Here is a 72089-nt window from a genome sequence, read left to right as displayed (position 1 = left end):
GCAGTACCTGGCCGACTTTACCACTGTGGACGTACTGGTACACTTCTGTGCTCTTGAAGTTTTGCATATTTGACCCATCCACACCAAGAGACAACACAAAATAATTAAAAATGTCCTCGTATTGTATTTCAGGCCACTTCTTCATGTCGTCCTCCCAGTTGGTTAGTGTCTGAGGATGTGGTACCAACCTCCCATCTTGGTTTCTTAAATTTTCTTTAAAGTGTACCCACGACATCGCTGAACAAAATTTGCTTGTACAGTTAGCTCCGGTAAGGGAAAGCGGCTGACCGGAAGTCAAGCACAAAAAAACGGAAGATGATCACTACTTACTTCCGTGTTTGAAAAATAAGGTGGATAGACACTGTAACAACAACAACACGTTGGAATCCCCAATAATGGGGCCCCCTACTAGCTGCTGCTTGCGAGTGGCAGTGGACGTAGGGTGACCAGACGTCCCGCATTGCGTGGGACTGCACAGCATTTCTCTCTCTTTTCACACGTCATGCAAATTGAGACCATGTCCCGCATCCAAGGTGCCTCTTGCCTAGGGCCCCCAGAGTGTCTTGAAACAGCCCTGCCAGTGGGTCCACCAGTCGCCTGGTCACCATTCTGGTGGAGCCGCTTGCTCCCATGGCGGCGGGTAGGACACAGTGCAAAATCTTCACATCTCAGTTCAGGAATCAGATATGGAAACCCGGAAACTTTATCACGAATCCGTAAAAGTGATTCACGGTTATATCTAATGGAGGCAAGTGTCTCAAGGATCAACACATTAGACACAATCAACAAACAATACAGAAGACAAAGAAGAGCTCTCGCAGTGGCGCCCTGCACCGGCGCCATCTTGTCAGCATGAAGTTTGGGCCAAGAAATACCTGAAGACAGATTTTATAAAGGTTTTGTGGACAGAAGAGATGAAAATGACTCTTAATGGACCAGGTGGATGGGAAACCGAGTTCAACTTTTGGAGCGCAGCAGTGTGCACCACGTGTCGTGACGAGGAACAACCAATAACAGCCGTCAGATATCTGTCCCTTCTTCTGTGAGTCAATCATTTTGGTGCAGGGCCGCCAAAGCTTTTCATCTGTCCCACGGACGATAGGCCCACACACTTATAAACAGCACCGAGAATAAGATCAGCTCTGCACTCAGGATTTCAGATAAACAGGCTATGGTTCTGTGCTTGCTGAGGTTGCTTAGCAACCTCAGACGCAACCTGCTGCCGAGCTCTTGAAAGCTTGCACGAAAAAGTAGAGCCCAGTGCCTGATCTCGCGTTTTAAAGGCAGTTAAAGATGCAGCATGTGTACGGCTCCTTAGAGTGCATATCTGACACATCTAAACAGCAAGCAAAAACACAATTGTAAGCAAACAACTAATGAGGGAGTGTTTTTTAAGCTTTGGTGATTCTGTTGACCGTGCATGTCTACATTCTGTTGCAACTCAGGTGATTTTGCATTATTGGCAAAGTGAGAGGAAAGTTGTAGGGCCTGAGTGAGTTTGAAAACACAGGGTAAGTGATTTTGAAAAATGAAACACCATCCATCCATCCATCCATCCGCTTCTCTAGGGCTGGGAGACATCCCTCTCCCCAGTGACACTTTCCAGCTCCTCCTGGAGGATCCCGAGGCATTCCCAGGCCAGATGAGATATACCACCCCTCCAACGTGTTCTGGGTCTACCCCGGTGCCTCCTACCAGTAGGACACCTTTAACAGGAGGCATTCTAATCAGATGCCCAAACCACTTCAACTGACCACTTTCAATGAGATCAAGCAGCAGCTCAACTCAGAGCATCATGACTGCCCAGTAGTACCTGGACAACCGAGCCATGGCAGCACACAGGTATGTGGCGTGTCAGAGGAGAAACGAGCCATTCACATTTCTCTCTTTGTGGCAGGTAACGGTCCACAAACCTCACCGCACTTTAGGGACTGTTCTTTACTTATGGAGGGACTGTTCTTTACTTGTCAGGGGAGGAGGGTGGCTGGTTTTTTTATTTTATTTATTTATTTTATTTTATTTTGATCCCCCCTATGTTAATCACTTATTGATGCTGTTTTTGAAGTATGAATAAGTCAGTAAGTAATTTATTCCATTGAAATATCATTGATGTATTATAGAAAAGTGATTTATCTTTTTATAAATGACAAAAGGCACATCTGCCTAATTTTTGTTGTGGTATCGTGATACTACTCAGAACCATGATACTTTCACTGGTATCGTACCGTGGGTCCCAATTTTGGTACCGTGACAACACTAGATGTCACAACCATTCCATTCAGAGTTGCACAGTGAGGTGGCTTGGGTGCCGCTTAAAAAAGTGTTCCCCCACTTTTGGGAATGGGGGAACACTGCTCTCTCAGAGGCCCAAAGTGTTCCCCTACTTCTAATTTTACAAATTAAGCACTGCATAGATGGACTTGTAAATCAAAAGCTTAGCCTCTCTGCTCAGCTCCCTCTTCACCACGACAGCCCGATGCAGTGCCCGCATCACTGCAGATGCCACACCAATCTGCCAACAAGAGTGGCAGATTGTGGGGCAGTAACTCATTCGCATCCTAGAGAGGGCAATCCACTGTTTTCCGGCAGAGGACTAGGTCCTCAGATTTGGAGATGCTAACTCTCATTCCAACCGCTGAAAACCACCCCAGTGTCTGCTGGAGGTCACAGTGTGATGAAGCCAACAGAACCACATCATCTGCAAAAAGCAGAGACGTAATTCTACCATTTTTTTTTCCCCTGTTAAAGATATTTTTTGGGGAGTATTTCTTTATCTGCTGTGAGGGTCCAAAAGACAGAGGGGTGTTGTATGCTGCAAAGCCCTCTGAGGCAAATTGTGATTTGTGATGTTGGGCTTTATAAATAAAATTGATTGATTGATTGATTGATCAAATTCTCAGGTTCCCAGACCAGACCCCTTCCTCCCCCCTGCTGCGCCTCGAAATCCTGTCCATGAATATCACAAACAAGCAAAAGAAAGATACATACCAAGGTAAAATACTAAAAGCCTTATACTACAAGTATCATAAAAAGTAATCATGCTAAATATATTTATATATATGTGACCTACTGTAGGAGTGTTGGGTGGTGGAGGAGCAGTGATGCTGCAGGACTGCTGTGTAATGGGGGATGCTGCAAATCAGTGCTGAGTGGACCTTGGTGAAGCTGAAAACATAACAAGCTATGTTTCAGTATTCCAGCAATCAGAAATCATACCTCAGGTGTACTACACTGCATTGTATATTGAATAACATATGGAACATCATTTGAAGAACTCATACTGCAGTGATGCTACATGCCTTATGTCAGGAGTGCTGCAGCGTGAGGGCCAGTGACATCATAGGTCCAGGCATGCACAGTGGCGCAGGGGCCCTCCTCTTTTTGACCACAGCACAATATGCAAAGATGGTGGGAACTGCATTTGCTCTAAGCCTAGTCTTGCCCTTTTTAGTCTTGGCAAACTCTTCTTTTCAAAATGTGCCTGCAGAGTGACTTGAGTTTACTTCCCACCCACAACAACTCAGTTTTGTCTGCCCACATACATATCACAGAGTGGTTGAATACACACAGTATTAGGGAACGCTTTATACTTTTTGGACTGTGATGGCCAAAGCCACGCAAAGTAACAGCCAGAAGTGGTAATATTGTCCATACATACACCTCACTACTTTGTTAAGTACACTGGTTAATTTTATTTGCAGGCAACCACCCCCAAACAATTCATATCCAAATTTAAATCCACACTAAACAGTTTATTTGATTTATTATCTTCTTGTTTACTTTCAGCCATATACTGTTTGAATGGAGTGCACACATTTTCACATTGTAGGGTTAGAATAAGTAATTTTCTGTTATATTAATCATTTTTGTCCTTCTTTACCGTGCTGGTGGGAGGTCTCTTGCTGGAGAAGCAAAGGCGTGGCTAAGGGCAGAGAGCCGCTTAATTCTGTGACCAGCTCATTAAGCAAAACCACCTACTGCCACGTCAGAGGGGAGATTAAAGTTTAGTTAGCTTTTTCCTTTGTATTAGTTCTAATTACAGGTCCATTTTGTTTTCTCCTTTTTGCATTAGCAAGCCACTATATATGTTCCCTCATGTTTCATTTTGTGAGGTCAGTTTGTTCAGTTAATACCTTCTTTTGTTGCAGTTATTTTGGCTATAGTTGTACTATGTTGACCTCTTTTATAGGCCTAGTTATTAAGTTCTTGGTTTGCATTGTTTTTGCATCTTTTTGGTAAATAAAAACCTGTTTTCTTTCATTGCCTCACTGCTTGGTCCCTGACATGGACACATAATAGTCTCATTACATATCAAAAGGACATTTCTCTCTCTGTCTCTCTCTCTGTCTCATTGTGTCATACGGATTACTGTTAATTTATTATGCTGATCTGTTCTGTACGACATCTATTGCATGTCTGTCCGTCCTGGAAGAGGGATCCCTCCTCAGTTGCTCTTCCTGAGGTTTCTACCGTTTTTTTTCCCTGTTAAAGGGTTTTTTTTGGGGAGTTTTTCCTTATCCGCTGCGAGGGTCATAAGGACAGAGGGATGTCGTATGCTGTAAAGCTCTGTGAGGCAAATTGTGATTTGTGATATTGGGCTTTATAAATAAAATTGATTGATTGATTGATTGATTGATTTCCCATTTCCTTAGGTTTAGGCAACAAAAGGATGTGCATTTTTGGAAAAAGAAAACAATCTCCATGGTTTGGTTGAAAATAAATATGGATGTTATTGTTGTAATGTCACAACATACCTCATGTGACACACGCATTCTAAATTCTAAATCATCAACGTGTCTCTTAGACCCCATCCCAACTAGGCTACTTAAGAAGGTCTTTCCTTTAGTTAACACTCATATATTAGATATGATCAATATATCCTTATTAACAGGCTATGTACCACAGTCTTTTAAGGTAGCTGTAATTAAACCACTCCTAAAAAAGCCCACCCTGGATCCAGAGGTGTTAGCCAACTATAGACCAATATCTAATCTTCCCTTTATGTCAAAGATCCTTGAGAAAGTAGTCGCAGACCAGCTGTGTGATTTTCTCCATGATAATAATTTATTTGAGGAATTTCAGTCAGGATTTAGAGTGCATCATAGCACTGAGACAGCACTAGTTAAAATTACAAATGACCTTCTGATTGCTTCAGACAAAGAAAGGACTTGTCTCTGTACTTGTCTTATTAGATCTTAGTGTGGTGTTTGACACAATTGACCATCAAATTCTACTGCAGAGACTGGATCACTTAATTGGCCTAAAAGGTTCTGCACTAAGCTGGTTTAAATCTTATTTATCTGATCGTTTTCAGTTTGTTGACGTTCATAATGAATCATCTGTACGTACCAAAGTTTGTTTTGGAGTTCCGCAAGGTTCTGTGCTCAGACCAATCCTATTTATTCTATATATGCTTCCTTTAGGTAACATCATTAGAAATCACTCTATAAATTTCCATTGTTATGCGGATGATACTCAGTTGTATTTATCGATGAAGCCAGAAGAAAGTAATCAATTAACTAAACTCCATAACTGCCTTAAAGACATAAAAACTTGGATGAGCACCAATTTCCTGATGTTAAATTCAGACAAACCTGAAGTTATTGTTCTTGGCCCCAAACAACTCAGAGACTCTTTATCTGATGACATAGTTTCTCTAGATGGCATTGCTCTGGCCTCTAGCACTACCGTAAGAAACCTCGGAGTAATATTTGATCAAGATTTGTCTTTTAATTCTCATTTAAAACAAACCTCACGGACTGCATTTTTTCATCTGCGTAATATTGCGAAAATTAGGCCTATCCTGACCCGAAAAGATGCAGAAAAATTGGTCCACGCTTTTGTTACCTCTAGGCTGGATTACTGTAACTCTCTATTATCAGGTAGCTCTAGTAAGTCCTTAAAAACTCTCCAGCTAATTCAGAATGCAGCAGCACATGTACTAACAGGAACTAAGAAACAAGATCATATTTCTCCTGTTTTAGCTTCTCTGCACTGGCTCCCTGTAAAATCCAGAATTGAATTTAAAATCCTACTGTTAACTTATAAAGCTCTAAATGGTCAAGCTCCGTCATATCTTAGTGAGCTCATAGTGCCATATTATCCCACCAGAACACTGCGCTCTGAGAACGCAGGGTTACTCGTGGTCCCTAAAGTCTCCAAAAGTAGATCAGGAGCTAGATCCTTCAGCTATCAGGCTCCTCTCCTGTGGAATCATCTTCCTGTTACGGTCCGGGAGGCAGACACCATCTCCACATTTAAGACTAGACTTAAGACTTTCCTCTTTGATAAAGCTTATTAGTTAGGCTTATAAGCTAGTTAGGGCTGGCTCAGGCTTGCCCTGTACCAGCCCCTAGTTAGGCTGACTTAGGCCTAGTCTGCCGGAGGACCCCCCTATAATACACCGGGCACCTTCTCTCCTTCTCTCTCTCTCTCTCATATTCTATTACTGCATCTTGCTAACTCGGCCATTCTGGATGTCACTAACTCGGCTTCTTCTCCGGAGCCTTTGTGCTCCACTGTCTCTCAGATTAACTCATATCGCAGCGGTGCCTGGACAGCGTGACGTGTGTGGTTGTGCTGCTGCCATGGTCCTGCCAGATGCCTCCTGTTGCCGCTGCCATCATTAGTCATTAGTCATACTTCTACTGTTATTATACACATATGACTATTGTCACACATGTATACTGCCAGATATTAATACATACTTTCAACATATTGTACCACAGTAGCCAGAACTATAACTATAATATTATTACTTTCAATAATGTTGTTGTAAGCTACTGTCATTACCTGCATCTCTCTCTCTCTCTCTCTCTCTCTCTGTCTCTCTCTCTCTCTCTCTCTCTCTGTCTCACTGTGTCATACGGATTACTGTTAATTTATTATGCTGATCTGTTCTGTACGACATCTATTGCACGTCTGTCTGTCCTGGAAGAGGGATCCCTCCTCAGTTGCTCTTCCTGAGGTTTCTACCGTTTTTTTTCCCCCGTTAAAGGGGTTTTTTTGGGTAGTTTTTCCTTATCCGCTGCGAGGGTCATAAGGACAGAGGGATGTCATATGCTGTAAAGCCCTGTGAGGCAAACTGTGATTTGTGATACTGGGCTTTATAAATAAAATTGATTGAAATTGATTGATTTAGGAATTTAGCAACACAATCTGCCTTTTGCATCAGCTGAGGCTTGAACTCACAACCTCTGAGACTAAGAATCAATTTCTATCTCACTGAGCTAATTAGTCAGTGACAATTCATGTGTAGCTTCACAAATTGACTAAGCCAAACATGCAGGTTTAGCAGCCGTCCATGCATGGAAAAGCAGATTTCAAACCACTGTAAAAAATTCAGTTATTGAAACAAAAATCTGAAAATACACATATTGCATCTAGACAGCATGGAGATGTTGGTAATTTATTTTAACAATCATTGATTTGCTCCATAAGTGAAAAACTGATGTTTAACTAGTTGAGCTATGTGCAAAGTGAGAAGCCTCAGATGGTTTCACACTGAAGTGTTGACACTGGATCTTTGTGCAAAGTTTGGTTTATTTTCAAGCATGAGAAGGCAGATTTTCTAGCAGAAAAAAGACTTGAAGAAGCTGCACAGTGATCACTCTCAGGCAATTTTAAGCAATAACAGGGTGACCATATTTTGATTTCCAAAAAAGAGGACACTCGCTTGCTCCATAAGTGAAAAACTGATGTTTAAAATTGCCGTTTTTACATTGACTCCCATTGTTCACATTAGAGCAAAATTCAAAATGCTGTCAAAAATTCACTTTTTGAGATAAAATTCTGAAATTTGCCACACATCATCTACCATGACTCTAGAGAAAAAGAACATTGAAGATTTATTTAGCAAGAATTTACATGTAAATGTTTACAGTACCGTTTAAAGTCAAACATTTTGATGCACTGTAGGCTCAATTTTTGATAAATCAAAAATCTGAGAAACATAGTTTGTGTAGGACAGTCTGAAGATGCTCTGTAGCATGTTTGGTGTCAATTGAGCAAAAATTGTGGGAGGAGATAGGTTTAAGAAGTTTTACAGTTTTTGAAAAAAACAGAGCGATGAACTTCATAATTTGCAATAGGTTTAAGCGTACAAAAGTTTCTTCAGTATTGGGGCCACAGTTTGATGAAAGTTGTGAAGTTGTAGCATGTATGGTTGATTTGTTATGAATTTTCAAAGTTCTGAAATTTAGACGCTTGCTGTAGCGCCACCATCAGGACTATTGGCTTGAGTTTACAGCTGAGGATATCTGGCATGGGACTGGACCGTTGTGCAAAGTCTGGTGAGTTTTCACCCATGGGAAGTATGATTTCAGAAGAAGAAGAACTAGGATTACAACAGTGTCCTGGCAGCTTAGCTGCCCGGACCCTAAAAATCAGTGACACCATCACAATGTAAAGTCAACGTGGTAGTTGTAGTCTACTGTGATAACGACCAGTATCCTGTATATCCAACTACAATTCTCACAATTCCTGTGCGGTTACCTCTAGCCTCTCCCATCATCACTTCACTTCAGCAAGACAGCGGTGAAAATGAAGAGGTATTTTCAGCCCCTCGACAAAAACCCCAAACAAAAAGAGAAATATAACGAAAAATTGGTAATGGACATTATATACTTGTGCTTAGGCCTGTCGCGATATGCCATAAATCGGTTAATTGCACGGTAAATTTAAAGGCTGGACGACAAGAGCGTTCACTGCCGTGCATCGTCTGGCAGCCAGGTGAGTTGGCTCATTAGTGTAATGAAAGGAGGGAAAGCTCTTGTCATCGAGTAGCTATCTTTGTCTCTGTGGGGGAGGCAGGGCTATGGGCTACACACACACACACACACACACAGTGCAATCTTCGTGAGGGGGAGACGAGGCAGAGAAAAAAACAAGGGAGTTGAACGTCAGAGAAAGACAGGGAACTTGTTCCTAAAACAAATGCCACTGCCCCTGTGTGGGAGTGTTTTGAATTTAAACCAAATGACAGAGGGGAGCCCAGTAATTTGGATGAGCCGGTGTGCCGGGTTTGTTGTATTTATAAGGTCTTTATTTATTTATTTTGGTATTTTTACGTGTTCTTTTGGATATTTAAATTTTCTTTTTTTGCATTCGTAAATATTCTTGTTAAAGGGCCAGTGTGTAATATTTGGCATGGTTTATTGTCAATCTGAATCTGAATCTGAATATTCTACCCATTAATATGTTTATATAAGTATATAATCGCTATAAAATAAAATTTGTTTGGTTTTCGTAGCCTTATAATTATGCTTTTATATATACATATATATAGCAAGGGTCTTGCTTTAGAGAGGTCGCCATCTTGCGCCGCCATGTATGTACGGCAGACCGAGCGGACAATCCAGCCAGAGAACGCGTTTCGCGTGTATAAATAAACCAACAAAGACAGCGGAAGGAAGGAAGGAGGAGGAGGAAACAGCAGAGTGTTAGTAATTCATCGATAGAGAGTAGTGAAACGTTTTTTTAGTTATAAAGTTTGCGAATGGACCACACTTACCACGCAATAGGAGAGAATGAACCCGAACCGTCATCTGCGAGGAAAAGAAGACGCAACTTCACTCCTTGTGATGCACTCTCTGCGGCGATTTCCCTCCTGGTGATATATCTCCCCAGCGATGGTAGCACCGAATCCCGTTCTGTGCAGCCAAATGGGAGCTGCACAGAGTATGGCTCTGGGTCTGTGTCCACTACAAGAAACTCAAAATCGCGTTCAAAGTCGTCCATTGCAGCTACTATAGTCCGGAGATATTGCTGGGCTAAATAAACAGCTGAGCTCTGTTTACAGGCTACGCTGTCAGTCAGTGTGCGGGCTGGAGATTGGTGGAGCAGAGAGGGGAGGGGGCACCTGCTTGGTACGAGAATGTGTGTATGGAGTGTGTGTGTTACGCTAGAAGAGTCAGAGTTTGGGACGGAGTCTTTTACCCCCTGGAGTGTTACCGGAGTTTTTGGAGTGCTCAAATAAACGAGCCTTTTTCCCGAACGCTACTCTGGTCTCCTGCTCGTGAGTGATTCATTACAATATCGTAACATGGTTTAGATTTCTAAATAAATATTCACCTCGTCGCTAGATAGACCTACTCCTGAAAAACTTATGTCTGCGCAAGGCTTTTTGTCCCTACGAGGCCACCATCATTTACCCGACGGGAGGGGTAAGCGAGTGAGCCCTGCAATCTAGAATTTGACCACTGATGTCACTGGTTTCAATGGTTTTCAATCCATTTTACACAGTGGCCCTTTAAATAAATGTTTATTTCTCTCTAAAAGGGGTAACTTGCATCATTATTCCTTTATTATCATTATATAAGTTTAAAAAATGGTCTAAAAACAGCAAAATTACAACAATAATAAAAATGGTCTTATAAGCACAATATTATGTAATATCGCTTATCGCAATAATTTCTGACACAATTACTTGTGCTACAAACTTTCTGGCCTGTGCTACAAAATGATCACCCTCTGTAGCACCAGTGCTATGGGCTAAAAAAGTTAATGCACAGCCCTGTTATACATACCAAATATCCATTCATTTTGAGGATTTTTAACCCTTTAAATACATATTCCTTTATGTTAGAAAAACAGATAACTGGTTGCTCTGTGTTGTAGAGTGTAGATCAAAAAATGTATCGGGTGCTCTTGGGAAAAAAGGAGGGAACTCCAAAATACTGAAAACAGGAAAAGAATCCAGGCACTCCAAACAAAAATGAGAATGAGGGAGGAAAGGGCTGGAGAAAAAACGTTTTTCTCCAGCCCTGATGAAGACCAACAGTGGTCGAAACATGTTGGCTTTTTAATGAGTTGGCCATTATATTAAAGGCTTTTTAATCTAATCTTTCCTTCCTTACACACACTCCTTTACACACACTCACTGTTACTTTTATGAAAAAAATATGAATTATTTTCTATATAAAGGCTAATGGCAATTTTTTTATTTAAATTATCATAGTCTGGGATATGTCAGTGATGCAGTGTGTAACAGTAGCCTATTTCCTCCCCATGTTGGATGAATGGAATGACGAGTCAGCCGAGCTACATGCATTTATAACTTTTGCTCCGACTCCAGGTGCATAAACACACTGATCCACTCACCCAAATAAAGTCAGTTTTATTTTTGTTTACTCCATAGTGGCACCTTTGAAACCCAGTAAACTGATCGCATGATTGTAGATGTGTATGGCACTGTGTAAGTGCATGTGCATGTGCATGTGCACATGACCTTTGATAAAGTCAAGTTTACTTTTATATCAATACTTCAATGACTGATCTGTCATACATGCACGAGCGCGCGCGCGCGCGCTCACTCACACACACACACACACACACACACACACACACACACACACACACGCCAATATAATACAAAGCAGTTATCAGATAATATGCATACTAGATGCAGACATAAAGGCTTTTCAAAGTATCAACAGTAAGGAAGATGTGTCAGAGTGTCAACCTATACAAAGTTTAGGCTTGATCTCTTTCCAAACTAATCCTGATTAATCCACTGCAGAAATAATGGCACCAGAGAGGCAGAGAGGGAAATTGAGTGAGAAGGCAAGAAGAAAAGTACACAGAGAGAACAAAAAATTAAACCAATGGAATGAGTAGAGAATGAAGGGAGCTATTGAGGAGTACAGGGAGATACAGGAGGAAGGGGCCACACCCAAGTTAAGGTTGATTGCCAGGGCCTGCAATGTGCCCAAATCAACACTACAGAGGCGTGTGAAGGGAGTTGTGCAGGGCTATAAGCACAGTGGAGGCAGTAAGTCCCGCATTTCCAAAGATGAGGCTGAGCTCATAATTGAAATAAAGATCTGATCAGAAGAGGATTCCCAGTGAATAAACCTGAATCTGCAAAAGCCCATTGAATTAAAGGGCTTGCTCCCAACAAGGCAGGCCATTACTATTTCGAGGGATTCATGAGGAGGAATCCAGGCTTTGCCCTAACGAAACCAGAAGTACTCTTGTCTGCCAGAGCAGCCAGCTTCAATCCTGTCTCGGTGCAGCGCTGGTTTGACTCCTACAAGGAGATCATCACTGAGCTTGCTATCCAGGACCTACCTGCACACATTTGGAATTGTGATGAAACAGGACTACAAGACCACTTTGTGTCAAGTAAGGTCTTGGGTGAAGTAGGCCAGCCATGCTATGAAATCACAGCCAACGAGAGGGGGGAGACTACCACACTGCTGGCGTCTCTCAACACAGCCGGAGAATATGGGCCGCTTCTTATCATCTTTAAAGGACAGGGTGTCCGGGCTGAATGGTTGTGTGGTGGGGCACCAAGGAACACCATATCAGGATTTACCCACTTGACCCCACCCACATTAACCCAGCTGTCTTTGCGCCCAGCCTGACGACTGAGCTGGATGAAGCTCCAACAGCCCCTGAGACCCTTCACTACCTTAATCAGGGCCCTTCTCTAGACCATGGCCCAGGGTCCCTTTCAGGTATGCCTATAATGTATAGGCCTACTGTTAATATATATTTTTTTATTTTTGTACAGCAACTGGTGATGTGTGTCTGTAAAATGTGCTTAAAGGGAAATTTCGGTTTATTTCAACCTGTCTCCTATCGTCCTAAATTTGTTTCAAGTGACATTAAAATAATAGTTAGCGTGTTAGCCGTTAGCCTAGATACAGCTGGGGCGCATAGTAGCGTCAGACCTGTTAAAACGTAAGTGAACGGGCATACTTCAAGTGCAAAGTTAGTCCACTAAACAAGCTTTTTTTTCCACAAAGACCACCTCATTTCGTTAGGATAAATGTCAGAGAACATATAGAAAACGACATGTAAACGTGTTGTCTTACCTTACCGGTGTGCTGCCATGTTTGTTTATCCCTCTAGCTCTGCTTTCCAAAGCAGTGGTTTCACGAGTCCTGCGGAGAGGACAATGGGATAACTGAAAGTTCCCACAAGTTCACCTGCAGGGATTGCCTGTCCCCAGACTGATTTGTTTTTGTTTGGCATTGGTTTTCACAGAGTAACGTGTTCAATGAAGTTTTGACCTGAAAAACTGTTGTAATTCCGTTACACTGTTGTTTTCAGACATTCGTTTTTATAATTTACCATGTTCAATGAAATTTTGACCTGAATTCTGATAAATGTATCTATGAATTGTTGTTTTTAGGCATGTTCAATATAGATAACAGACTAAATCAGTGATCAGATGTGTTGTCCCACTCACCCAAATTTTTTAGTCAGTTCACAAAAAAGGGTATGCCATGCATCCATGGAATATAATCAGATCTTTTTTCCTCCTCAAATGGATAGGTAACATCTTCAGCATTACAGAAATTTATCGTATGTTGGGTTATGTTTTGAAATTCATAGCCAGAAATCTCACACAATGCAGAAAACAGAAAACTGTCCCAACCTTGAATTAACCCTACATATATGGCTCCTACAGCAACGATGACGAAGAGTGACTTAAAACTTGCCTTCCACTATGTCTCGTGAAACTCTTTGATTTAATTATTTCTCATGTAATTTCAAGCATGTGATAACGTAGTGTAGCCTATGCATTAGAAAATGCAGGAAAATACTACGGGACCAATTGCGTCCCGTATTGATTTAGTAGCTAAGGGATGATCCCGTATTATAAGGATGGATACCCTATATATGTATGTATATATGTATGTATGTATATATATATGTATACACACATACATACATATATATAATGTCACTGATTTCTACGTGTTTCTTGCCATTCTTAAAAAGTTCACAGATCAGGTCTGCATAAGGCTGGAGTGCGGCCGTAACTAGGCTACAAGTAGTTGAGAATGGAGTAGGGATGCACCGAATATTCGGTAACCGAATATATTCGGCCAAATATTGCAAAAAAAACACACATTCAGTATTCGGTGGAATAAGTTAAAAGCAAGGCTGAATAATAGCGGCGTGTTTTGATAACACAATCAAATGGCGTGCCGTGACAGGCGGAGTAAAATGTCGGCAGTGTGGCAATCCGCCCGCCACCACACTGGCATTTGCGACTAAAAATAATTTTGAGCGAGCAAAATAGGCTTAAAACATTCAGCACGCTGTGCGAGCAGCCTACAGATTTCAACCAGCAGCAGAAACGAAAGGCGAATCCCATTGGTTGTGGGTTGAACGGGGGTCACAGACACAGACAGTAATGTATTCCTGTCAAATACGGCGGCCATCGGCTTACCGGGCGAGCTCCAATAATATCCTCTTCTTGGTGTCATGACTGCCCAGAAGTAGGCTACCTGAACAGCCGAGCCAGCCGAACACAGGTATGTGATGTGTCAGAGGAGAAACGAGCCGTTTACCGGCCCACAAACCTCACCGCACTTTAGGGACTGTTCTTTACTTATGAAAGGGACTTGTCAGGGGAGGAGGGTGGCTGGTTGATTCTTATTTTATTTATTTATTTTATTTCAGTCCCCCCTATGTTAATCACTCATTGATGCTGTTTTTGGAGTATGAATAAGTCAATAAGTAATTTATTCCATGGAAATATCATTGATGTATTATAGAAAAGTGATTTATCTTTTCATAAATGACAAAAGGCACATCTGCCTCATTTTCGCTGTGGTATCGTGATACTATTCAGAACCATGATATTTTCACTGGTATCGTACAGTGGGATCCAATTTTGGTACCGTGACAACACTAATCTGGAGGGGGTTCATCTGCAAAAACTAATGAAAAACTAAACAACGATATTCGGTATTCGGTACTTGGTATTCGGCCAAGCATTTAATATTATTCGGCTTCGGCCACAAATTTTCATTTCGGTGCATCCCTAGAATGGAGCGCTCCTCTGCGAAGTTCAAAAGTTCCTCCACAGATCTCCCAGCATTCCCTGAATTTATCCAAATATCACAATAACAAAACAAAGAAATAAAAAACTTAATTTTCACGTTCTTCTGTTTTAATTTTAAAACAAAAAAACAACTACAAAACGTGTGATTTCTGTTGTTCTGTTTTCCCATTTTTCTGTTCTGGTTTTAAAACAGAAAAACAGAAAAACAAGATTGTTTTTGACTAATTTTTTTTCTCTTTTTCCCGAGTAATGAGTAAAGCCATGTTACCCGCTTGGTCTACAGCTAAATTGTTACCTAGGATCATGTGAACCCCCTCAACTGGAAACTTAGGCTGAACACCAACTACGACTTCACCAGACACCAAACTTGAAACCAGCTGTATTTTGTGAAGTGGAGCTAAGGCAGGAACCGAACCCATCCTTTAGACAACAGTGTCAACAGTACCCTTAACACCGAGAAGGCACTCAGACATGGCACCACACAGTCAACCAGTTACCTCAAAGAGGTATTCAACTTTTGTGCCTCCACTAGTTCTGTATGGGATACAGACAAGAGGTCAACAGGTAAGGACAAAGCATATTTGACATTGCCTTTGCCTATATCAGATTTCACCTCACTAACAGAGGCAGTCATGGACCTTGTCACTGTGCAAACTGAAGATGCTGTCTCATTTGGTGCATCAAAAACCTGATGCTTTTCAGCAGATGCCACGTTGGGCATCCTTGACTGCTCATCAGGCCATATGCAGTATGTGCTCCCACTACATCATTGCCTAGGATGGCATCAACCCCCTCAACAGGCAACTCTAGTTGAACCCCAACCTCAACGTCCCCCTGTACAAGGTTAGTGGACAAAAACATCGTATGCACAGGAACAAACAATGTTGTTAAACCCATTCCACGAATAGGGACACACTTCTGTGTCTCATTGGGGTGAAAAAGGCAGGACTGATTCACATACAAAAGTATCCAGGGCACCAGAATCGCAAAAATGTACTCAGAAAGTTGTTCGTCTCAAATCAAAATGCTATTTGTTGGCAGGGCTATATGAGAGCAGCTGGTAATATTTTGTCCGCACAAACAGTGGTGATTCTGATTAAAATAATTAAATTGGGTCTTTCAAATACAGTTAAAGACACTTATTGATATAGTTTATTTCTTTTGCTGGGAAACTGCATTGTAAATTGTAAACTGCCTTATAAAACAGCTCTTCCTTTGCTCCTTTGATAATATTACATCTCAGGTTTTATTAATGGAGCTGCATTTGTAATCGTAATAACCTGTTAAATATGTGGCCATATTTTAAAAGAAAATCTAACTTGCTAATAAGGGGGCTTTTCCTATTTTATTTGAAGTAAATATGGCCCTGTTTGAACCTGGTAGTAACATGTTTTAGGTCATTCGATCACTGTTCACACCTGTGCTGTCTCCGGCTTACCACTTGTGTTCAGATGTGGTTACTGCCCCACGCACAGTTATTATGTCCACTCTTTTGCTCACTGCTCTGTTGCATGCTCACTACTAGTCACATTAGCGGTCAGTGCAGCTGGAAATATCAGTGTCAGCAGAATTCATCATGTCTCCTTCATGGGGCAAATCGATGGATGGTCACACAACAATTCTTCCAACCCGACATAAAATGAGTAAGTTACAGAGCATCAGTGCACTGTCAACCAAACAACCACCACGTCCTGCACTGATAGTGTAGTGCTTGTCTGGGATGCATCAGGATGCATTTGAAAATATTTTCATTGCTTTTCCTTGATGTCAGATAGTGATTTCCAACATGAAAATGAAGCCTTTAGACTGCTCTCTTCAAAGCCAGACTCCATTGAGAAAAACAGTAATTTAACAATGCTGAACACAGGAGCTGCTGGTTTACCACTGTCTCCAACAGACATTTGTTTGTGTTATTGTGTGACTTTGGTGTTTAAAGGGGTTAGTTGGGATTAACCAAAGTTACACAATAACACAAACAAACAAACAGTTTGAAGCTGCCCTAGACCAGCAGCTCCTGTGTTCAATGAGGTAAAATGAGTGTTTTTCTCAATGGAATCTGGTGGCTTTGACAAGACCATAGATGCGGAACTGTTGGAAGGGGCTGTGTGACTGAAAGGTAAAGCTTTGAAAGTACTCTCTATATAGCGTACATTTAAAGTGTTATTGATTCTTTTAGGTGGAACTTTGTCAAGCCTGGTTAAAATCGCTTTGTACATATCAACAACTATATACAAAACATTAAGTCAAACAAAACTGAAATACTCAAGCACCTAAAAATTGTACTGTATTTGAGAAATGTATAGTCTTGAAATTAGAAATAAAAGATTGGTTGAGCATTACACTGATTTCTTTATCAGCATGTGCATAAAACACTGCACGTCTTCATTTTAATGGAATATCCTGTGTGTTTCTGGTAGATTATCTGTAAATCAGTCACATGTGACCTTTTGGGGGCTGTTTGTGCTTCTCAACCTGCGCTCCTGTCCTGACACCATCCCTCTTCTCTCTTCACAGTGATAGCATGGATCCTGGAGGTTGCCTCAGTCTGGCTCTTGTTTTGCTCACTGACTGCAGCTCTACAGCCCCTTTTGACACAGATGCATTGTGTAATCAGGATCACACAAAATTGGAAGAGCTAGAAATTTCACACCAGCCTCTGATTTCCAAAATGACAAGAGGATAAATGAATGAATACAGAACTGTACATGAAGAGTGGTAAAAATAGACACTTTATTATGTTCCGTCTCTGACAGCATGTGTGCTTGGTCCATGTGCTAGGTTTGAATCTATCCTGTGTGTGTGTGTGTGTGTGTGTGTGTGTGTGTGTGTGTGTGTAATCACTGTTAAAAAACACAGCCTACAGGATAATGAGACATAGATAATAGAAGGCTGGTGTTGTAAAAAATTCTATACATGTCATTTATATTTGAAAGTCCTCCACTCCCTGCAGGTTGAAATGAGCATAATTCAGTTTTTTTTTCAGAGTGTAGAACTGGAGGTAAACATTGAGCATCACTTCTCCCTCTAATCGCCTTGATCACCATCATCATGATCCCCCAGCAGAAATTCATTGATCTCCTCTCTCATTTGAGACCTGCACAACACAACACAGGTCAAAATATGAGGATGTTTCTGTCCTGAGAAAAGCACAGTTTTATGTTTAATAACCAATCAGCAATAATGTAAAGTAGTACAGAGAATCAACAATGAAAACTGATGTTTTAAATCAAATTATCTCCACCTCCTGTGCCTCCGCTGAGCCTCTGACAGGATGTACTGTGGCAGACATTCCACTGAAGACTGTGATAGAAACAAAGACAAAGGGACAGGACAGAGGACAGCGTCAGGGGCAGTGCAGCTAATGAAATGCCTTTACGTATGCTCTTATTTTACTGTGTCTTTGAAAAACACGAGACAACATACTAACATACTATATGAGACGGAGCTTTTATTTTCAAATTTCTTTTATAAAACTCAATTAGAAGCTTATAATCTATTTAGATTTTGGATCAAGTGGTTAACAAAAAATATAGGGTTTAGATTGTGTTTGGATATCGTAAGATCCAGACAGTATGTTCCTGCACATGGGTTCACTCATCAGTAGGGCTGTTCCATATCATCTTGTTCATGATAATACGGGTATAATTTTTAATATGATATGAATAATTCATATCCAGATACTCGCAATATTTCGACTTGTTGACATATTGATGTCATACTGTTACCCACGGCAACAACAAGCATGGCTGAAAGGGAAATTACAACTGACTCCGTGGTGGTTCCAAGATAAGGAGCAGATTTCAGTGGTGTGGAACAAACTGTGGCATCCTGAATGTCTTACGAACAGCCCCTGACTTCTCAGACTCTTTTATTGACTTAGTGCTCAGAGGGAACTCATTCAGCGGCTCCTCTGGCAGTGTTGTTAAGTGATTTTGTCATAAACCTTTGGTAATGTAAATCTAAGCAACACTCATGGCTTGACAAAAAACTACATATATGTGAATGTGCAGTAGTTATGGTAGCATAACAGCCTGTCACAGGTTACAGTGTGATGATTAGAGGAGAAATGGCAGAGCATAAAGGTCCAGGTGGAAAAAGAAAACAACTCAGTCATTAAGGATTTTACTAAAAGAGAAGGAAATCACCTGTTTATTTATATATATAAACTAAGCACAAAAAATAAGGAACTTTGTGTTTGGTATATTATTTCTTTGTTGCAGCAATGCTTCTTGGCAATAAATATTATACCATTGGAAAGCCCTTTTAAATGGTGCCACATTTGTAAGGAACATGCATTTGCGGGATGAGCAGCAGAGCTAAGTATGAGGATTGCGCCCATGAAAAATTTGCCAAATCTTCTCTGCCTGTCCCAAACAGCTCTTTTTTGCTGTTGCTATTGACTCTTGTTTTAAGCTTCTGGTACCCCCAGGTGAACATGGGCCCTGCTACAGTGGTCAGTTGGTGTCTGCTCCAAGAATCGGCATGCCACGTTTGATTGATCTGGATAGGGCCCATGCAATAGGACAACTTCAAGCTGGTGTTGCACAAACACCAAGTTGTGCCATTATTTGGAGTGAGCCCTAGTATCATCTGTAAACTGAAGGCCAAGTTCCATATGACGGGGTATGTCAGAGACAGGCCACAAAGTGGGCATCCCAAGAAGACGGCACCCAAAGAAGACCGTTTCCTCATCCTGTCAGCACTTAAGAACCCTGGGCAGTCTTCTACAGATTTGCAGTCAAGGTTTGCAGGACGATACCACACAATCCGGAAAGACTGCACACAGCCAATCTCCGGTCTCATAGGGCTGCCAGGAGGCCTGCCATGACTGCCCTTCACCATCAGGCCCGTTTGCGCTGCTGTCGGCAACATGTGCACTGCCACCTGAACACGTGGAGGAACATTATGTTCAGCAATGTCCAGATTCTGCCTATGGCAGTTGGATCATGGGGTCAAAGTGTGGAGGAGACGCAGACAGCGCTTTGCTGATTGCTGCACCGATGGAGTAATATCTTTTGGTGGAGGGAGTGTGATGGTGTGGGGTGGCATCTCCCTCACTGGAAAAATGAGGCTTGTCATCAGTGGAGGCAATCTCAATGCAGAGAGATATCAAGATGAAATGCAGCAACCAGTGGCAATCCCATTGCTCCACAGTCTGGGACCAAACTCTATCCTCTAAGATGACAATGCTCGCCCCCACCGAGCGGGGTTTATCAGAGACTACCACCAGAATTTGGGAGTGGAGAGGAAAGAATGGCCTGCCAGCAGTCCTGACCTCAACCCCATTGAACATTGGCTGACTTGTGACAAATGCTGGTTGAAGAATGGGATGCCATCCCACAACAGTGTGTGACCAGGCTAGTGACCAGCATGAGCAGGAGGTGCCAGGCTGTTGTGGCTGTGTATGGTTCTTCCACACGCTACTGAGGCTCCTGTTTGTTAGATGGATAAATTGTTAAATTGCCAATATGTCTTGTTTCTTCAGACTTCAATCATCCAATCCACCAAACAAGAGTCAGTAGCAAAAAAAAGCTGTTTGGCATTGGCAGAGAAGATTTGGCAAATTTTTCATGGGGGCATCCCACAGACTCAGCTCTGCTGCTCATCCCACAAATGCATGTTCCTTACAAATGTGGCACCATTTAAAAGGGAAATAAACAGGCTTTCCAATGGTATAAGATTTATTGCCAAGAAACATTGTTACAACAAAGCAATAATCTACCAAACACAAATTTCCTTACTTTTTTTTGCTTAGTTTAGATCCCAGGGTACATTTTTTGTATTTTTTCTGTTTAAATGTGTAATTTGTGGTAGATTTTATTTTGTTTAACTATAAATATTGTATACAGAATCTGAATCTCACTCTGAGTTACTGCTATTGTTAACAAACTCAAGTAATGAGGGATCATTTTTCTACTTTTTACTGAATATTTGAAGGCAAACTGTTAGGTTGACATGTAAAACTATATCACTTGTTTTGTTGCAATGCTATGTTTTTTAAATAATTTGTCATAGCATCAAGAATATCATCATTGCAAAAATACCCCAAAATATCATGATATTATTTTAGGGCCATATCACCCACCCCTCCTCACCATGTCTTTGATGGTGAGCTGACAGCTATAACACAACAGGCTCTTCAGATGGCTTGTCTCTGGTACCCTGTCATAAAACAACAACAAAAGGTATCATGTATCACGTATGTGGGAAGTAGGGGTGCTGAAGGTCCTATAAATGCATTTCAACTCATTACTAGGTACATGTGTAATACCCAAGAATTTGAGAGAGAGAGCGAGAGAGAGCGAGAGAGAGAGAGAGAGAGAGAGAGAGAGAGAGAGAGAGAGAGAGAGAGAGAGAGAGAGAGAGAGAGAGAGAGAGAGAGAGAGAGGAGGAGAGAACGGGCAGGTTCATGTCTGGTGTATGAGACGTCTGTGTCATTAGTGTTGCATTTTTATAAACAAATCTGTCACCTTGAGCCCTTTTCCTACATTTTATCCCCCGAAATTCTTCACCCTTATTTGATGACAACATGATGTTAATCAAGAGAAATAAAATCACTAAACAATTACCTGGCAGATGAACAGCAGCCTCCACCTTCTTTCCCACAATCCTCTCTTCCACCAGAGGAGCAGCACTGTCCAGTGGCAGCAGTTGATTTTGGCTCCACTAAAGCTTTAGTAAAAAGACAGGAAACTGGTTTTAATGCCTAAAGTCAATCCACACTGAAAACAATGTCCTTCCCTCACACGTTTCACAGATAAACTTCCATTTTATTAAATGTATCAGTCCACACTGACTGATTGTGACTTTTTGATTTTGTCACATTGCGTGAAGCATCATCTACATAGGCAACTGTATAAATCACACAAATATCCTGTTGTGTCTATGATATAAAATTAACTCTCTTTACATTTATAAGACTCCCAGTCTGTGAGATTGCCTGTTTCAATACAGGCAGATTCCCCTCACTTGCTATGGTGGGCAGGGAACTAAAATCAATCAATCAATGTTGATTTCTTTCTTTGGTCATTTCTCCCAACATGGAAACTATAATGTTTCAAACAAATTTCTGTCCACATACCAATACAGTGCTTAAGCATCTAAATCTTACTGCATTTTGAACTGACAGGAAGCTTTAATGCTAACCTGTCTCACTGTGCTGCTGATATCTGATCATATTTCTTAACTGTCTCCATAACCTGTTGGAAAGGACCCCACATTAGCACACCATAGAGACACACTGGCTGCAGTCTGGAGGTGAATGGCAGTGTACAGTACCTTGGTTTTGCCTCTGGATCTCAGCAGTAGTAGCTCCTGGAGATTTAGTCTGGGAGAGTTGCTCTGAGATCAGTGTGGCCTTGAAGGCTGAAGCATTCTCTGAAAAAAAAAAGAGTGAGAGAAAGACAAGAGAGAGACACTTAGCTGTCATTAAGGACATTTTTCACATGGAATAAAGAATGCTTGTATCGGTTATATACTCAGGGTTCCCACACATTTTTACAAATGTCTTTTCAAAACTTTTCATTAACTTTTCCATTATATTTGACCCCATTTCCATGACTTTACTTAAAGGGAAATTTTGGTTTATTTCAACCCGTCTCCTATCGTCCTAAATTTGGTTCAAGTGACTAGTAACATACAGATAATAGTTAGCATGTTAGCCATTAGCCTAGATACAGCCGAAGCGTCAGACCTGTTAAAACGTAAGAGAACGGGCATCCCTTTAAGTGCAAAGTTAGTCCACTAAACAAGCTTTTTTCCACAAAGATCGCCTCATATCGTTAGGATAAATGTCAGAGAACATATAGAAAATGACATGTAAACGTGTTGTCTTACCTTACCGGTGTGCTGCCATGTTTGTTTACAATGCAGCTCTGCTTTCCAAAGCGCAGCCAAAATATCGCGAGAACAAGCAGCGATCTCATAGCGTGCCTGAACAAGCAGCAACAGCTGGAAGGCAGAACCGGACGGTCGCCTGAACGGAGGAGGAGGAGGAGGAGAGAGCGAGGCGCAACAGGTAACGTTAGAGGACGAGAGAGGAGGAATGGCTGCCACAAGGCTTTAGCTCTGGAGATTGGTGGTGTACCTGTGAATGCTGTACCCCAGTGCCCACAGAAGAGGAATGCCTCTGTTGCAAGGAATGGGAGCGGTTGCAGCCTTATTTTTAAGGTCTGGATGTGACCGAGGACGAGACACCTCCATCTGGAGTAACGTTAGTATCCAGCTGGGCTTTATCTAGAGCTCGCCAGATATATTTCGGCTGTGCTTTGGAAAGCAGAGCTAGAGGGATAAACAAACATGGCAGCACACCGGTAAGGTAAGACAACACGTTTACATGTCGTTATCTATATGTTCTCTGACATTAATCCTAACGATATGAGGCGGTCTTTGTGGAAAAAAACTTGTTTAGTGGACTAACTTTGCACTTGAAGGTATGCCCGTTCTCTTACGTTTTAACAGGTCTGACGCTATGGCTGTATCTAGGCTAACGGCTAACATGCTAACTATTATCTGTATGTCACTAGTCACTTGAACCAAATTTAGGACAATAGGAGACGGGTTGAAATAAACCGAAATTTCCCTTTAAGTAGTTTAAAATGGATCTGCCAATATAGTGATATAGCTAAACATTTTTAACATGCACTTCCCTGGCATTTTCATTAGACATTCCTGCCGCCAACTTGCTATATATACACCAATACAGCAGTATTTGGATTATCATTCTGACATGTCTGTGTGTGTTTATTTCTTGTGAAACAACCATATTTATAGACATATCTAAAAATAATTTTGCAACCTTTCCTGAACCTGAGCGTTCAAAATACCTTGATAAACCATGGTTGATCATCGTCACACGTCTTAAGGCTTCCCTCGTCCAAGTTGATCAGTAACCCAACACAGTGGCCAGACATCGATTATCCTGACAACTACACATTATGGATGTTTGAATCAGCAGGTATGGTTGGGCTCAGTGTTGTCTGTAAATAACCAACCTGTCAATAACCAAGTGTTTTGATCTACAGGCTGAGATTTAGTTGGAGATGGAATGACTGTACTGCAGCAGCTTCCCACTCAAGCTAACATTAGCTATCCATCAGAAGAAACAGTAACCAGCATCATTTAGAGATGTAGATTGAGAGGTTGAGATGTTATTATGCTTTATTGGTCACACAGGGCAGCATCAGATTTTAAATTAGTAATACAAGAAACATATTTAGTGCAAGGTTAGACATGTTTTGGGATTTTTCTGAACTTATTTTAAACAATAGCCAAAACAATATATATTCAAAACATTTCCTAAACATTCAGTGTGTCTCAAATCACATACTTCTGTATTAAACACTTACAAGTGCACTAAGTGCATTCATACTGCATAGTAAGGGAAAATGCAGTGTACTACTGGCACTCTCAAAATGGTCCAAAAGTTGAGTGTGGAATGATGGACACTTTACATCCTCAACAGTCGGCATCTCTTTAATGTAGATGAAGCTCATCACAACCTTCTCAACTTTTGGCAGCTAGGGACAACAAGGACCCTGTTAGCTATACGTGATTTTTGCACTATCTACCAATACTTTTGTTGAATAGAAGCCATCAGTAATGTTTGTTGGGTCTGTAATGATTTGGTACCGCGAACAATAATGTGAGTGCTAATGTTAGCATTCACTAACTAGCTAACTTGCTCCTAGCTATGGTGGCACATTTAATCAGCACTGACATTGTGGCGTAAGTTTGGTTTATGTGTGGGCAGAGATAGCAGGCAAATGTTTTCGATAAAGGTCTGTTTGCAATTCTCTGTTTGAAAATAAGATGGAGAAGAAGGAGAAGAAGAGGCGGTTGAAAAAAAGTCGTTATCACTTCCATTAAGTGCAAAATGGCAATTCATGATTTGAGACAACACTACCCTGTTGAAATTAGTCCACTATGAAAGAAGTACGTAGTATACATAGTATACTACACTGAAGTGTACTAGCAGAGGTATGCGATTAGAGCCACACTCATTATGTTAATTCTAAACCATTTCCAGACTAAAAAATAGGTTTTCTAATTTATAACTTTTTGAAGGATTTGATGACTGTGGGAACCCTTAGTACTGTATATCTATAAATGCTCACTACAGCTTGTTATGTATAGTACCGTTTCAAGGAAGAAATGTGCAGTGATTTGATACCAATGGCACGCTGCCTAAAACCTTGTGACATCTGTGTCATTGTGTTGTGTGATCAAACTGACCATCCCAAGACACACTTGTGTAGTAATGATGCTGTTTAATCAGCATCTTGATATGCCACACCTATCAGGTGGATTGGTTATCTTTAAAAAGGAGAACTGCCCACTTACAAGGATTCTGATTCTGATTCTTTTTCAGCACACTGACACAAGTAAGTCTTTTGTGTGCATCGAAAAGTCTTAGATCTTTAATTTAAACTAATGAAAAATGAGTGCAAAACAAAAGTATTGCGTTTCTATTTTTGTTTCGTGTATGAACTCACTTGTGAAGTTACTGCCAATATTTAATAAAGATAAAGTTAACTAATTTCTTGCAGCTATCCATTTCACACAACGCTCACCAGCAGCAGTATCCAGGGTGCACATACACAGCAAACATCTGTCACAGTGGTCGGCTGTGGAGCTCTTACATGCTGTCTGCAGCTTCTCACTGGTCCTGCAGGACACACAGCAGGCTACAAATGATGGTGTGTGTGGAAAAAACTATACTGATTTTATCTTGCTAATAGTTAGAAAAAGCAGGCTGCTCTCATTCCCCCAATCCCAAATGGATCCCTTACAGACTCGTTGACTCAAGCCCTAAGCCCTTACAGACCTAGGACCAATTCCATTTCAGCAGCATTCCATCAGGTTAAGAGCTAACCTGACGGAGAATTGGGACACCACTTCCCCTCACGTGAACACGCAAAACCAAGGGGAAGTGCCAAGACAAGGGCTTAGGGGAAGAAACGGCATTGGTCCTAGGTCTGTAAGGGCTTAGGGCTTGAGTCAACGAGTCTGTAAGGGATCCCTTTTGGATTGGGGATTAAGTACTTTCTGCCAAATACATGCTTACATATATTATATTTGTTCCTCTTACTGACCTGTAGATGGTGCTGACAGTAGAGGGGAAGTCTGCCTGCAGTTTAGTGACAAAGCTCTCTGTCAGACGCTGGATGCTGGCCTTGTCTGCTGTCTGCGGGACAAACACAAACACACACTGAACACAACAAGTTGACAAGTTTATGAAATCACAGAAGACTTGTTCATGTAATAACACGGACATAGTTACGTCTTTAAGATTTTTTTAAGTGGGGCTGTATGGAGTAATTATCCATAGTCAGTATATTACATACAGTAGATGTCATTTGGCACAACCCCAGTTTGGAGAAGCAGGCTGGAGTCCGACATGTAAGCTTAGTAATCCACTGCTGTGGAGGGGTGAACAAAACAAAATGTTTTTTAACCACCTAAAAAGTCCCACCTATAAAAATCAATCAGTTTAAGTGTACTCTATAATTAGCTATAATTAGAATATTTTCACCGCTTTAACTTAATGTCAGGCAGTGATTTCCATCTTGAAAATGAAGCGGTTCTATCTCTCTCTTCAAAGCCAGACTCCATTGAGAAAAACTGTGAATTAACATTGCTGAACACAGGAGCTGCTGGTCTACCACTTTCTCGATCAGTTAGTTAGGTTGTGTTATTGTGTGACTTTTGCATTTTAAAGGGTTAGTTCAAATTCACCAAAGTCACACGAAAACACAAACAAACTAATTGATTGAAGCAGCAGTAGACCAGCAGCTCTAATGCTCAGCAAGCTAAAATTAATGTTTTTATCAATGAAGTCTGGTCGCTTTGACGAGGGCATATATGGGAAACTGAAGTCATTAATGGTTTCCCCATCGGCTATCTGATGGAAAGGTAAAGCGGTGAAAATACTACTAATATCATGTAGACTTAAATTTAAACTTTTAAGTGGGACTTTTTTGTTGCTGACCCTTCCACAGCAGTAAACTGACGGAGGTCTGGACCTCTGACGGAGGTCTGGTTATCCTCTGCGCTGCTAGCGCCATGGAGGATAACCATGGAGGATAATGCACTTGAGGTTGTAAAGCTGCACAGGGAATATGCTGAGGTGAAATCCGTGCTAAAAGAGAAGAAAATACAGTTCCAAACCCCATTCCCAGCAAAGATGAGAGCCTTTTACCCGGAGGGAACTGTGCTATATGGTTCGGTGGAGGAGGCGACTGACGACATGGCAAAGAGGGGATTCCCAGTGGTAGTCATCAAACACCCGGAGACTTTTTTGGAGCAGATCCGATGTTTAACGTGGCAGACAGAGAGAAAAACGAGGGGCCAGGTGAATAAGGACCGGACCAGGGATGACAAGGAAAGACTCCAACCGTTCAGACGCCAAGAGCAGAAATGACTACAGAACACTAAGAACCTGAATACGAACTGCGTGTGGCAATAGAGACAATGAAAACGGTCGGGTGTTTTACCTATGCTACTAAAAGAATGGAAATTGGCCGGATGGCAAAGGAAGGCCCTTTCCCACCAACAGGTGAGAGAGGCCCCCCCTCGAAGCCCCCCTTTCATCCGGGCTTATTTAGGGTCATATCAGAGACCCCACAGTTGGAAGTCAACATATCTGTTTTCTATTTTTTCTTTGTTCAAATACAACTAAGGGTTCTTTCTGCAGCTGTCGTTCTATACAGCTCTAATGTTTATGTAATGTTAGTTAATGTATTTTCAGAGAGTGTATTGATTGCACTTGGTTTTGCTATTTCAAAAACATACAACAGACAGTCAGAGTATGACTAGTGGCAAGGTAAAAGTAATTTCTTATAATGTAAATGATCTGATGAATCCAATTAAACACAATAAGATTCTAACCAAAATGAGGAAAGAACAAGCACAAATAGTGTACGTACGGGAAACCCACCTAGACTGTAAGGAACATGAGAAATTAAAAAAGAATGGGTTTCACAAATGTTTTTTCCTCATCTTATAAATCTGGACGAAGGAGAGGAGTTGCTATCCTTCTATCAGGCAAACTACACTTTGAAAAAATATCTGAGATAAGTGATAAGGAGGGACGATTTATCTTAGTAAGGGGAAACATTGGGGGGAACCCAGCTACGTTGTTAAATGTGTATGCGCCACATGGAAGCTACATCCATCTCCTCAAGAAAATGGTTGATATGATGATATCACAGACAGTAGGCCTTCTAATCTGTGGGGGAGATCTAAATATACACTTACAGCCAAAACTAGACACCTCTAATGGAAAAGGACAGAATACAAAGTCACTAATTAAGAAAATCAATACATTATTTGAGAAGGTTGGTTTAATCGATATATGGAGAGACTTACATCCTAATCAAAGGGATTATACTTATTACTCCTCACCCCACTCATTATACACCAGAACAGATTATTTTATAACATTCAGAAAAGACAAAGACAAAATAAACACGTGTGAAATTGGGACAATAGATTTAAGTGACCACGCAGCATAGCTGAAATAGACAGTTTTTTGGACTCTTTGGAGTTACCAGTGTTAAATGAAGAACAGAATAAAATAATGATTGAGGACATAACAGAAAAGGAATTAAAAACTCAAATTAAATAAATCACCAGGATCAGATGGCTAAACAGCAGAATGGTATAAGGAGCTAAAAGAAGAGCTAATACCAGTGATGCTTCCTACACTGAATTGGGTCCTAAAGAAGGCACAAACACCGCCCAGTTGGAAAGAAGCAATAATATCTGCCATTCCAAAAGAAAATAAAGATAAATTGGAATGTGGGTCATATAGACCAATATCAGTCCTTAATATAGATTGTAGGCTGTTCACTTCCTTATCCTGGCTAGATGATTAGCAAAGTTTTTACCTAATTTGATACATAATGACCATACAGGTTTTATCCGAGAGCGCCAAAGGCAAGATAATATACGACAGACATTACAAATTATTAACCACATTCAAAAGAACAAAATAGCAGGAATGTAATTAGTATTGATGCGGAAAAGGCATTCAATTCAGACTGAAGTGAGTGAATTGGAGCTTTCTTTATTGAGTTCTACATAGATTTGGCCTACATGAAACAATAATTAAAACAATACAGGCATTATATAATAAACCCACTGCGAGAATCAAAGTTAATGTCTGCTTATCAAACAGTTTTATTAAAGCGCAAAAGGGAATCAAGGTAGCGTAGTGGATAGTGCCGGCGCCCCATGTACAGAGGCAATGCCTTGCTGCAGCGGTCACAGGTTCGACTCCGGCTTGCGGCCATTTGCTGCATGTCACACATGTCATGAAGTATCGGATGACATGGTTTCATCAATGTTATCATAGCTTTTTGGTACACAGCGGCTACCGCAATACGCGTTTGAAAAAGTGATCTGTTTGAATGCAATATACGATTTCAACGTTAGATTGGAGAAATTCCTACACACTGTGGCTTTAAGTGGTGTACATATGATACACATTTTGCTCCAAATAAATTAGATACTAGATTCAAGGATTGGACATATAAAGGATTGAGGGCTTTATATAAGATAATGAAGGAAGGTACACTACTTAGTTTTGAAAGGATTAGAGAGAAATATTCATTAGAAGCACAGGATTTTTATCGTTACTTACAGATGAGACATTTTGTCAGTGATAAGATAAAATGCGTAGCAGAATCAACCAAACAGCTGTTAGACCTATTTGAAAGGGCATATGGTATCATATAAAGATAGAGGTACTATTTCGGGTCTATATAAAGGCCTTATAAACATGAAAACACACTCAACCCCATATATTAAAACAAAACGGGAAATGGAGAGAGGAATAGATATAACCGAGGAAGAGTGGATAACAATATGGGCATATCAATGGAAATGTAGCAGCTCACAGAGTTTGGCTGGAAAAGCCTGATAAGATACTTTATTACACCCTACCAAAATTTCATTATGAAGGTAATTCCCCAGCTTGCTGGAGAAATTGTGGAAATACAAATGCAAATCATTGTCATGTTAGTAAAACTTATTGGAAGGGCATATATAATGCAATACAAGAAATTTTTGGAAGTCACCTGCCTCTGAAAAGTGAAAAAAAAAGTATTTTGTTAGTGGCATGTAAAAGGGCCCTTACGAAAAAATGGCTTTCACAGGAGAGCCCAACTTTGAAGATGTGAATGGACATCACAATTTGCAGGATGGAGAGAATGACAGCGGATGTGAATTACACAAGGGACCTATTTGTTTCACGTTGGAAGAAATGGACTATATAATAATGCAGGCCGGACTTTGACTCTGCTAACCTTAGATAATACACTGCGAGTGTGTAGCAATAACCACATCTCACTTCCTATGTATTAATGTTCTTGTAATGTTTTTCGTTATTTGTGTGTGTTCTTAAAATCTCTCTAAGTCCACACCCACCATTTTCTTTTTTCTTTTTTAAATGGTAATGGTATGGAATTATTGTTTGGAGGTTAACTAATGTGCTTTTACAAGATGTGACTTGTGTTTATTAGCAAATTCTATGTTTGATTGTGACATCAGTCTGTTGTGTCTGCGGTGTGCAGGCCCACTGTTACTGTGTCTTGATCTCACCTTAGTGTCCAGGCTCGGTATGAAAACAGAGACCACGTTGAACATTCGGTTGTAGTAGGCTATTTCTTTAGCGGAGTAGTCCCTCATTGGCCTCACTAATATGATGTCACCATACCTGGAGTCTGAGAAACCCTGTTAACGCAAACACAATATGAACATTATTTGTTTAAGTTAGATTTTTACATCTAATATAAAACAAAGCAGGGGTCCCCAAATTTCCTACTGCAAAAGCCTCCAAATAGCATTAGCTTATGGCATGGGTCCCCTTCCCTTTAGCAAGATGTCTTTAAATCGGTCTGATCATACTAAATGTAAAAAAAAAAAAAAAAAAAAAACAGCTTCTGAATATATATCCTTACTTTTATTAATACAACAACAGCTACATCTGTATTAATATTAATATTCAATAATTCCATTAGATTCAATATTGCTTGTTAGTTGGTCACTTTTTGTATGCTACCTCATACTTGCAAGTTTTACTTAGCTTTGAGCTTGAGTGATTTTTTGCAGCTGAGCTATTGAAAGCTGGGCAGATTCCTTTTCAAAGACATCATTTTTGTGAGTTAGCACCATAGACTGTATAAATAATGGATGTAGCTACCATGACGTCACCCATTGGTTTGTAGCCATTGCCATCTTGGTTTTTTTTTTGGAGCCAGAAGTGACCATATTTGGGCAAGAGGCTGGAGCTGTGGAGGAGTGAGGGGTGGATCTGACTGAGAAACTGAGGACACGAGGACACTATCGACAGGCAGCCTGTTACTCAAAGCGGCCCACCCTTGATTATACATAACTTTAAGCCTTAATGAAATGTAAACGAGTAAGATATGAAAAAAATCCACGCCCCCATACAGTTGGCAGAGTTGGGCTGTAAGGAGGGTTGATGATTTTGCTTGCCACTGATCGTTGTCATGTCATTTTGTTCTCAACAAATTATACAATGTACACCAGTAAAGATTTTCAACTTGAATGATTCCTTCATCAGGATTTGATGTGTGATTTAAGTGTTCCCTTAATTTTTTAGCAGTGTATTTAGTGGATTTGCAGTGGACACTAGAGAAATAGACACAACAAAGGTCAAAAAAGAGCTAGAGAGAGAGAGAATGGTTTTAAGAAGAGGAAAGAGAGTGACATACTGATGTCATGTGTTATTTGTGGAACATGTTCATGTTTTTATGTCTCAAAAAAGGAAAGTTTTCATTTAGGTCTGTTATTTTTATTGATTATATTACTGTCTTGGATTTATTACGGTTTTATTGACTGAAAAATATATTCTGGAATTCTGTTTTTGAATTAGTGACGGAGTTAGATAGCCTACTGAAACAGGCCAAGACAGAAAAATGTTTTAAGCAGAAAGAGGAGAGTGAAAGAGAGGGCAAAGGGTTGACTGATGATGTCATGTTATTAGGGGACATGTTCAAATGTCACAAAGTCTTAAGAAAAAAAAAAAGAAAAAAGAAATAACGTTTTACTTTAAGTCTGTTATTTTATAATAAACAGTTCAACTAAACACTTTTTGCCAGCCTATTTGTTTAGCTGACATTTTTTCTTATCACTGGGATAACGCTGATTTGACAAAGTTAAATAAAAGTAGCTTTGCAAGTAGCAGGCTATGATAGTGAAATTTACTTTGATGTAGAGTAGCTGGTAGCGTAGCTCACTACATTTTCCAAGTAGCCTGCCCACCACTGCTACTTGGTTAGCACAAGCTGTCCAGACGCTAGCAAGCAAGCTAGCTAGCTAAATTTCAGGAGGACAAGAGCCTTGTGGCAGGTGCAGGTCAGTACTGACAGCTTATGACATATTGAATTAAGTTTTAACTGGCAGGCAATTAGACAGATAAGCTTGGCAACTAAGATTTCAATGTGTTATTATTATAAATTATACATTACAATAATAGAGATGATTATTCAATCCACTTTTCATTTTTAGAGGTTCAAGCCCGAAGGCATGAAACCCTATTGTTTTTGTCCCATTTTATCATTTTATTATTATTATTATTGTTCAGAAATATTTTCACAAATTCCCGTGAGATGGTACATCGTAGAGACATGAAATTTTCAAGATTGGAAGTTGTGTGCAAATGGTGCTCATGAAATAAAATGCCAATAGGCCAGATGGGGGTGCTATAATGAAGGTTCCAAGAAATTTTGTTTTGAAAGGCCACCACCCTCACACCGTATGTCAGACTGACTTGAAATGTGACACACATGTTCAGGTGAACAGATTCTACAAAAGTCTCTAGAACCCTCAAGGTCCACTGAACTAGACTGTCCACCATATTGATTTTTTGAAAAACACATTTTTGACATCTCCTAATGCGTAGGTCTGATTTGTACCAACTTTTCTGTGAATCATCATGGGATGAAGCTCTTCAAAATCTATCAACAGCTTTTTGATATATTATTGCGTTTTGATGATATTGACCAATGAACTTTAGAGGGGGCGTGGCTCACACATTAATTGATTTTTCAGCCATTATCTACTCACCCAGCCATTATCTACTCACCCATCTGCTGATGGAGCCTCAGGTGAAATTTTAGAGTCCTCACAACACTTGCGGAGATCCAAGGGGAGAGGGGGTATCATCCAGCATGACCAGCAAAAGCATGTGAACACATATGAACGCGTGCCCATGTCTCACACTCTTGCGCAAGCGCACACACGTGAACGCGGTGTAGAGAGAGGCAGTTAGAGCTACAGGCTACAATGAGGATAAAAACAGAGTTCAAATGACGTTTTTCCAAACAACTTTTTATGTTGGGGCTTCAGGACACTTGGATCACTACAGACGAGCAGTATGGAGATATTTTATGGTTTCAATTATGTGTTTTTGGACGTTTGAATCTGGGGCGCTGTAAGCCTCCATTAGGTGGAGTTGTGTTGCTACCCCCTTTCCCATTGGATCTCCGCAAGTGTTGTGAGGACTCTAAAACTTCACCTGAGCCTCCATCAGCATATGGGTGAGTGGATAATGGCTGAATTTTCATTTTTGGATGCACTATCCCTTTAACCGTTGAGCCATTCATGACAAAAATTGTAGGAAATGTTAACATAAGTAACTGAATCATAATGTAAAAGTTTGATTCAAATCAACCAACAGGGGGTGCTACACATGCAAAAAGTTGATCTCATAATCAGCCATACAACATTTTCTATTTCTTCTCATTTTAACCAAATGTCACCAAAATATTTGACAATATACCTGAAAAAAGCAAAATGATGTGTTTTTTTTCTCCAGAATTTTATCAACCTTGCTTTAACTGTTATTGATATCTCACTGCATTTGAAAGATATTGACCAATGATCTTTAAAGGGGGCGTGGCTCAGAAAATGATTCCACAACGTTTGGGCCAATCATCACAAACCTTGCAAGCAATGTCTTAAAGGGATAGTGCACCCAAAAATGAAAATTCAGCCATTATCTACTCACCCATATGCCGACGGAGGCCCTGGTGAAGTTTTAGAGTCCTCACATCCCTTGCGGAGATCGGTGGGGGGAGCGGCTAGCACACCTAATGGCAGACGGCGCCCCAGACTAACGTCCAAGAACACAAAATTAAATCCACAAAATATTTCCAACATGCTCATCTGTAGTGATCCAAGTGTGCTGCAGCCCCAACATAAAAGGTTGTTTCGAAAAACGTCATATGAACTCTGTTTTCAGCCTCACTGTAGCCTGTAGCTCTCACTGCTTCTCTGTGCTCCGTGTTCACGTGTGCGCGCTCAGGGTGAGACCAGCGAAAGCATGAGCTTTGCTCACCCGTGTTTACGTCACGTGACACGCGCACCGCAGGGGGAGACAACAGTAACCACAGAGCTAAAAGATAATTTGCACTACGGTCTTTTAGCAAAGGACAGCCCAACATATCTGAAGACTTTGAAATTGAGGAGGAACAGCATTTCTTTGTTGAACTGTATTTGTTTGAGCCCAAGTATACGGACGTGGAACTCAGGCTACTGGACGAAGCAGCCGCCGCAGGTCATGAGCCTCAGCCAGCCGCAGAATACTGGAGTCGAGCACTGGAAACCTGGTGGTGTAGTTGTTTCAAATGAAAAGCAATGCCAACGGATGAGGAAAGTCTTTGCTGCTCAGAATGAGAATTGGCAATGCCTGCACTTGAGAATCTGGACATCAGTACTGACGAGACTGCTGCTCTTCAGAGACCGTGCATCACCGATCACCCTGAGCGCGCACACGTGAGCGTGGAGCACAGAGAAGCAGTCAGAGCTACAGGCTACAGTGAGGCTAAAAACAGAGTTCATATGACGTTTTTCGAAACAACTTTTTATGTCGGGGCTGCAGCACACTTGGATCACTATGGATGAACAGTATGGAGATACTTTGTGGATTTAATTTTGTGTTCTTGGACGTTAGTCTGGGGCGCCGTCTGCCATTAGGTGTGCTAGCCGCTCCCCCCGCCGATCTCCGCAAGGGATGTGAGGACTCTAAAACTTCACCAAAAATAATAATAATAATAATAATAATAATAATAATAATAACAACAATAATAATACATTTTATTTATAATGCCCTTTTCATCAAAAGATCTCAAAGTGCTACAAGTTGAAAACAAAGAAAGATTTAAAAAAAAAAGGAATGGAGGAGAAAAAAAAAAACAAGATGAGCAGTTATTTAAAAGGATTTAAACAAAAACATCTAAGGGGGACCAAAAGCTTTGCTAGAAAGAAATGTCTTAAGACCTTTTTTAAAACAGTCAGTGGATTGTGGTGCCCTCAAGGTGTCAGGGAGGGCATTCCACAGACCAGGGCCTCCATCGGCATATGGGTGAGTAGATAATGGCAGAATTTTCATTTTTGGGTGCACTATCCCTTTAACAGGTATAAGGAACATATCCTGAAAGTTTCATTATGTGTCCACTAGGGAGCACCACAAATGCAAAAAATGGACATGCAATAATACAATTCTGACTATAAATCAGAAATTGATTGTCCAATCATTACAAACTTGCAGGGTATGTTGAATAATAAATATGAACCACGTGTATTAAATAGTTTTGAAATCAGTAGGGGTTACCACAAGTTCCAAAAACGTGCAATGGCCTTTCACAAAATTTGGCCATAAATCAGTCAGGGTTTGTTCAAACATCAACAAACTCAGTGGACATTTTAAATTAAGCCATTAAAGCATGTCCCCAAAATGTTTCTGCAGTTGACTAATAGGAAACAACAGAGTTTCCAAAGGGGAGCGTGGCCCGGTAGAGATTTGGTCATAAATGAACGAGCATCTGTCTGATTGTCATAAAACCTGTGGTAATCCTTAATGCAGGTGTCCTAAACTGTCAAAGGTCTTGGTTCTACCCAGCTTTCAAGTTTTAAATGTCCATGCTGGCTTGAACCCCGGAACTGACGCTTGTGGCTATATTTATTATTATTATTTTCTTCGCGTTTTTCCTCATCTTCCCTTCAATTTGCCAAGTCCACCTTTGAGGCCCCTGAGGGGGGCTGGGGCCCCCACTTTGATAATGATTATCAAAAAGGAAACACAACTCTCTGGATCAGGCTGAATGTGACTTAACAGTAAATGCAGTGTTCTTCCCTCTCTGTGTATCATGTGTACACACACCCACACCTACGCACCGTGTCCTGAGCCAGTTGTGCTCCTCTGCCCAGTGATATACTGGTGAGCAGTTTAACAGCCAGTCTGGAGCAGTTGTCTCCCAGCATCAGTTTACTGTAGCCTTCAGTCCGAGCTGTGTGCACCAGCACATGCTGCCTTTAACAAGAAAACAGAGTGAGGTTTGCAAATCTAAACATACACACTGCACCTCTCCAACCTGACTTTATGTTTTAATCACCATAATAATGATCACTGGTAAGGCCAATGCCAAATTTATATTTGATTTTCTCTGCACCCAAACCACTGCTCTCTCTTGGCCTCCCATCTGTATTCAAGCACTTGTTACTGACCATGTGGTTTCAGAAGGGAGTAAATTATATTCCCATGGGAAGTACACACAAATTGAAATACATTTTTAAAACAATGGAGAAGAGAGTGACTCCCTGTTGTCCTTCAGAGAGTCAAATTCTGTAGAAGTATACACTCCTCTGTCTGACCTTAATGTGTTGAGCAGGTCTTCACTAGCTGTCAGTGTTTTAGCAGAGCCAATCAACTGCTGCAGGGAGTGTGTATGGGACTCCTGAACAACGGGTACTGATGTTTCCTCCTGTTTCTGTTGTGCCAAACAGCTTCTGCTGTCGCTCTGAATGAAGTGATCCACAGCTGCCTTGTAGGCACTGGCTGGTCGCTCAGAAGGTGATGGGGCCGTCACCACGACTGAGCTGGGAAGATTCAGAACCTGAGAAGAGGTTAGCAGACACATTCAGTAAAACCTCTGATTTGTTAGTCAGTGTGACAGCACTTAGTTCAGACTTATGATGTGTTGAAGTGTTACAGGTTCAAACTCAGCAGATTGCTGTTGGACTTTTATGTAAAAGTGACATTTACTCAGACATGAGGCTGACATGTAAAACTGTAGTCAAATTTAGATAACAAAGTGCATGTTTGAAAGGGACTTTGAACTCAGCCTGGATTTAGTAGATTGCATGTTAAGTGGTGTTACAGACCCCTTCTGTGTCCACACTGACCTGTTCCAGAGGCACTATGTGGAAGGGGAAACCAGTAGCTTTGAACACAGCCTGCAGCTCAGCCACCGTCCTCTGTCTTTCCTCCATAGATTGACCTACAGCACCGCCCTCTGGGAACATACATACACACGATCACTGTAAAGCGTTTTGGCCGGAATCATTTCTGAAAGAACAGAATTCCTCCTGACATACATGAAAATTATTACAGTCAATTTATAGGGATAGTTTAAATGTTTTTGAAGTGGGGTTGCATGAGGTACCTATCCATAGTCAATGTATTACCTACAGTAGATGTTAGTTGGTATGCCCCCAGTTTGGAGAAGCAGGCTGTAGTACAGCCACAGAGGCTAAGCAATGTACTGCTGTGGAGGGGTCTGCAACAAAAATATTTTAACCACGTAAAAAAAATCTAACCTAAAACAATCAATATCAGTTTAAGTGTACGCGGTATATTTAGAGTATTTTCACCACCTTACTTTTCCATCAGACAACCATTTCCAACACAGAACTGAAGCCGTGATATCAATCACTGAAAAACAGTGATTTAACACTGCCACAGGAGATGCTGGTCTACCGCTACCTCAATCGGTTATTTTTTTGTATTTTTGTGTGACTTTGGCATTTTAAGTGGTTAGTTTGGATTCACCAAAGTCACACAATAACACAAAGCAGCAGTAGACTAGAAGCTCTCATGTTCAGCAAGCTAAAATTACTGTTACTGGCTTTGATGAGAGCATAGATCTGGAACTGAAGCTGCTATGGTTTCCCTGTCAGAATGAGCTGTCTGAAGGAGAGGTAAGCATTGACTGTCAATAAAACATATACCTAATCTGATTAAATTTTTTTTTAGGTGGGATTTTTTTTAGATGGCTAAAATACATTTCGTTGCTGACCTCCATCCAGAACAGTACATTGCTTAGCTTTCGTTTTGGCACTCCTGCCACTTCTCCATTTGGGGGTGTACTGACAGACGTAGAACATAGGTAATACAGTCAGTATGTTTACATGACATTAGGGAAAATTGATTTATTGTGTTAGTCCAACTAAAACCGCACTTTTAAAATACATGTAAACATGTAAGTCTGACTGAAATCATTCTAAAGTGAATTTCTCAAAGTTGGACTAACACACCCAAATAATGAGATTGTGAGTCAAATTACTCCTGCATGTATATGGTCAATCAGACCCAAACTTGCCTAGGTGCTCTGCGCATGCTCCACAGTTTCCACCCTGGGCTTTGACCCAGAATTCGAATAGCATCAAATGTGCAACAGAACAAGAAGCCCATAACAACATGGCAAAATCTGCATCCAGAGCCAGAATGTACTAAGCTGTAAAGTTGTCCTTTATGGTAACAGTTCACCATTAATTAACCGTAGCTAACTTGTTTGTCAATTGTTTGGTCTTTGACATAATAGGTCAACCAGAAAAAAGTTGAGTTGAACAGGGTCATATCACTACCTATCGAAGTGAAGTCGGACAATTAATTGATTCTCCTTCTGTGCTTGTATACTGGGACAAGGACAGCAGTCCAATTAAATGGCCTAGTCGAGATATAACTGTATTTCGACATAACTGTGCATGTAAACATACTGATTGTTTTTGTCTGTAAAGTCTGGTGGCTTTAAAGAGAGCATAGATGGGGAACTGAAGCCATTATGTTTTACCCTTCTAAGAATGGGAATTCTGATGGAAAGATAAAGAAAGCTAAAAAAACTCTCAATATAGCATACACTTAATCAGTTAGAAATTTTTAGGTAGCTGAAATACGATTTACTGCTGACCCCCATCCACAGCAGTACATTGATTAGCTTTCATTTCTGCCATTTTTCCAACTTAGGGGTGTGCTGACTGACATCTACTGTAGATGATACACTGACTAGGGATAAGTACCCCATACAATTCCACTTTAAAAAATCTGAACTATCCCTTTAATTGTCACACTTTCAATATATTTACCGTCAATGTAGACGATGCCAGGTAAGAATCTCAACTTCTTGTGAGCATTCTGACTCAAACCCTGGATTGAAGAAAAGATTTTCAGTTGCATGAATAATATCAACACAAAAACAAGGAAACGGGGTTATATTGGATCCACATGGTCATCCAGAAACCCAAGAAATTACAATTATACAGCCGGCTTTTAAACAGCAATCCACCATCTTTTATGTAATTTAACACTGGGGAAATTGGGTCAGGATTCTTAGTAAAAATAATCCATTTATTGTTGTTATTTTGGCTCTGAAGGCAAGTGTTTGACACACAACCTGACAGACAGACAGACAGACAGACCCTGCCATCCTTGAGACCTAAAGCAAGCAGGGTAAAATTACTAACAGCTCTTAAGTTGAATCACACAAGTAGCCAGCTCTCAGTCAGAACATACATAAGTTTTGGCATGGATACAACTGTCATTCAACAAGAAGCATGTGTAGTAAAACTTGGCAGCACCGGAGACACTTGGATCATTGTAGTTTCTTTTCCAATAGGAGAGTCTAACTACACAATGGGATTATTTCTCTGATTTAAACATTAAATGATAGAATCACTCTGTTAAAAGATGCTTTCATTGTGACAGAGGGACGATAAGACAAATGGGTACCTCTTGGACTTGACTTAGCATTGAACAGGAGGAAGGACCTCCAGATACAGCCAGCAACACCTACAACCAGAGAAGACACTCAGATATATACATCCCACCTTTTCAGTTCATTGTAATTATTCTGTGACAAACAAAAACAAGTCAAGTTAATTTTGTCATGTGGTATCATGAGAGAATATGAGTTATAATTCAGAGAATAAAGTGTACAAGGTAAGCACACAGCTTACCTTCTCCCCAGGGTAAATGACCCTGTTTTTGCCCAGCATGGCTCTGAACTTATGAATGAAGTATTCCCTGAAACAGCCCCTAACACAGACAGAGACATGATATGAGCAAAGTCATTACCCAGCAGTTTTAAAGTAGACGGCAGTAAAGCAGGAGTGTTGTGTGTCTTACCTGCAGTACGTATCTCCAGCTCTAATGACCACTGCTGCTGTCCCCTCTTTGCATTTGACACATTTCTTAGAAACACTAAAATAAATGGAGGAACAGCAGACATCTTAAAAACTCATGTGCATATCTTAATATTTTAGATGGATAGATTAGATAAAATGAGATTAGATAACATAGATTAGATAGATAGATAAAATAGATTAGATAGATAGATAGATAGATAGATAGATAGATACAGTGTTTCCGCTACATTCATTTAGCAGCAGCGGCATTCCTATTGGAATTAACGTTATTCGCGGGATCTTGCAATGTTTCAGAATTCCAAATACAAACACTAATAGGGTGTAAATATCTAAAGAAAATGTATATGCAAATTGGGCAAAGTTAATATAACCAGCAACTGAGTGACAGTCCAGCAGCCTAAAGACAGGGGAGCAAGTGAGTATTCATTCAGTTCAATCCGTTCCAACCTGCTGTTGCTGGGAGGAGATGAATAGCCTTATGGCCTGGGGGATAAAAGACTTCCTCACTCTGTCTGTTGAGCAGGACTGGGAGAAAAGTCTGCCACTGAACATACTCCTCTGCTTAGTGAGTGTGCAGTGAAGAGGATGATGGGGATCATCCATGATGGACAGCTGTTTATTAAAGGTCCTTCTCTACGTAACCGACACAAGAGAGTCCCGCTCTGTGCCAACTACAGAACCAGCTCACCTCACCCGCCTGTCCAATCGAGTAGCACTCATCTTCTTAATGCTGCCACCCCAGCACACCAGAGCATAGAAGAGAATGCTACACAACTGGCTGGTAGAACATCTGCAGAAGTTTCCTACAGATGTTGAAAGACCCTCAGCCTCATTTTTTGTGTGCTGTCATATGTACTGCAAAAATGTCTAAATGTACTGTGGAGGTTAAGTGTGATTAGAATACCACATACTGCATTACAACAGTAATAGAGAGGGTCTCACATAATGTATGTACAGTACAGGCCAAAAGTTTGGACACACCTTCTCATTCAATGCGTTTTCTTTATTTTCATGACTATTTATCCTCCATGCTTCACAGTGGGAACCAGGCATGTGGAATCCATCCGTTCACCTTTTCTGCGTCTCACAAAGACACAGCGGTTGGAACCAAAGATCTGGCCCAAACAAATCTCTTCTGCTTGTTGCCTCTCCTTAGCAGTGGTTTCCTAGCAGCTATTTGACCATGAAGGCCTGATTGGCGCAGTCTCCTCTTAACAGTTGTTCTAGAGATGGGTCTGCTGCTAGAACTCTGTGTGGCATTCATCTGGTCTCTGATCTGAGCTGCTGTTAACTTGCCATTTCTGAGGCTGGTGACTCGGATGAACTTATCCTCAGAAGCAGAGGTGACTCTTGGTCTTCCTTTCCTGGGTCGGTCCTCATGTGTGCCAGTTTTGTTGTAGCGCTTGATGGTTTTTGCGACTCCACTTGGGGACACATTTAAAGTTTTTGCAATTTTCCGGACTGACTGACCTTCATTTCTTAAAGTAATGATGGCCACTGGTTTTTCTTTAGTTAGCTGATTGGTTCTTGCCATAATATGAATTTTAACAGTTGTCCAATAGGGCTGTCGGCTGTGTATTAACCTGACTTCTGCACAACACAACTGATGGTCCCAACCCCATTGATAAAGCAAGAAATTCCACTAATTAACCCTGATAAGGCACACCTGTGAAGTGGAAACCATTTCAGGTGACTACCTCTTGAAGCTCATGGAGAGAATGCCAAGAGTGTGCAAAGCAGTAATCAGAGCAAAGGGTGGCTATTTTGAAGAAACTAGAATATAAAACATGTTTTCAGTTATTTCACCTTTTTTTGTTAAGTACATAACTCCACATGTGTTCATTCATAGTTTTGATGCCTTCAGTGAGAATCTACAATGTAAATAGTCATGAAAATAAAGAAAACGCATTGAATGAGAAGGTGTGTCCAAACTTTTGGCCTGTACTGTGTGTATATATATATATATATATATATATATATATATATATATATATATATATATAATTTTTATTTTTTTTTAAAGTTTACTTAAGTATACTTGAGAAAATGAACTTCAAGTACACTTATTTTTGGTATAACTAATACATATATCCAATGATACAAAGCAACAAGACATGGCCGTTCTTAATCTAGTGAAATAACGTTACTAAACAAAGACACTTCTGATAGATCTTTGACAAGTAGATGTTTTCATATTGGACATGTCTGCCGTGCTGATGACACATGACTCTCTTAGCTCCAGGGTGAAGATGACTACATGTCAGTTTCAAAGATGCCGCGTGCCGGCACATTTACAGTAAAGTTTATAATGTGTACCTTGAATATGCAACACATATCCGCCATGTACACACTGATGTAATTACCTACCTGGGCATTTCCACGCGCTCCAGCTGATCGTGGTAGTCTTCATCCACCTGGCACATAGTGAAGATGGCTAACAAGCTCAGACAGTGGTTACTACTGAATCGGATCCCTTCTTAGAGTTTACAAGGATACGAGCTGTTGGTTAGACTTCTCGTTGTGTCTAACTTAAAATTCGTAGATCAGTGACGCAGCTCTAAGCTGCTATCTAATGAGTTAGCTTGAAATGTCAAGCAGCGTTTAGATAAAGTCGATACATACAGCCTCGCGTTTCTGCGATATGTTACGCTGTTATGCCGTTAACTTAAATATTTATTCTACTGACTTTATTTCGATAACAACTGTGTGATAACAGTCTCGTGGTGTTTCCCATGGATGGACTTGTGGCTCTTTTTGATGACGTACAGACTCTTCTTCTTGATGTTTTGCCTACATGTTTCACGGGACTTTACCGCCACCAACTGGTAAGGAGTGTGGGTCGGGACTACGAATGAAAACTAGACATACTAAATAATAACTAGAGAATGCTGCATGCTGAATAGCTGACGCTACACTGCAGTGCTGGCTTTAAACGTTGAATATGCTTCCAGCATTCACACCCAATAAAAACAAACATCAAACGAACATCAGTGTTGGAGAAACTACTTTGAAAGCATAGCTTTGGAGCTACCAATTACTCCACTCTATAAGTTAAACCACAGCAAAGCTAGCCAAGACATCTAGTTTATTTAAGTCTACGTAGAAAAAGCAGTTCACGCTACTTATGCTCGAGTTTGAACCAATAGAAAAAGTAGTTCAAACTACGTTTTCAATACGAATGACTAAAATTTGCAGTGTATAACGTTACATGTTATACAGTAATACAAAAAAAGTCACATGCTAGCAAAAAATTTGACTCAGTTGAGTTTATCGCAAAAAGTGCCCACTTGTTCACAGGTCATATTAACAAAACAAACAAAAAAAGAAACACCAGGACCTGGTATTGTACTCAGACCTAAAATGGCACACTCATAGTCCCATATTTAATAATTTCAGTCTTAATAGAGGAGAAGCCCCTTTTCAGTTCTCACAATTGTCTACAAGTGGTATTGATACCTTGTCAGATGTATGGGATGACGACGTAAGATCTTTTAATGACTTGTGTACTATGTACAATGTCCCTAGACGTTCATATTTCTTTTACCTTCGACTCAGATTAGCAATGCAAAACTATGGGGTCCTGTGGCGTGTAGCTTTTACAGCTCATCCACTCCATTCTTTGCTAGATGTGGGAGGTCGAACTAGAGGTTAAGTATCTACGATTTATTCACTCTTAAACTCTATGTGCAAACCACCAAGCAAAAATGCATAGTGCCAAACAGTCAACTATTGATGCCTGGGCCTCCCTTATTGACAAAGTGAAAGATCTTTTGTGCACATCCACTGGGTCATAGTCCACATAACCTATTTACTTCTGTCTTTATCTTTAATTAAATATATATCTATATTCCTTTCATATATTCCTTTCCTCTTTATCTTTTCATTTTAATGTAAATTATGTACTATTATTGTTATAATTATTATGATGGTTATTATTATTATTGTTATTTTCCTTATTAATTTACTTTTCTCTCACACTTGATATACTGTGGCCAATTAATCCGAACCAGTTGCCACCAGGTGTGGGGGACACTGTTGTTTATTATTGTGACTGTTGTTTGTTATATATGTTAAAACAACAATAAAAAGTTGATAACAATAAATAGAAACCCCACTATCAACAGGAGAGTACAAGGAATGTCAACTTTGGTTTTGTATACAATGTCCATCCTGTATGTATCATCACAATGTGTCTGAGTTAGGGGAGACAGGGGGCAATTGTAGCCTAACAAGAGGTAATTGTAACATCTCAAATTGGACCAATTAGAAATGAGACAGAACCATGAAACTCATTACGCACGTGGTCTGTTATCTCTGTAGTTTAACTTCCTCCTGTGTGAAGTTTTGGTAGCTTGCAAAGCTGTTCTTTCAAAGTAGAGTCACCAACACTGATGGTAAGTCTTCTTCCGGCTGAGATTTGGGAGATTAACTATGATGACACCATCTCTGTGTGAGCACTGAGCTAAGCCCACTCTTTTTCACATGCACTACACCAAAATTCTGTCTGGAGCTGCAACACATTTTTGAGCCTTAGTGAAGGTAACACAGCCCAGTAAGTCTAAATTAGCCTATCAACATTTCTAATAGGTCTAAATAAGCATTCATTGATGTGTTTTATTACAAGGTGGCTCCTCTGCACTGGGTTATTTATTATTATTATTTGGTACTTAAACTTTGCAGCATGAAAGCCAACAAATGTCTGTCAACACACTATTAAATTCTTTATTGTCGTCCAAGACTTTATCTTTTTTAGAATCCATCGCTAGTTTAGCTAACTAGGGCGGCAGTGGCTCGGGAGAAAGAGCGTTCATCCAGTGGTTCGATCCCTCTGCTTCTGCGGTCTAGATCTTTTAGTGTCCTTGGGCAAGATACTGAAACACAAATTGTTCCCAATGGGTGTATGTGAATGATGAGCTGGTGGCATGTGAATGATGAGCTACTATAGCAGCCTTGGCCATTAGTGTATGAATGTGTGTTTGAATGAATGAAGGCTGGCTTGTGTTGTGCGGCGCTTTAAATAGTCACCAAGACTGCAAAAGCACTATATAAATGCAGTCTATTTACACATTTACTAAGCTAGGGAGACTCTAGCCACAGCTTTGAGGTTCAGCAAAATTTAGAAAGAATGGCGTCATGCAGGCCACAGACATCTGCTACACATTTTAGAATGTTAAAGTATTGTTCTTATTCTCCCCATTTTCACGACTGGAAAATGTTTTTACGACTGGAAAAACAGAAAAAGAAATTTAAATGTCAAAAAATTGGTGTTCATTTCCAGATAATTTTTTGTCAAAGCCACAGTGAGCCTCCGGAGAGGGGCAAAAGAGCCACATGCAGCTCCAGAGCCACAGTCTGCCTACCCCTGCACTACACAAAGGTAAAAGATGAAGTGAGCATGCCTTCACAGCGGTCAGGATAAAAGGGAGGCGGGTCAGCAGGGATTCAATTACAGTAGATAAGCAATGATAAAGCAAAAAAAAATAAAATGTAGTTGCAAAAAGATGCTGCTCACATCCTGTTTATCATATCATCAGAAATAAAGACATGCCGGGTCATGGGGGCAGCAGGCCGGGCAAAGCACCCCAGACATCCCTCTCCCCAGCAATACTTTCCAGCTCCTCCTGGGGGACCCCAAGGCGTTCCCAGGCCAGATGGGCCATGTAATCCCTCAAACATGCTCTGGATCTGCCCTGGGGCCTCCTACCAGTGGGATGTGCATAAAACATCTCCAGTGGCAGGTGCCCAGGAGGCATCCTGATCAGATGCCTGAACCACCTAAATTGACCCCTTTAAACGCAAAGGAGCAACAGCTCTATTCCAAGCTCCCTCTGGATGTCTGAGCTCCTAACCCTATCTCTAAGGCTGAGCCCAGCCACCCCATGGAGGAAACTCATTTCGGCCGCTTGTATCTGCGATCTCATTCTATCAGTCACTACCCAGAGCTCATGGCCATAGGTGAGGGTTGGATGGACCAGTAAATCAAAAGCTTTGCCTTCCGGCTCAGGTCCCTCTTCACCACAACGGACCGACACAGCGCCTACATCACGGCAGGTGCCGCACCAAACCACCGATCCATCTCATGCTCCATTCTACCCTCACTCACGAACAAGACCCCGAGGTACTGGAACTCCCCAAATCCGGAGGGGGTAATCCATCGGTTTCTGGCAGAGAACCATGGCCTCAGATTTAGAGGTGCTGACTCTCATCCTGATCGCTTCACACTTGGCTGCAAACCATCCCAGTGCATGCTGGAGGTCACGGTGGGATGAAGCCAGTAGAACCACATCATCTGCAAAAAGCAGAGATGCAATTCCGATGTTCCGAAACCGGACCTTTTCCTCCCCCCAGCCGCGCCTCAAGATCCTGTCCATGAAAATCACAAACAGGATCAGTGACAAGGGATAACCCTGGCAGACCCACCAAGAACCAGTCTGAATTTACGCAGAGTATGCGGACACAGCTCTCACTTTGGTCATACAGGAGCAAAATGGCTCGTAGCAGCGTCCCTGGTGCCCCATATTCTTGTAGTACCCCCCACAAGACCCAAGATCTGCAGCCATAAAACACACTGGTAACACAACATAAAAACAGGTGAAAAATAAATAAATAGTACAACATAGTCAATAGATGAAGTGCAGCAGGCAATAAATAGTACAACATAGTAATAAACAGGAGCTTAAAAAACAGTAAAGAAATGTTATAAAATAAACAGCATACAGCAATTTAAAACAGCAGCCATAAAGTGCAGTAGCGCTTGCTACTTGGCTTTATCTGCCACTGTTAACAAATTTAATAGAAGCAGGGACAAAGGAGTTTTTGAATCTATTAAATCTGCACTGGGGAACTGAACCTTCATCCTGAAGGTAACAACTCATACTCTGAGTGCAGGACATGAGACACATCATCAATTAATTTGTTTGCCTTGCACAATGTGGCCTGTTGTAAATGCTCTGCATGGATGAGTGCTCTCTGATGCCAATAATTTTCCACGCAGTGTGGATTAATCGCAACAACTTATTTCTCAGCTGGGCAGAGAGGTTGCCAAACCAAGCTGTAATGCCATATCTGATTAGGCTCTCCAGAATTGCCTGATAGAAGATCAGCATGATCTTTTTGTCCACTCCATGAGCTCGTAAGCGATGCAAGAAATGCAAGCGTTGTTGCAGTTTGCTGCAGAGTGTTCCAGGTTAGTGTGTTATCAATGGTGACACCAAGATATTTGATTTAAAAGGGTACAGAGACATAAGACAGCAGCACGAGGTAGCCCGGGTCACAGCAGAGCAGCGCCACCGGGAGTGCAACTCATTATTATTACTACCGCTTCTAGTATTACAGTCAGAGTTGTCACACATTTTCATGGACAGAATTTGAAAACTTTTCCATGACCTTCCTCCCATAATAAAAAGATTAAAAAAATTCTTGCCTCAATTGCTGGGCATTTTTCAAACATATGAGATTCAAACTCTATTCAAATATTCAAACATAACTCCAGCTGTCATACATGAAGTGAGAGTGGGAATGCAGGGAGAAAATGAAGAAATGAACAAAATGTTGTCACACATCAACGCATATCAGAGAAACGTTATTTCGACAGCAACAGAAACTTAATTTGCTGTTATGTATAATGCGAGGGGTTGTTCACGGAAGATAATTATAACAATTTCATTACACACAATAAAATGCCATGGCTTTTCCTAAACTTTCAATGATTTTTACTAATTCCATGGCTTATTCCACACTGGAAAATGTGACTGTGAAATTCCATTACATTTCCAGGTTTTCCATGACTATGAAAACCTTGTACAGTGTACTGCATTTCTGGGTGTGCTGATTTTGTACCCAAGCAGAAGCTGTTGCTTAGCTGCTGTTTGTACAATCAGTATCAAACACGGAACTCTCTGTTTTTCATTACTTTCAAATGTTAAAAAATCTGAAATTAATAAATATAATCTGGGCCCCCCTGGCAAATTTGGTCCCCCCAACGTTAATTCCATGGTTTTGGCCTTGCATTACAGGATCATGGATCAGATGTAATAATGAAATATGTTTGTATGTGTACAACATTTGAAATGTAGCCTGTATTTGTTCGGTTTATGAATTAAATGTTTTTACCCCTTAAAGTGTCTTAGTCTATATGAATAACACACATTTGTCCCACTTGGTTGCCCATACTTTGCTGAGTAAATCTGTCCGCTCCTCTGATAATAATTAATAAATGGTGCTATTCTTTGGCCCGGGCCGCTCACTGAGGTGGCCTCTGGGATTGCAGTTCTATAGAAATGTAGAGAGCAGTCAGTAGATGAAGAGGAGGACTCCAGCCTCCACAAAGCAAAGCGCGCGGAGGGCTTTTGTTGTAGCCTCTCGTGATGTTCGCGAGCGTTCACTGACGTTTTTTCAAAACCGCTAATCTGACAACCACATGGACACAGCATCCCATGAACTGCATGAGTCTATAGATTGGTGCTTTTTATCCAGGTCATCCTCGCTGCACAGCGCTGACACTCGCTAACGGGCATTGCTCCCAATGTTTACTTCTCCGGCATGTCTTCTCCAGGCAGGGAAAGTAATGCCTCGGTTTATTGAAGATATTTTTTATAAGGAACAGATTGGAAAGCCACGATGTTAGTACGACATATATTTAAATTGCTGTCCGGCTAATGCACTAGCTACCAGCAGTTAGGGCAGCTTCCTCCGTGTGGCGGCGAGCTGTTGTCGACAGATCCTCTCCGGCTCCATGATGGCGATGTTTCGGAGCTTTGTCTCGGCGAGCACCCAGCTCCGCCAGCAGCACCAGCCCAACAGCGGCTCGGGCTCCTTGGCAGCCCCGGCTGAGGGCATCGAGAGCCAGTTCTCCTGTCCCATCTGCCTGGAGGTCTACCATAAACCCGTCAGCATCGCCAGCTGTGCTCACACGTAAAGTAGCTACTTTTTGTTCCGATGCGTGTTATTGCTGTCTGTGGACACACAGTAAGTTACGGTGACATACTGCTTGGTTTTAGAAAAGCACATAGCCTATAATGTGTTTCCTCCAACAGCCGAGTTCATTTGGCTTCTATAGTTTGTTTTTCAGCATAAAAAACATCTGTCAGCAGCCTAAGCAGACAATAACACTGTCATAGCCTACACCTTCACTGATGTTCTGTCCATCACTACAGGTATGATCCTCGGGTTATGATAACAGTTGATGAGAAATGCCATATTAGAAACAGAGTCCAGATTTCATGGTTTGACCATCAGAGAACACTGACAAGTTTTTACCCTGCTCAATGTCCCGTCCAGAACTTCTTCTAGTGACCAGTTTCTTTACATTGTCTTCATCGTGTAATATATTACACGATTACACGTGAACTCAGGTAATATGGGCCACTTTTTTTATAGATAACCAAGAAAAACAACTAATATTTTGAAGACTTCCTGAAGTGTTAGTGATGTGACGTTCGCGAACGAGCCGAGTCTTTGAACCAGCTCTTTGAAGTGAACGAGTGAACCGGCTCTTTAGAGTAAACGAGCCAGTTCCGAATTCATGTTGTGCTGATGACCCCCCTCGGTTAGAAACGAAGGAACGTAGGAAGCTAACCCACTATCAGCACTTGCTTGTATTGGCAGGCTTGTAAAGGGTGTTGCTATGGCTACACCAAACTTTATATGTGCAGGGTCTATTCTGGGTCCACGTTACAATGTCCAGATCATGTGATGTGATAAATCAGCAATGCGATTCGTCGTTGAACCCACTAACACCAACCCTCCACACACACACACAGCAATAACCCCCCCCCCCCTCCCAAAAAAAGAACGAACGAACTGCATCTTTGAACCAGCTCTTCAGAGTGAAGGAGAGCCAAAGAACCGGCTCTCACAAGTGAACGAGAAATCCCATCACTATTTGGAACTTGTTATGGTTCTCTGCTATGTTTCTATAAAGAAAGTATGTTGCCAAATACCAAACACACCACGTGCCCCTGCGTCACTTTGATGACATGTTCAGGTATTATAACATCAACATTTTTGGAAAGACCTGAGCTTGGTGAGACAATACACAGGTGAAGAATACTTTAGGTAAAATTGTAAACTAATAACAAAACAATGCAACAACAAAGAAACACAACAAAAACCAAAACGAAACATAAAACCCCCAGAACAAACAAGCAAGAAAAAGTACACCGAGGGAGAAATTGTAAATACATGGAAGTCAAATAAAATATAATAAAGGGGGATGGGGGGTTGTGATGATGCCCTTATGGCCATATATACACCCATTAACCGTAAAAAGACACATGCACATGTACTCGTCATACCTAATTATTTTTTGTTTACATAAAAATTATTTATTTGGTGACTTTCTGAAGGGCCTTTCCAATCCACTGATGTGTTTTTTTCTTAGATCCGATTAAACAGTATACATTTCCTCGCTAGGACAACAAGTTTACTTAGCAGCTTAGATCTATGTCCTATTTTAGCTTAATATTTTGTCCCATTTTACCTGAATGCTTTAAATACTCACTGAAAACCCTTGCCTATTAAAACTTAAGTGTATTATGAAAATATTTTTATTATAATTAAAACATTTAATAAAATGTAACATTCTGCAACCATTTTTGTTATTATACCTCTATGTTGCAGGACTCTTACTACCAAAATGAGATGATTAACATGCCACATGGCTTATCTTCCAAGTTCTAGGACCAGTGATTTTTTTTTTACTCTTTGCTCTGCCTATCCCAGTTATCTCAGACCAATCAAAATGGTTGTTTCATGTAAAGCACATTTGTAATAACAATGCAGAAACATGTTTGGTGACTGGCTTCTAATACTTAAAGAGCCTAAGTTGTAAAACTTTATTTGTCCTGCTTTACCTGATGATCCACATTACCTTACTTCACCCCAATGCTTATTAATGTTATGTAAAAAACAACATTAGATGACATGTTGTCTCTTTTTTTTAACTTCCAGCAGTTATCAATATCAGCCTTAGACAGGCAGCATTGATCAGGCTGCATGTGTTATTTTTACCTTTACACATCACCTGACATGTGTGTGGTCATATTTACTTGTGGATTTCTTAGACATTTGTTGTTTTGTCTTTTAGTACAGTTTCTCCGTCAGTTCACCGATCACTGCAGCTGTTATGAATGGAATTATAATTTCAAAATTGAATTTTCATCATTTAGGATTTTGTGTGATAAAACTGTGGCAGTGTGCCACAGATAACCCTGGACACTACAGAGGTCAAAGTTCAGCTGGGTTTGTAAAATTTTGTGCCCAGTTAAAGGTCTAGTCTAGTGTGGTCTGAAAATTCTTCCAGATAAATTTTAAGTTTTTAGGAGGTTTTCACTGCAAGATGAATTATCCGCAGAGGTCTCCTCCTCTCCAAAACAAACAGACCAGAGGGGTATTCCATGTAGGAGGTTCAACAAACTCTGAGTCTAACCCTGAACTCTGAGTTGATTTACCCTGAGATGGGAAGCTCTGAGTTACCGGTTCCAGAACAGTTGGTTCGAGTTAGTTCAGTCAACTCTGAGTATGTTCTCTCTGAGTTAAGCTGACAATAAAAAGCCATCATCAATGGAGCTCCGACTCCACGATTCACCATGGCAACAGGTAAATAAAAGACAGCGTTTTAATCCAGTGGATGCAGAGATATTAATGCATGTGTAGCAGACGGTGCACATTTATCTTAAAAGAAGAGCCTGAGTCAGAGCAAGGAAAGTGTAAATAAGTTAACCATAAAGTTAATAAAAAAGTTTTATTCATTGTTGTCCATTTATTCGTCATTTATCAGACTTACATTTCCTTAATGAAGATAAAGTGGTGGAATCTGACTGTGTATCAGGCTGTAGATCTACATTATATTATATTAATGATATATAATAATATATTTGTTCAGATTTAATCTGATGGGAAAAAACACAGGAGGCAGCAACTGAAAAATAGGAAGATTTAAAACATATAGGCTAGGCTATAGATCAAAGACATAAAGACATGACTGTAAAATCACAGTCTGACCCAGTAATAATACGTTTGGTGATTTGCACTTGAAAAGACATTGAGGTTAAAATACAGTAGATTTTAAAATGTTGCGCATCTGTTTGTATTTTGACTCAACAGCATTCAGTGACTTTATTTCAGCTACAAATGTAGTAAATTTAAAGACACTGAAATGCTGCACCATTGCTCACTCAGAAATATTAACATATAATCCCCAATATTAGGCTATAGGAATTATGTTCCATCAGTGCGACCAATGACATCAGTGATAGAGATCATTAGTCATTGATACCACGTGTCTAAAGCTTCATACTGATTTTTAAAATTTAAATAATTAGACCTACACATTATGTGCAATAAACATTTTGGAGCTGCTCTAACAGACTGACAGTCTGATCCTTGTGCACAGTGTTATAAAAAATAATGAATATAAAAAGGACAGAGGTTTGATTCTGAGCTGAGGGTGAATTCTTGCTGTGTAATATTTGAATGTAAAGACAAAAACCGATGTCTAAAGAAATGATTGATATGCATAAATTCAGTAATTTAAGACAGTCCTGAGTGACAAACTAATATCCAGCAGGATTTAGACTGTGACAGACGGTAAATCTCCGCTAATTAATGCGCTTCGATACAAGCTTTGACACGGACTGAATGAATGAGGAAATGAAACAGAGTGTAAGAGGGAGGAGACAGAGAAAAACTCAGGGTTTATTGAAGAAAACCTGCCAGCAAGCAGGTTAGGTTCACAGACTCAGTTGCCATGGTGATTGACTCAGAGATTGATTTACCTCTCTTTCTGGAACTGAAAATCCAGAGTTTCCCTCATTTCAGGGTTAACATACTCAGAGTTTTCACTAAACCTGCTTTCTGGAATACCCCTCAGGTGATTTAAACTGGTAAAAACACTGAATAAAGCAGCATCTCAGGGGGTTTTTTCTGAAGCTGTTGCCATGTCGGAGACGTGTGGCTGATCCACCACATGCTAATGTGTGCTCACCTTTTTTATCTGCTAACTTAAGATCCAGAGGTTTAGGAGGTTTTCACCAGGAGCTGAATTATCCACAGAGGTCTCTTCCTCTCTGAAATAAACGGCCTGGCGATTTAAACCAGTAAAGACACTGAATAAAGCAGTTTCACCTTACAAATCAGTGTTTATCCTATGCTGCTTGTTTGCAGATAGGCTTGTAACTACAGTGGCCAACTCGAAAATGTCCCTATCTGGAGCCAGTGTTTTCTTTGTCTGTTCTTGGCCAGTGTAGAAATATTGTGGTGAACATGGCAATCTCCAAAAACAAGGATCTATGTAGATACAAACGGCTCCTTCTGAGGTAACAAAAACACAATGATTATTATTTTCAGATGATTATACAATAAAGCAAACATAATTATTATATTGTATTCCATCTCTGCAAGTATAATTTCCCTAAATCCTTCACACTGGACCTTTAATTGAAAGGACTGGAAAAGGAATGTCAGTCCTTAATTGTGCTTTGATTGTTCAGAAAACACAATATTTTTAATTGTAAGATACAAAACACAAAGTGAGTTTTATTTTTTTCTTGGTAAATATAGTTTTATTAAAAAATAAATTAGCCAATACAGGAGTCTTGTTTCCAGTTGTTATGTTAGACTGCAGGTTGTGAGATGTTTTTTAGTACAGTGTGCACTGGCATTTATTATCATATAATTAATCAACAGAAAATATAGCTAAACCTGTATTTTACAGTGAAATATTTCATTGTTTTATTACAATTCAAAGTAAACAGTTCTCAAAACACTGTGTCAAAAACTGAGTGTGAGAGCAATAGGTGAAGGGTATTTGTTTGCTTTTAATCAAACACCAGTGACCGTTTGCAGTCATGTAAGTGGTGACTTGTGAAGTGTGTAACTGATGGCATCATGACATTATCAACCCTGATTATCACAGGCTTATTACTTTGTATCTAATAAAATAAGAGAGGAGTATTTCTGATCTTTCTCAGTTAGAGCTGAAAGGAACAACAAAGAGCAGAGCAGACCTCAGATAGCCTCAGTTCTATTTCTAGTTAAAGGTAAAATGCAGCTATTTTTACTCCTCTGCTGCTGATGGAAATGGATAAACCTTAAGAAAATGCTGATGCGTTCCTTTCACTGGCCCATACAGACTCAGCTCAACTGTGTGTTAAAGGTTCAGTGTGTCAGATTTATGGAGATTTAGTGGCATGTAGTGGTGAGGATTGAAGATTGCAACCAACTGAAATTTCACTTTATAGGAATTTCTGTAGTGCTCATTGTTCAGGATGCTTTTAACATGAGCTGAATAATCCACAGAGGCCTCTTCCTCTCCAATCAAACAGACCCAGGTATTTAAACCAGTAAAAACACTGAATAAAGCAGTTTCATGTTACAGTTCAGTGTTTTTCCAACACAGCTCATCGCGGATAGGCTTGTCCATTCTAGGCTTGTATAGGAAGTTTTCATCAGGAGCTGAAATATCTACAGAGGTCTCTTCCTCTCCAAAACAAACAGACCAGGAGATTTGAACTTGAAAAACAAATCAGTGTTTCTTCTGTGCTGTTTGTCATGTTGCATACAGGCTGTTAGGCCAGCACCTGTTGATGTGTGCTCACCTTTTTCTCTGATGACTCAAGAGGTTTTCACCAAGAGCTGAATTATCTGCAGAGGCCTCTTCCTTTCTGAAAACAAATGGATGGGGTGATTAAAATCAGTAAAAGCACTGAATGATCATGTTAATAATATTGATAATTTATATAACACAGTTCAAAATTCAAAACCAAGTGCTAAACTTTGAAGACAACTGTTTGTGATTTGTGATAGAAAAGGAAAAAGATGATATAAACAAGATAAGATAATCCTTTATTCGTCTCACAGTAGAAAAAAAAACACAAAGTAAGATATAAGTACGTATTGGTAAACAGAAACGCACAGATTCATTCATTCATCCTCTTGAGGGTCGCGGGGGGGCTGGAGCCTATCCCAGCTGACATCGGGCGAGAGGCAGGGTACACCCTGGACAGGCCGCCAGACTATCGCAGGGCTGACACATAGAGACAGACAACCATTCATGCTCACATTCACACCTACGGACAATTTAGAGTTATCAATTAACCTAATCCCCAGTCTGCATGTCTTTGGACTGTGGGAGGAAGCCGGAGTGCTCGGAGAGAACCCACGCTGACACAGGGAGAACATGCAAACTCCGCACACGCCCGGGATTGAACCGGCAACCCTCTTGCTGTGAGGCGAGAGTGCTAACCACCACAACACCGTGCCGCCCCAAACGCACAGATTGTAATAAGTTAATTGCACAAAACAAGAGCAATATAATAAGCAAACATAATAAAAACACAAAGCAATATAGGAAGAAAGCAACAAAAAGAAGCAAAATATAATAAAGAGACAGACTGAATGGCTGATTTCTCAGACCGATGGGAGTATAGATATCGCACATAAATAGACTAAAACAAAATTCAGGTACAAACTGCAGGCTAAGACAAGATAAAACAACTATCGGTTAAAAACACATTTCAGAAGAAAGTAATGGTTAAAAGATGTTTCTTAACATCTCTCAACAGACTTAGAGCCCCTAAGACCTTCAGGCAGACCCTACCAGAGTTAACAAGTATTATAAACAAAGGCTGCCTCTCCACGTCTTATAGTTCTGACCTCATTTAGTTACATTAAAAATCTGTGTTTTTTCAATGCTGGAGGGACTTCTAACTATAGTGGCTGACGTGAAAATGCAAATGGTCCTATATAGAGCCAGTGTTTGGTTTGTCCGCCCTATGTAGACATAAACGGCTCTTTCTATGTAGAATGCTTTTCTATGTATAACATACATTAAAAAGCATTCTATTTCATGTCTCCATCTGTTGGTGGGCCCTCATGAGCATGCATGTATAATATGACGAGAGGCAGGGGTATACCCTGGACAGGTCGCCAGACTATTACAGGGCTGACACTCACACTCACAGTCACACCTACAGGCAATTTAGAGTCACCAATTAATCTGCATGTCTTTGGACTGTGGGAGGAAGCTGGAGCACCCAGAGAAAACCCATGCTGACACGGGGAGAACATGCAAACTCCACCCCGGGCTTCGAACTAGGAACCCTGTTGCTGTGAGGCGACAATGCTAACCACATCACCAATGTGCCACCATCAATCCAAGAAATTTCTGAACTTATTAAAAAAGAAAACTTAAAAGAATACAAAGTCTTGGTCAGACATCAGTGTAGACCCCAGTAACTTTGAGATGAAAATTTTTCATTACCAACAGGAGGACCTTACTGTAACAGAAAATTGTCAAATACACATTTACAATAATAAACCCGCTTGCTCATCTTCTTGTTGAGCACTTTATCCCTGTCATTGTGGGACAGAGGTGACCTTAAAGAGGTGCTCCTTGGACCAGCAGGACAAATCATTGCAATCACTGTGGTTCCCTTTAAGAAGAACTTAACCTTTCCCCACTGCTGTCTGCTGTTCCAGGTTCTGTGGGGAGTGTCTGCAGCCATGTCTTCAGGTGACCTCGCCCCTCTGCCCTCTCTGTCGGGTGCCCTTTGACCCCAAGAAAGTGGAGCGCTCATCCAGTGTGGAGAAGCAGCTGGCCTCATTCAAAGCACCTTGCAGGGGCTGTAACAAGAAGGTAGGCCATTCATATTCATGGCAGATGATTATAGCTGCAACTTTACATTATGCGTGTATGTTTATTATTAGGTACATCAGCAAATCATCATATTGTGACTCTCCAAGTACAGCTGATATTCACTCATTTACAATATAGAGATTGAAGATATAATTCTCATTTTATTTTTGCAGGATATACGGTAAAACAATAGCATTTGCTATTTATTTAATTGATAGCACTGTGTACCCTAAGGTGCTAAACCATTACAGTTGATTTAAATTTTTTTAGGGGCCGTACACATGCTGCTTTTTTTTGCACCCTCTAATCCATTGTTTTTGATGTAGATGCACGGCAGGCACACTCAAACACCAGAGTGATGCAGTCGCACTGCACGCATGTGTCCGAGTGCGCAACGGCTGTACCGTGATATAAACTAAGTTCAACTTCTGGAACGCAGCAGCGTGCATCACATGTCATCTGATGGGTAACACCAATCATACCTGGTAGATATCTTTCCCCTCATCTGGAAATATCAGTCTATAAATATAAAGAAGTTAATAATTTTAGTGCAGGGCTGCCAGAGCTCTACATCTGTCCCATGGACAAAATTTTAAGCCTACACACTTAAAAAACAGCACCTGGAAGAAGATTAGCTCTGCACTCAGGATTTCATGGAAGTAGGCTGGTGCTTGTTATGGTTGCTTAGCAACTTCAGACGCAACCTGTCTCTGTGCTCTTGAGTGGCACACAGTGCCCGACCCCACGTTTCCAGGTGGTTAAAGATGCGGCAGGTGCACGGCCCCTTACAAAGTGAAGACAGTGGAAGGTTGGAGGATGAATGGTGATTAATCGTTTTCATGTGTGTGTTCATCTTGAAGGTTAGTCAGATATTTCATATCCTAATGGTAGTATAAAGTGTGTTGAAGATGTGGATGTATGGACAAAACAGCTGCTCAACCAGAGTCAGTTAGATCCTCTATGAAATGGCAACAAGTAACCCTAATGAAGTTGCTGTGACTAAATGAGCAATTCTATTATTGTTCTACAGTTCTAACGTGCGTGTGTGTGTGTGTGTGTGTGTGTGTGTGTGTGTGTGTGTGTGTGTGTTGTCAGGTGGCTCTGGTAAAGATGAGGTCCCACATTGCTTCCTGTTCTAAAGTACAAGAACAGATAGCCAACTGTCCTAAGTTTGTACCTGTGGTGCCCACCTCTCAACCCATACCAAGGTACACACACTCAGACCACATCCATGCTGAGCTGACTCAGTCTGAAAATACAGCTTGCATACAGAAACAATGTATTTTCACATTAGCTCGGTTTCTTTAAGCCCTCCTCCTGAAAAGTGCCCAAACACTTTCTGTCAGAGAGACAGAAGGTTATTATTTTTATTACTCAACAGCTTGGTTGAATTTCAGCCTGCATGCACATTTTCTTCAGCCAAACATTGTTGAAACAGAGCAGCTAATGTTGCTGCAGTGAGAAGTTAGCAGAGTGAGATGCTCATCCAGACAGATAATTTTACAATTTGTTTTATCTCGTAATGGAATTGTTTATGTACGGCATGTGCTCTGTTTGTTGACCTATATTTTCTCCAAAATCCAAAATGTTTTAACACTGCTAATAAATTCCTGAGTAAATAGCGTTATCCTCATTGTCTTTCTCTTGGCTGCTTGCCATCTACCCACCGCTGTTTGATGGTGACACAGACTTTCAAAATAAAAGCGTATGCTAAAGATGACGATACAGATTGATGTTTTCATTTGGTATCAATGATGTTAAATCTTTGATCACTGAATTGATAAATTAATCCAGATTGATGGATCGTTACACCTCTAGTGTCTAGCTGTGAGGATTGCAACCGGATGAAACTTTTTTACTGGTCAGAATTCCTTCAGTGTTCATTGTTCAGGAGGTTTTTACTGAGAGCTGAATTATCCACAGAGGTCTCTTTGTCTCCAAATCAAACAGCCAAGGTTATTGAAACTGGTAAATATAATAAAGCAGTTTCACATTACAAATCGGGGTTTCTTCTGTGCTGTTTGGCATACCACAGGGGGGTTGCTTGCCCACCACCTGCTAATGTGTGCTCAACTTATTTCGAGTTCAGATGGTTAAGAGGTTTTTACTATGAGCCGAATTATCCTCAGAGGTGGATAGTTGCCGAGGGGCTTCAAACTATGGTGGTCAATGTGAACATGTGAACAGCCCTATCTAGAGCCAGTGCTTTGTTTGTCTGTTCTGGGCTATTGTAGAAACATGGTGATGCAACATAGTGATCTCCATAAAAGAGGACCCACTCCCTATGTAATTATACACAGCTCATTCTAAGGTAATTAAAACAGAATGTTTCTTATTTTCAGATGATCGTACTCTAAAGAAAACTTATTATACTCATTATATTATATTCAGTTATTATTATATTATATTTTTGTCAGTATATCCCCCTAAATCCTACATACTGGAACTTTAAGAAAGCCTCTGTGGGAGGACACAGGACCTGGCTCTTTGACTCTATAACCTAAGCTGCTGATGTCTAGAACAGACTGTTTATAGTCCATTCCATGTAAACTGACTCTCCTAGTAGAGGCACCTACTATCTGCAAATCATCAAATATCTGACATATCCTCCATGAACACACAGTGCACCTTGTGAGTTGTTAGAGGTCAGCAAGATGTCAAGATCAGTTTGAATTATTATAGGATTGACTTAGCTACTACAAGCTTGTGATAATTAATGTCTGCTGTTCGTGTGTGTGTGTCTCTATGTGTATGTGTCTTCTCATGTGTAGCAATATTCCAAACCGGTCAACGTTTGTGTGTCCATTCTGTGGGGCCAGAAACCTGGACCAGCAGGAGCTGGTGAAGCACTGTATGGACAACCATCGTAATGACCCTAATAAAGTGGTAAGAGATGACTCTTTAATACACCAGATCAGTGGTTCCCAAACTTGACCCCTTTTCTTTCACTGAGTGAATTGACGACCCCTAACTAAATGACATACTCTATGGATATTTCATTTTATATTCAATGCATAACAATAACAGTTCAGAATAATTGAAACTGTACAATTAACCTGAAGAAAGTTTTCTCAAAATTCATTCAAATCGCTTGTTGTCACAGGTTATTCCCTTGGAATACTGCATCAGAGATAAGTTTTACTTATATTTTAGGAATTTTTTACACAGACCCTCTCTCTGTATTGTGTATTTTTTAGTTTTTAACAATCATACAAACTTAATTGTCTTCTTTTTTAACAAATTAAGTGTTTTCTTCTCCCTGGCACTGCATTGTTCTGTTAGCTCTTTGGTTTATTTAACTGTGTACTTTTCTAATGCATAAAAAGGCTGTTTAGCAGAGAATGAAGGCTCTGTGAATACAGCTTGTGTTCAGGTCTTCACTGTGCCCATATCCTGTGACATTTCCTTCAAGTTTATACCTTAATAATAATCTAATAATAATTTTAGAAATAGAAATTTAATTTAGTTTTCTTCACAGAAATGAATGTAATGCAGAGATATAGTCCTGCTGTAAATGTTTTTTAAAAAGTTTTCTTACATCCCCATATACCTCGCAACCCCTCCTGAGGCTTCAGTGACCCCTAGTGGAGGTCGGACCTCCAGGTTGGGAACCAGTGATCTAGACTGACTCAGGTGATCTTAAAAAAAAAAAAAAGTGCTTCCAGTCTGTCTGAGAAACACCAGGAACATTGTAGGAAACCCACGAAGGTTCTAAAGAACTTAAACATTGTCATCTAGTGTTACTGAGGTTTAAACAGCAGTAGGTAGCTGTATATGTACTACATATCTAAGAATAGGTGAAGATGGGCTACCCTGATGGCGCAGGGGTTTAAGGTGCTGACCACCAGTTTGAGTCTGGCCAGGGATCTTTGTTGCATGTCATGCTGCTCTCTTGCAAAATAATTTTGCAGTTGTTTTTTCTGCTAGTCATGAGCGAATCTGTCAAACCACACCTCCAGTGCTTCCATATACAGTATTTGTTAGTTGAGTCAAAACAGAGAGAGAGAGAGAGAGAGAGAGAGAGAGGAGCAGGCACACACATAAGGGTGTTCCATGTGGGATGTATAAAATGACTATATCGCGACCAGTGAGTATAAATTGTCACATCATGTTTTTAAGCCACTGGCACAAAGTTGGCCTTGGTGTTTCACTCCCCCCGCCTTAACTTAAGAATTCATATGTGAATTATGACAAAACTTCATACAAATGTCTAATAATATCAAATAATGAAGTGATGACATTTTATATCCAAAAGGTCAAAGGTCAGCTTCACTGTGACATCATAATGTTCCGCATAAAACATTTTTCTGGCCATTATTCAACATCATATCTCAGGAACAGAAGGGTAGATAGTCGGTCAGATACTGAATTGCTGTTCAGTCCAGTTTACTTATTGCTGTGTGTTTGTGTCTGCAGGTGTGTCCGGTGTGTTCAGCCATGCCGTGGGGAGACCCTAGCTATAAGAGCTCTAACTTCCTCCAGCACCTCCTCCACAGACACAAGTTCTCTTATGACACCTTTGTTGTAAGTCTAGTGCTGTCATGATTTTGTTTTTTCACATATTCTCTATATCTCACAACTTCTGCTGCGAGGAAATCAAATAATAATTTTAACAATACTGTAAGAAAACATATTGTCTAGCTTCTCTCCATATATGTACATACTTTTGGTTTTATTTGTTCGGGTTTGGAGGTATCCGTCTCAAAGATTCCTGCGTTTACCACAGTACTATGGAGGTACAGACTTTTATTTGGGCTGCTTTCAGTACTGAATACCAGGTTCTGCTTTACCACCTGATCTTGAGGCCCAGCTTCAAAGAGGGCCCCCTTTGTCAGAATCTAGTTTTATAGATCTTTATTCATTTCACTTTTTTGCTTACTGGTTGAGTACTACTAAATTAATGTGTTCAATCAGATCATCCTGCAAGGGCAAGGTATTTCACCATGAAACAATTATGTCAGTTGAATCAGATCTGACGTTAAATACGAATATTGGACAATTTCTTTTCCATGTTCGTTCAGTGTGACAGTGATATTCATGTAATAACGTAAACAAGCTAACTGCATTAAGGACGGGTCAGAAATACAGTACAGGCCAAAAGTTTGGACACACCTTCTCATTCAATGCGTTTTCTTTATTTTCATGACTATTTACATTGTAGATTCTCACTGAAGGCATCAAAACTATGAATGAACACATGTGGAGTTATGTACTTAACAAAAAAGGTGAAATAACTGAAAACATGTTTTATATTCTAGTTTCTTCAAAATAGCCACCCTTTGCTCTGATTACTGCTTTGCACACTCTTGGCATTCTCTCCATGAGCTTCAAGAGGTAGTCACCTGAAATGGTTTCCACTTCACAGGTGTGCCTTATCAGGGTTAATTAGTGGAATTTCTTGCTTTATCAATGGGGTTGGGACCATCAGTTGTGTTGTGCAGAAGTCAGGTTAATACACAGCCGACAGCCCTATTGGACAACTGTTAAAATTCATATTATGGCAAGAACCAATCAGCTAACTAAAGAAAAACCAGTGGCCATCATTACTTTAAGAAATGAAGGTCAGTCAGTCCGGAAAATTGCAAAAACTTTAAATGTGTCCCCAAGTGGAGTCGCAAAAACCATCAAGCGCTACAACGAAACTGGCACACATGAGGACCGACCCAGGAAAGGAAGACCAAGAGTCACCTCTGCTTCTGAGGATAAGTTCATCCGAGTCACCAGCCTCAGAAATGGCAAGTTAACAGCAGCTCAGATCAGAGACCAGATGAATGCCACACAGAGTTCTAGCAGCAGACCCATCTCTAGAACAACTGTTAAGAGGAGACTGCGCCAATCAGGCCTTCATGGTCAAATAGCTGCTAGGAAACCACTGCTAAGGAGAGGCAACAAGCAGAAGAGATTTGTTTGGGCCAAGAAACACAAGGAATGGACATTAGACCAGTGGAAATCTGTGCTTTGGTCTGATGAGTCCAAATTTGAGATCTTTGGTTCCAACCGCCGTGTCTTTGTGAGACGCAGAAAAGGTGAACGGATGGATTCCACATGCCTGGTTCCCACTGTGAAGCATGGAGGAGGAGGTGTGATGGTGTGGGGGTGTTTTGCTGGTGACACTGTTGGGGATTTATTCAAAATTGAAGGCACACTGAACCAGCATGGCTACCACAGCATCCTGCAGCGACATGCCATCCCATCCGGTTTGCGTTTAGTTGGACCATCATTTATTTTTCAACAGGACAATGACCCCAAACACACCTCCAGGCTGTGTAAGGGCTATTTGACCAAGAAGGAGAGTGATGGAGTGCTGCGGCAGATGACCTGGCCTCCACAGTCACCGGACCTGAACCCAATCCAGATGGTTTGGGGTGAGCTGGACCGCAGAGTGAAGGCAAAGGGGCCAACAAGTGCTAAACACCTCTGGGAACTCCTTCAAGACTGTTGGAAAACCATTTCAGGTGACTACCTCTTGATGCTCATGGAGAGAATGCCAAGAGTGTGCAAAGCAGTAATCAGAGCAAAGGGTGGCTATTTTGAAGAAACTAGAATATAAAACATGTTTTCAGTTATTTCACCTTTTTTTGTTAAGTACATAACTCCACATGTGTTCATTCATAGTTTTGATGCCTTCAGTGAGAATCTACAATGTAAATAGTCATGAAAATAAAGAAAACGCATTGAATGAGAAGGTGTGTCCAAACTTTTGGCCTGTACTGTATGCAACAACATTTTATAGATATCAAACATAAAAACTAGAGACTGTGTCGTATGAAGCATTGGTGAGCTGTAAATTCAGTACTTCCGAACAGAAAAGAAAAGATAATGTTATTTCGGATCCTTAAGGTGGAAAGTTTTTCCTCCTCTGTGCAGCTGCATCACGTCCGCAGCTGACTGTAACAAAGAGTAGCGTGAAAGTCAAGAGCACTCACTCCGCAACAAAATCTAGGGACGAGAACATCGCCACAAGTACACTGTACAGCACATTGAGTAGCAAAAAAAAAATGAATGAGTAAAAAACATGACTGCTTGATTTGAAGCAATCTCAGTTTACTGAGGGGTCTCCAACAGACAATTCAAATCTTCGACTTTTAAGGGGAATCGGCCCTAATTTTTATCACAATAATCATAATACAACAAATGTACTTTTGTCAATTAACAAAACTGAAGTCACTCATTGTTTGCAGTTAAACAGCCTCTCCCTGATTTCTGTGATAGCTCTCTGTTTATCATCATTCATAATAAGAACATTCATTCAAATCATACAATTACAATACAGACTACAGACCAGACAATATATATATGTGTGTGTGTGTGTGTGTGTATACATACATACATACATACATATATATATGTATGTATGTATATATATATATATATATATATATATATATACATATACATATAGCTACATATAGGACTGACAAAGATCCCTCTGAACAACAGATGGATAAGAACAGAGGAAATCACCAGGCATTTGTAAAAGAAACTGGAAGCTTAGCTGAAGTTTTTAATTAACAGACAACATGTTGCTTTTGGAAAGCACTTCCCCAAACTTCACAATAGAAATAGAGGGTTAGTCTAGAGTTAGCACTGTTGGAATTGGATCAGGGAATAGGAATATCAACTGAACATAAATGGCCTGAACAAATCACAGTTTAAACCTCTTCAAGCTAACCAGTTAGCAGACCGCAGAGGGCCTAAAGAAAAACGGACTCAATATTTAGAGCCTATTTGCACCATTGTGGTTCAATAATGATCAAGGATCAGTGATGCTTTTCTGGACGGGAAAACAAATTCAAAATCCATTTTCCAACAGCGTTTTCCTGTCACGTAGCATTGTGAGGACTTTTGGATTATTTTCACTATGGACTATGATCACATCAACACATCAGGAGCTTTCTCACTGATCCACAGCTGAAGAATACCTCATCACGACACATACTGTACTAACATATTCTCAAAACTACTTAGAGTTATTAGAAAGGGTTAGGGTTAAATATGTTCGAAAGGTTATGGAAACATTTTGAAAATTCATTGGTATAGATGTGTGGGAACCCTGTAGATTAGGGTTGCATTCTGTGCTTTGCAGTGACTAGTATCTGTTGTTTTTTGCATTTTGTCAGGACTACAGCATTGATGAAGAAGCTGCACTGCAGGCAGCTCTGGCACTGTCACTGGCTGAAAACTGACACTAATCACACCACACCATCCCTCTCACTCCTCTGACTGCTGTTACCCTCTTCCCTCTGCACTATTGCGGTTCCTCCACGGCTCAGAAGGCCAACATCATCCAGCCAACAGACACACCTGACCCAGCCAGGGTCACAGTCTCTACAGAGATCCACATCACAGAGATGTCCAGCTGGCTTCACTTCCCTCTCACGTTGAGGACTTTCTTCCTGGTGTGCAGTACAGCCTGTTTGCCTCGCTGCAGCACGGAAGTAGGATATGTCTTCACTTTGATTTGATGACTTGAAGACAAAACATCCTGTGGGCTTGGAATAGACCCAGTGACTGTATCAACGTTTAAAATACCAACCTACAGTTTGCAAACAGTCCATCCACTCACTGCTTTAGTTCATCTGACAGCTGCCATCTGGACCACCGCAGCATGAAGGGCTACCTCCATGGAAAAATGTGAAACATCCTGAAGCCTGCCACCTCTAAAACCCTCATCACAGACCACTAGTCACTTGATATTAAGTCCTGATTGCTGGTGCTCACTGTGAGTAACTTATTCTACAGATTCTTCTGCAGTGATGTAGTTGGTTTGATAAGTTAACATACAGTAACTGGCACGCAAGAGCTAATTAGGAAATATTTTGCAAATGAAATGTAAGTGAATTAAATCGAAAGCTCCTCTGTTCATCTCCACAATTGGATGCAACAGCTGTAGAGTTGGTGTGTCATATTTTGCACTTACCAGACAAAACAAAAGTCACATGAGTTAGAAAGGCAGGCTCGCTGACTGTATACACCACAGAAGGGTTTGTTATGTTGCTTAGCGGTTTAAGAACGACTGAGCTGCTTGTGGTGTGGCTGCATGGTAACACACAGCATGGGTATATCCAAGACATCTTCTTATGGTCATGGTCAATAGGTTCAAGGTGAGGATCCCCCTTTAGATGGCACCACGCCATCATGCATGGAGAGGTGAAAATTGCATTGATTTCCATGTAACATTATCTGGCCCTCTAGTTTCACTGTGGTGACCTGGTTGAGTGTGGTATGAATATTCTGCCTGCACTGTGCAAGCTTGACATTGCACTAGCTACACATTCTACATTGTTTAGAGGCACTGTGGACAGCACACACAGACCATAGACTGTATATATAGATGGACGAAGCCAAAAACTGAAGCCAAAATATCCTGGTTATGGCCGATGCCATCTTGCGCTGGTGACGTCATTTGGAGGCAGAGTCTGCACAGTAGCAATCTCAGCGGTGTATAATTTACACCCTAACTCCTGTTTGACCAATCATGAGCATCGCCATTGATCGTGAGCGCACTGATCGGCACACATAGCTGTCAATCACAATGTCAAACCCCCTTTTCATAGCATCAAATAAATAATTAAAGCCAAACTTTATCAGAAAAACAAACACTTGACCATCAGCATGATAAGAAGTGCTTAAAAAGACAGAAATCATCTTTTGTAAGAATGTATTTTACATGTTCTTTAATGTTTTTGTTTGGCCCATGTCCCATCCTCTTGACATGGAGGGGGCGGGGTTTATGACCTATACTGCAGCCAGCCACCAGGCTATATTTTCATACATACCGTCTTCATCTTTTTCATACAGTCTGTGGCACAGACTGACAGTTGTCCTTGTTATATATTTAGAAAAAATATGATAAATAGTGTTGGGTAGCTAAAGTAAAATGTATGTTACTGTATGATACATTTGAGGATACCTGGATAAAGCCATTATGTATAAATATGATACTGGCAGAGAGATCATAACAGTTATGATAAAAAGTATCATAGTAAAAATAGCTATGTTTATCTAAAACAAACTTCCTGTTAAAGAGTAACTTCTGCATTTTTCAACCTGGATCCTTTTTTCTCATGTTTTTGTGTCTTAGTGACTGCTGTCATCAACAATTTTTGAAATTGGTCCAGTATTGAGAGAGAGGGGTGCAGCCAGCAGCTGCACAACAGCTGTTATGTAAACAGATGGGGCAACCAGCACTGTATGTCCATTATAACTTGTTTTTTTTTTTTTTTCCACATCAGGCACTTTGAGTCAAAACACGGGAACATAGTGGCCAGGCTGGAAAATGCCAAAGTTGCCCCTCAAGTTACTGAACAGGATGCTCATGATATGAATAGAAATCCATTATACAGGCTGAAGATTTTATATTTAAATTTTGTATGCACACAGTGGAATTTTTTTTCCAATAAACCACTAAAGAAACAAAATACACATATTTTAAATGATGGACTGAAATGACTCCTCAGATTTCTGTCAGCAGGTGGAGGTAAAGATGAGTTAGTCTGGAGGCTGATGGATCTCAGTGGTGAGGACACCCCACCTAGCTCACTATTCTCACTGAGCTTCACCTTTTCTGATCCACTACTGCCACAGTACACCACTGTGAAACTAAAGGCATCTGTCTCTCTCAGCCACTGGTCTCACTTTCACATTATGTTTGCCACTGCATGGAAAATAACCATCTGAAGGCCAAGTCAATTACAAAATGCATCAGCACAATATTTCCATAAACATTTAGTATGCAGACACCCAGTGTGGTATGGACATAATGGTACCCACATCTGTTTTCTAGCCTTTTAGCTTGCCTCTCAGTAGTACTGTCTATAACCCAAACACACATACTGTTTTAGAAGCTTCACCTTGGTCAGGGGTCAGCAACCTTTACTATCAAAAGAGCCATTTCTGTCACCCCTGGTAACTAAATTAGCCTAAAGTGTGCTATTTTTTCATTTGGTACTTGAACCTGCTAGTGTTGACGGTGAAAGCAAGCAAATCTGTCCACACACTATTAAATTCTCCAAGGCCTCTTTTTTTTGGAATTTGGAATCCATAGCTAGCCTAGCTAGGGAGAATCAAGACTAGCCACTGCTAATGAGGTTTAGCAAACTGAAGTTGACAAAATGTTTTTTAGGGATGCACCGATTTAGTGGCTGCACACCAGTATCGGCCTATATTCCCCTTGTTAACCTCCATCGGGCTATTGGCAAATAAGATGGGATTCACTGATAGCAGTGGCTGATGTTTTCCTGTAATTTTACATAAATTTTGCACAGGCTAAAAAGTAGGGCCCCAAACTAATGGCATCCCCCCATCCTGGGGACAAAAGAAAATGTGTTTTGGACTAACATAGATCTTCCCCAGGATGCTGTCGGGACAAAAGTACGCAGCAGACTCACTATAGTCACATCAGGAGAAACATCCTGTTGTTTCCTCGATAATGTTGTGAATAACAAGTCTGTGCTAGAATCAGCAGGCGGAGAGCTAGTTAATGTTAGCTGTTAGCAGCTGGTGGCCTCAACTAACAGCTCACAGAGGTTGCACTGAGTTACATCATGATGCGTTTAAGCTCTGTTCACTAAAAATGAGTATTTGGTGAAGGGAAATCATAACATTCTTATGATGTGTTAAATGTAATCATGTAAAATGTAGTTTTTGTTGAGAAACTTGGATAAATACAGCTGTTTAAGGGAGAAATGTGTTGATATTTTCACAGTGATATAAAATAGATATAAGAGAGGGAATTATGATATATTATAGTAGTATATTATAATAGTAACAATGCTTTTGAAGAAGTTTTTAAAAAATGTTTTTCCATGTCAAAGGTTATTTTATATGTTGTTTCATAAAACAACACCAGCAGCAACAACAACATTGGTATTGGTAATCACCCAAATTGTGATTTTAAACATCGGTGCATCCCTAAGTTTTTTATTCTGTGTATAGGCTACACACTTTTACAGTTGGACAATGTAAGAATCACTTGAGGCCTGCAACAACAATAAATGAAGATTAAAAAATAACTGCTATTCATTTCCATAAACCAGTAATTTCTTGTCAAAGCCACTGGAGAGGCTAAAGGAGGTGTGTGGCTCCAGAGCTGCAGATTGCCTTCCTCTGATCTTGAAGAATCTAGTTTTTTATACTAATCTATAACTGTTGTGAAAGATTGAATTCAACATTTAGGGCACTTCAGCCTCAGTGTCAGTGGACTGCAATAGTTGGCGTCAGGAGCTGCAAATACGTCGGGGCCTCATTGACAGAGAGAGCCCAAATATGGACATGATGAAGTTAACAGAGCTGTCAGAGACAGACGGCCAGTTGACATCCAGACCTGTGGGTGGTCTGTCCTGTTTACAGTGATGTTGAACTAGTTCCAAATGTTTAGATAATTAATTGGTATTTGAATTCTGATATGGCAACACCAAAAGAAAACCTCACAGGCAGACATCTGATACAAATCAGCTGTAACTTCTTCATTACTGTCCATCCCAGCTGCTCTGAAGACAACAGGAGTGACATAAAGAGGACGCTTCACACACTGCTTCATGTGCTTTTGCATCAAAGTGCACCATGAATCAATCATGTCCGTAACAGCTAAGAATGCCAACAGTCCCAAAGTTACGATAAGAGCACCCACTTCACTACCACCTTTAACAGCAAAGTCAGAAAGTTCCTATTTTTTATTTATGTTAATATTTGCACTTATCAACATTATTTTCTACCAGAATGATCTAGATATAGATATTAGTTGTAAAAAAATAAAAAATAAAAAAAAATTAAAGGATGGAAGTGCTGGATGGAGGTCAGACATCCATCTCACTGCAATCTGCTTCTTCAACCCTCACTCCATAATATTTTTATGATCTATCGGCCAAGATAGAAGAGTATAAAAAGATATATTTTTGGAAAATGTTTCAAACCATCAGACTATTATCAGACATGAACATCAGATGTGTGTCTGCAACCTTAGGGGACAATGATGTTGATCTTCAAACTTGAATTGCTGTTAACACACATTCACACAGAGGAGACCTGCACAGGACCTGAGAGGATGGGACTGGTCTAACACAGACGGTAATGTGACCAATAGATGGCAGTTCCTCTCCAGACATGCAGAGCATAGAGAGCCATACTAAAACCAAGACTGGTTGTGGAGAAAATTAAAGGCAGAACTTTGGTAGTGTTCCCACAGAAGAAGGCATTCATCATTTGCACTTTAATTCATTCAGTTTTACAATAATCGTCTGAATTTTATTCGTATAACCTAACTCGCAGAATGAGTGTTTTGTTATAAAAAAAGTTGACAGAGATCTTGCAAATTGTAAAAGGTGTCTGGGGTTCCAAGTTATTTGATAAAAAATAGTTTTGTTTGTGTGGCAAAAAATTCAAATATTTGTTGACTGAATACTTAATTTCAATGGGTAGCATATGCCATTTCTTTCCTCCAACAATCTTTTTATGGGCAAAATCATATGAATTGACTGGGAATGATCTCTATACAACACCAGAGCCAACATGTACCCATCATAAAAACAGGTCCAGTATAAAGGAGCAGTTCTACAGAGGAGCAAGGCCATGTGAAGAAAAATAAATCATGTAGTGAATGTTAAAGGTTTATTTACATAAGCTGATGAGTTGGTTGTGTTAGGGTTAAAAATGCTTTGAATTGTGTAGATTTAAATTATTTAAAACTGGGTTTAATTACCTTCAGAGTCCATTTTTGTTTGGTTTTCTGGCATTTGCATATTTTAGGTGCCATGCCAGATATATCAGAACATAAAGAATAAGAGTTTCCAAGTCGTAATTACAACTTTGATGTTAATGTCATTACTTCATCTGAAACTCAACATTATCTCAAAATTCTGTCTGCATCAAAGTAGAGTCAGAGTAGAATTAAAGGTGTGTTTGGACTGAATGTGAAGCCGATTTTTCTTTGCATTAATGAGTAATCCTGTATTTTGTTGATATTAGCTGTACTTATGCAAATTATGCATGGCAGCATGCCCGTGCTTGTGTGTAGTCAGACCCACTGTATGTAGACTGTGGCTATGAGCCTGCCACTGGCCAGTTATTTAGGCCGGCATTCTCCCTCCTTTCTGCTTTCTGCTTTCTGCGTGTTCCAAATCCCCTTACCTACAGAAAATAATAACACCCTCCGAGCTAACAACCTACACGATGAAAATGGCAAGTTAAGATGAAGACTTGGATAATAAGGCATGCCTGCTTTGCCTGAATTGTTAAAAAATAACTACAACAAATAAAACAGCCTGTGAACGTACCTCAGAAAAGTCCAGACTGTTTCTCGCTGGACTATCATGCCCAATGTTGATCTTTTTACTGACACGACCAGTTGAAGTTGATTTGCTACATCTTTCAAAACGTCTCCAGTCAAACTGATACCTGAATATAATCCTTTTTTGTACCAGGAGTCTGATCTTGGACCGTCCCAACTCCCCACTGGACCAGCAAACTTTCTGTTGCCACTGTCAGCGGAGCAACTCTGCCATTACATAGTCTGCCCGATTAGCATGATCGCTAACACTCAACACTGAGCTGATAAACGGTGCCAACAAACTCATACCTATACCAAATGCAGCTGCCCAGGATGATTGTGATTGGTTTAGAGAAACAAAAACAAACCAGGTCGGTAATGCTCCAGGGCAGAATGGTAATATGGTGATTCCAGACCTTTCTCAAGCACTATGGAGAAAGTTCTGGTTACGTGACACTAGCTTCTGTCTGATGTCAGAATTCATCAGGATTCAATTCTGTCTGTAATTTTCCACCAGACTCCTCCCTATGTGTCTTGTCTCTGTACATCCACGAATTCTAGTTAAAAAAACCCCAGATCTTTCTGTATGATCTCACATTTTTGCACTGACTTCAAAAGCAGATGTGCCACCTCTAAAATCAGCCTCAGGTTCAGCCTGAACACACCTTTACATATTGATGAATTCTTATGGAACAGTTACAATGACTGTGTGTCTTAAACAATCCAACCCTTCCTCTTCGAAATTCAAAGTCATCAGAAAGTTCCAAAAACAGATAGCTTGTACTTTTAGCATGTGAACATTGAAAAGATTGTTCTCTAAACTCATGTTTCCTGTGTCAGTATTCCTCTCATATAATTGCATATCTTGCTCAAAATATAAAAATGGAAATCTTTCACATAAATGAAAGCTATTTTTATATTTCAGCCCTCAGCAAACACAGCTATTTCTTCTGTTTATGTTTTTTTTATATTCATGTTATAATAGCAGTCTTTTATAAATGTTTGTTACCTTCGTACCTCTGTAGCAGGATTCTTAGATTCTACTTTTGTTACTATTTGTGTACTCCATGTTTATCTGCTTCTTTCTGAGCCTCAGTTTCCCCAGCAATTGTAAATTATCTCCTTTTAATCCCTGTTTTTGTGTTGTTGCTTCT

At 40.4% G+C, this 72089-nt stretch overlaps 2 protein-coding genes across 3 annotated transcripts; one reads left to right on the top strand and one right to left on the bottom strand.

The window, feature by feature from the left end:
• Positions 1 to 17511: 17511 nt before the first annotated feature.
• On the bottom strand, positions 17512 to 42797 carry ctu2 (cytosolic thiouridylase subunit 2 homolog (S. pombe)). Its single transcript, XM_033614109.2, has 16 exons — positions 42401 to 42797; positions 40014 to 40088; positions 39845 to 39923; positions 39618 to 39677; positions 38975 to 39035; positions 37016 to 37125; positions 36485 to 36726; positions 36008 to 36143; positions 30407 to 30538; positions 25897 to 25988; positions 25375 to 25469; positions 22082 to 22180; positions 21373 to 21475; positions 20899 to 20965; positions 18045 to 18103; positions 17512 to 17897 (listed from the first exon to the last, which is right to left on the bottom strand). Exons 1-16 carry the CDS (start codon positions 42454 to 42456, stop codon positions 17828 to 17830), a joined length of 1536 nt encoding a protein of 511 aa, XP_033470000.1. The 5' UTR covers positions 42457 to 42797; the 3' UTR covers positions 17512 to 17827.
• Positions 42798 to 48543: 5746 nt separating this feature from the next.
• Positions 48544 to 66237, top strand: rnf166 (ring finger protein 166). Of its 2 annotated transcripts, XM_033613430.2 has the most exons (6): positions 48544 to 48946; positions 56513 to 56669; positions 57765 to 57877; positions 59441 to 59555; positions 61086 to 61193; positions 64790 to 66237. In XM_033613430.2, exons 1-6 carry the CDS (start codon positions 48768 to 48770, stop codon positions 64853 to 64855), a joined length of 738 nt encoding a protein of 245 aa, XP_033469321.1. In that variant the 5' UTR covers positions 48544 to 48767; the 3' UTR covers positions 64856 to 66237. The 2 variants fall into 2 exon arrangements, with proteins under 2 accessions (XP_033469321.1, XP_078032292.1); XM_078176166.1 differs by lacking the exons at positions 61086 to 61193; positions 64790 to 66237 and adding an exon at positions 59773 to 60101 and having other exon boundaries at positions 48549 to 48946; positions 59441 to 59552.
• Positions 66238 to 72089: the final 5852 nt, after the last annotated feature.

This window comes from Epinephelus lanceolatus, chromosome 17, assembly GCF_041903045.1.
Source record: "Epinephelus lanceolatus isolate andai-2023 chromosome 17, ASM4190304v1, whole genome shotgun sequence".
NCBI lineage: Eukaryota > Metazoa > Chordata > Actinopteri > Perciformes > Serranidae > Epinephelus > Epinephelus lanceolatus.
Note: the sequence above shows the minus strand (reverse complement) of the source record. Positions and strands in the feature narration are given on the sequence as shown.

Excerpts from the sequence above, each read along its gene's own strand:
- ctu2 (XM_033614109.2), bottom strand. The coding sequence starts at position 42,456 with ATGTGCCAGGTGGATGAAGACTACCACGATCAGCTGGAGCGCGTGGAA. Across the intron at positions 40,089-42,400 it reads GAGCGCGTGGAAATGCCCAG|TGTTTCTAAGAAATGTGTCA; the intron begins GTAGGTAATTAC and ends CATTTATTTTAG. Across the intron at positions 37,126-38,974 it reads TGGCATCGTCTACATTGACG|AGGGCGGTGCTGTAGGTCAA; the intron begins GTAAATATATTG and ends GTATGTTCCCAG.
- rnf166 (XM_078176166.1), top strand. The coding sequence starts at position 48,768 with ATGATGGCGATGTTTCGGAGCTTTGTCTCGGCGAGCACCCAGCTCCGC. Across the intron at positions 48,947-56,512 it reads ATCGCCAGCTGTGCTCACAC|GTTCTGTGGGGAGTGTCTGC; the intron begins GTAAAGTAGCTA and ends CTGCTGTTCCAG. Across the intron at positions 56,670-57,764 it reads GCAGGGGCTGTAACAAGAAG|GTGGCTCTGGTAAAGATGAG; the intron begins GTAGGCCATTCA and ends GTGTGTTGTCAG.